General features: G+C 41.4%; 2 protein-coding genes and 1 pseudogene across 2 annotated transcripts; 2 read left to right on the top strand and 1 right to left on the bottom strand.

Moving 5' to 3' along the window:
* Positions 1-1,179: 1,179 nt before the first annotated feature.
* Positions 1,180-19,899, bottom strand: LOC123740620 (zinc finger protein 436-like; annotated as a pseudogene).
* An 8,406-nt stretch (positions 19,900-28,305) lies between these two features.
* On the top strand, positions 28,306-29,349 carry LOC106607608 (zinc finger protein 180-like; the record flags this gene model as incomplete). Its single annotated transcript, XM_045714134.1, has 3 exons — positions 28,306-28,309; positions 28,433-28,588; positions 28,757-29,349. Coding segments are annotated over exons 1-3 (753 nt in total), but the record flags the coding sequence as incomplete, so codon positions are not given.
* A 40,872-nt stretch (positions 29,350-70,221) lies between these two features.
* LOC106566133 (zinc finger protein 239-like) lies at positions 70,222-71,054 on the top strand (the record flags this gene model as incomplete). The annotated part of the gene is made up of 1 exon (XM_014133985.2): positions 70,222-71,054. A coding segment is annotated over one exon (714 nt), but the record flags the coding sequence as incomplete, so codon positions are not given.
* Positions 71,055-72,089: the final 1,035 nt, after the last annotated feature.

Here is a 72,089-nt window from a genome sequence, read left to right on the forward strand (position 1 = left end):
CATAAATAATTATCATTACTAAATGTTACATGAAATGTAAATATGAAATATTTGGTGGGATATCCCCAATGTCAAAACCCAGTTTTAACTTGTCTACATCAATAACCAATATGCAGAAACAGTTTGGGATATATTGAAAAACTAAACATAAAATGTGCTATATACACAAACATCTGCCACAATAATCATAATACTTGTATTTTTTTAAACAAGCAGCTTAAAACTGCACAAGCACCAAAAACGCTGTTGTTTTGATAAGTAGCAATAAATCACTGATATCGATTAGGGGGGAAATCAGGTTGTACATGATGTTGAAACTCACACAACTAAAAAAACTCATGGAAATGGGAGAAATATTTTACCTCACAGATTAGAGGACAACCTGCAGAAGACAGTCAGCTACATTTTGGAGTGATGCATTTAAATGTAGGGGTCGCTAAACAAAGGAACACAACACTTATTTGTCATCACTCATCGATATCATGCTGAAATCAATTGTGTGACAGGAGGGAGATGAGGTTGCACTTCCTGTTAAAAGTAACAACTCAAAAACCACATGGAATCTGGGAATAATGTGTACATCACTGGTTAGAGGACAATTTGAAGAAAACAGCTCGCTACATTTTGAAGTGTTGCATTGTGATTCAAGTGGGTCACCAACATGGTAAGTGTAACAACTTTTTTGTTAGTAACTTTTTGTTAAATCACATAAATAGTACTCTTTCAATTCAGAGCCTGGATTTTTCCCGAGGCTAATATCCATATCATGTTGAAATCAATAGAACAGGGGACAAACGTTTAGGGTTCTACATTGTGACATCATTAAAATTCTCCGACTACAATGTTAAAACATTCTACATTGTGACATTAATTCATTTATATCATGAAACAACTCCTTCATGTATGTATTCTTTGATATTTGATCAGAGATCTTTTATCAGATTATCTCTGGGTACAGCTATGAGGTTTCTCTTCTGTGTGTGTTCTCTGGTGTACAGTCCTCTGCCCAGATCGACCAAACCTCTTCCCACATTGAGCACAGATATAAGGTTTCTCTCCTGTTTGTGTTCTCTGGTGGTATGTTAGGCGGCTTTGCTGAGTAAAACTCTTCCCACATTGATCACAGCTATAAGATTTCTCTCCTGTGTGTGTTCCCCTGTGGTATATCAGGCTGCTTGACTGAGTAAAACTTTTCCCACATTGATTACAGCTATAAGATTTCTCTCCTGTGTGTGTTCTCTGGTGTGATATCAGGTTGCATAGCTGAGTAAAACTTTTCCCACATTGATTACAGCTACAATGTTTCTCTCCTGTGTGTATTCTCTAGTGCACTGTCAGATCTCCAGATTGACAAAAACCTTTTCCACATTGACCACAGCTGTAAGGTTTCTCTCCTGTGTGTATTCTCTGGTGTGAAGTCAGAGAGCCAGATGTAGTAAAACTCTTCCCACATTGATCACAGCTATAAGATTTCTCTCCTGTGTGTGTTCTCTGGTGCACTGTCAGATCTCTAGATTGACAAAAACCTTTTCCACATTGATGACAGCTATATGGTTTCTCTCCTGTGTGTATTCTCTGGTGTGAAGTCAGAGAGCCAGATGTAGTAAAACTCTTCCCACATTGACCACAGATATAAGGTTTCTCTCCTGTGTGTGTTCTCTGGTGCACTGTCAGATAGCGAGACTGACTAAAACTCTTCCCACATTGATGACAGCTATAAGATTTATCTCCTGTGTGTATTCTCTGGTGTGATATCAGGCTGGTTGACTGAGTAAACCTCTTCCCACATTGACTACAGCTATAAGGTTTCTCTCCTGTGTGGATTCTCTGATGAATTTTAATGCCTGATGAGGTGAATCTCTTCCCACAGTCAGAGCAGCAGTGAGTTCTCTTCCCTGTGGGTCTCTGCAGGTGTTTCTTGAGGTGTTCTGATCTGGAGAGACTCTTCTCTGCCTGTTCAGCATCATGAGGTTGCTGAGGCTCCACAGAGGATCCACGATAGTCCCGTATCTCTCCTGTGTGAACAACAAAGTCAGACAGATGGTTAAAGGCCCACAACAGCAGTAATCCACTGTAAAAGGTGATGCCAACAGCGTAGCCATGATGTTGTACAACAATTGACGTCTGTAATGAATGTAAAAATTATTTGACAATTGTCTTAAAATGAGCAAGAATAGTCATATTTTAGTAGTAACTGATGATTGTAGGCTAGAAATAAGTTATTCATGTTGTTGAAACTCTAAGCAGTGTACCAGACGACTTTTGGTCTCCAATAAAGGCCCCTTTCTGTGTTTTCTAAAATTGCGGCACGAGTGCGATGCACATGAAATTTGATTGCAGAAACTCCTCCTTGCTAATGAGGAAACCACTAGTTATGGATGTACTATATCTGCCTGGAGCAAAAATGGCGAGCAAAGATTTTAGTTTTTCACAATGTATTCTGAATGTGAATGGGTTTAAACTCAGGGGAGTAACCTCCATTTCCAGGTTGCTTATGAGTACATTTCACAATACTTTGGATTATAATTGTAAGGCTTGTTTGAATGTCCTGTTTAATATAATGTTTGCTACAGTTTTAAGAATTATGTGTAATTATAGAAGAACCACGTTAATAAAAGTATCCATTTGGGTGTTGTCAATAAAAGTTAAGATTTTATTTTTATTTCACCTTTGTTTAACCAGGAAGGCCAGTTGAGAACAAGTTCTCATTTATAACTGTGACCTGGCCAAGATAAAGCAAAGCAGTGCGACAAAAAAACAACAGAGTTACACGTTGGATAAACAGAAGTACAGTCAATAACACAATAGAAAAATCTATATACAGTGTGTGCAAATGGAGTACGGAGGTAAGTCAATAAATAGGCCATAGAAGCGAAGTAATTACAATTTAGCAAATTAACACTGGAGAGATAGATGTGCAGATGATGATGTGCAAGTAGAAATACTGGGCAAAAAAAGTAAATAAAAACATGAGGATGAGGTAGGCAGTTGGATGGGCTATTTACAGATGGGCTGTGTACAGCTGCAGCGATCGGTAAACTGCTCAGATAGCTGATGCTTAAAGTTAGTGAGGTAGATATAAGTCTCCAACTTCAGCGAATTTTGCAATTCGTTGCAGTCACTGGCAGCAGAGAACTGGAAGGAAAGGCGGTCAAAGTGGGTGTTGGCTTTGGGGATGACCAGTGAGATATACCTCCTGGAGCGCGTGCTATGGGTGGGTGTTGCTATGGTGACCAGTGAGCTGAGTGAAGGCGGCCTAGCAAAGACTTATAGATGACCTGGAGCCAGTGGGTTTGGCGACGAATATGTAGCGAGGGCCAGCCGACGAGAGCATACAGGTCCCAGTGGTGGGTGGTATATGGGGCTTTGGTGACAAAACGGATGGCACTGTGATAGACTGCATCCAGTTTGCTGAGTAGAGTGTTGGAGGCTATTTTGAAAATGACATCGCCAAAGTCAAGGATCGGTAGGATAGTCAGTTTTACAAGGGTATGTGAGTGAAGGAGGCTTTGTTGCAAAATAGGAAGCCAATTCTAGATTTAATTTTGGATTGGAGATGCTTAATATTAGTCTGGAAGGAGAGTTTACAGTCTAGCCAGACACCTAGGTATTTATAGTTGTCCACATATTCTAAGTCAGAACCATCCAGAGTCGTGATGCTGGACGGGCGGGTGCGGGCAGCGATCGGTTATAAGCGATTAGCGATTCGTTTTACTAGCGTTTAAGAGCAGTTGGAGGCCACGGAACGAGTGTTCTATGGCATTGAAGCTCGTTTGGAGGTTTGTTAACCTGTTGGGGGTAGGGGGCAGTATTTACACGGCCGGATAAAAAACGTACCCGATTTAATCTGGTTATTACTACTGCCCAGAAACTAGAATATGCATATAATTATTAGCTTTGGATAGAAAACACTCCAAAGTTTCTAAAACTGTTTTAATGGTGTCTGTGAGTATAACAGAACTCATTTGGCAGGCCAAAACCTGAGAAGATTCTGTACAGGAAGTGGCCTGTCTGACCATTCCTTGAATTTCTTGGCTCTGTTTAAAGAAAATGTAGGATCTTTGCTGTAACGTGACACTTCCTACGGCTCCCATAGGCTCTCAGAACCCGGGAAAAAGCTGAATGATGTAATTCCAGCCACTGGCTGAAAAACTTTAGCGCTTTTGGCAAGTGCTCTATCAGAGGACAATGGGCTTAGGCGCATGCACGAGACGACCCCATGTTTTTATTTTCTTTCGTCTCTGAACCTAAACACGCTTTCCCGGTCGGAATATTATCGCTTTTTTACGAGAAAAATGGCATAAAAATTGATTTTAAACAGCGGTTGACATGCTTCGAAGTACGGTAATGGAATATTTAGAATTTTTTTGTCACGAAATGCGGCGTGCTCGTCACCCTTTACCATTCGGATAGTGTCTTGAACGCACAAACAAAACAGAGGATATTTGAACATAACTATGGATTATTTTGAACCAAACCAACATTTGTTATTGAAGTAGAAGTCCTGGGAGTGCATTCTGACGAAGACAGCAAAGGTAACAACATTTTTGTTATAGTAAATCTGATTTTGGTGAGGGCTAAACTTGGTCGGTGTCTAAATAGCTAGCCCTGTGATGCCGGGCTATCTTCTGAGAATATTGCAAAATGTGCTTTCACCGAAAAGCTATTTTAAAATCGGACATAGCGAGTGCATAGAGGAGTTCTGTATCTATAATTCTTAAAATAATTGTTATGTTTTTTGTGAACGTTTATCGTGAGTAATTTAGTAAATTCACCGGATGTTTGCGGGGGGTATGCTAGTTCTGAACGTCACATGCTAATGTAAAAAGCTGGTTTTTGATATAAATATGAACTTCATTGAACAAAACATGCATGTATTGTATAACATAATGTCCTAGGGTTGTCATCTGATGAAGATCAAAGGTTTGTGCTGCATTTAGCTGTGGTTTGGGTTTATGTGACATTATATGCTAGCTTGAAAAATGGGTGTCTGATTATTTCTGGCTGGGTACTCTGCTGACATAATCTAATGTTGTGCTTTCATTGTAAAGCCTTTTTGAAATCGGACAGTGTGGTTAGATTAACGAGAGTCTTGTCTTTAAAATGGTGTAAAATAGTCATATGTTTGAGAAATTGAAGTAATAGCATTTCTAAGGTATTTGAATATCGCGCCACGGGATTACACTGGCTGTTGCGTAGGTTAACCTCTCTAGGGTAGGGGGCAGTATTTTCACGGCCGGTTGAAAAACGTACCCAAATTAAACAGCCTACTACTCGGGTACAGGAACTGGAATATGCATATTATTGGTAGATTTGGATAGAAAACACTCTGAAGTTTCTAAAACTGTTGGAATGATGTCTGTGAGTATAACATAACTCATATGGCAAGCAAAAACCTGAGAAGAAAGCAGGAAGTGAGAATTCTGGTGCTTGTAGTCCTTTCAAGTCATTGCCAATCGAACACACGGTGAGTTAGGGTTCATTTTGCACTTCCTAAGGCTTACACTGGATGTCAACAGTCTTTAAAAAGTTGTTTGAAGATTCTATGGTGAACACAGAGCCAACAAAGGAAGATGGAAGTTGTTGACCCATCAGTTCATTGGGGTGCATTCATGTGAGTTGGGACCTCTGGTTCCAAAACCTTTTTCAAGACACAGGATGGGTCCGGTTGGAATATTACTGAAGTTTCACGTTCTAAAGTCCCTAAAGATTGATGCTTTACAATGTTTGACATGTTTGAACGAACGTAAATAGATTTTTTTTTTGTTACTTTTCGTCGTGAAATTTTGGGCGCGCTTCCTACACTTGGAGTAGCTGAACTGAACGCGCGAACAACAAGGAGCTATTTGGACACAAATTATGAACTTTATCGAACAAAACAACATTTATTGTGGACCTGGGATTCCTGGAAGTGCCTTCTGATGAAGATTATTAAAGGTAAGTGAATATTTATAATGCTATTTATGCGTTTAGATGAGTCCAAGATGGCCGGTCTATAATTGCCTGCTGTTTTTTTCTGAGCACAGTACTCAGATTATTGCAAAGTGTGCTTTCCTCGTAAAGTTATTTTGAAATCTGGCAATGCGGTTGCATTCACGAGATGTTAATCTATAATTCTTTGAATGACAGTATAATATTTTAGGAATGTTTACGACGAGTATTTTTGTAGATTGTGGTGCTGATTCACCGCCAGTATTGGAGGCTAAATATTTTCTGAACATCACGCGCCACTGTAAAATGCTGTTTTTAGATATAAATATGAACTTGATTAGAACAAAAAATGCATGTATTGTGTAACATGATGTCCTAGGAGTGTCATCTGATGAAGATCGTCAAAGGTCAGTGCTTCATTTAGCTGTGTTTTGGGTATTTGTGATGCATGCTAGTTGCTAAGAAAATGGCGGTGTGGTTATTGTGTCGATGTACTCTCCTAACATAATCTAATGTTTTGCTTTCGCTGTAAAGCCTTTTGGAAATCAGACAACGGGGTTAGATTCAGGAGAAGTGTATGTATAAAACGGTGTAAAATAGTCCTATGTTTGAGAACTTTGAATTATGACATTTTGTGGTTTTAAATTTCACGCTCTGATTTTTCACTGGCTGTTGAATAGTGTGGGACGATTTCGTACCACCTTCCCGAGAGAGGTTAACACAGTGTCCAAAGAAGTGCCAGATGTATACAGAATGGTGTCAACTGCGTAGAGGTGGATCAAGGAATCACCCGCAGCAAGAGCAACATCGTTGGTATATACAGAGAAAAGAGTCGGTCTGAGAATTGAACCCTGTGGTACCCCCATAGAGACTGCCAGAGGTCCGGACAACAGGCCCTCCGATTTGACACACTGAACTCTATCTGAGAAGTAGTTGGTGAACCAGGCGAGTCAGTTATTTGAGAAACCAAGGCTGTTGAGTCTGCCGATAAGAATACAGTGATTGATAGAGTCGGAAGCCTTGGCCAGGTCGATGAAGACGGATGCACAGTATTGTCTTTTATCGATGCCGGTTATATCGTTTAGTACCTTGAGCGTGGCTGAGGGGCACCCGTGACCAGCTCGGAAACCGGATTGCAAACTGAAGGTACGGTGGGGATTCGAAATGGTCAGTGATCTGTTTCTTAACTTGGCTTTCGAAGACTTTAGAAAATGCAGGGCAGGATGGATATAGGTCTGTAACAGTTTGGGTCTAGAGTGTCACCCCCTTTGAAGAGGTGGGTGACCGCAGAAGCGTTCCAATCTTTAGGAATCTCGGGCGGTACGAAAGAGACTAGTAATAGGGGTTGCAACAATTGCGGCGGATAATTTTAGAAAGAGAGGGTCCAGATTGTCTAGCCCAGCTGATTTGTACGGGTCCAGGTTTTGCAACTCTTTCAGAAAATCAGCTATCTGGATTTGGGTGAAGGAGAAATGGGGGAGGCTTGGGCAAGTAGCTGCAGGGGGTGCGGAGCTGTTGGCCGGGGTTGGGGTAGCCAGGAGGAAACTATGGGCAGCCGTAGAGAAATGCTTGTTGAAATTCTCGATTATCGTGGAGTTATCGGTGGTGACAGTGTTTCCTAGCCTCAGTGCAGTGGGCAGCTGGGATGAGGTTCTCTTATTCTCCATGGACTTTACAGTGTCCCAGAACTTTTTGGAGTTAGAGCTACAGGAAGCAAATTTCTGTTTTGAAAAAGCTAGCCTTTGCTTTCCTAACTGACTGTGTGTATTGGTTCCTGACTTCTCTGAAAAGTTGCATATCGCGGGGACTATTCGATGCTAGTGCAGTACGCCACAGGATGTTTCTGTGCTTGTCGAGGGCAGTCAGGTCTGGAGCAAACCATGGGCTATATCTGTTCTTAGTTCTACATTTTTTGAAAGGGGCATGCTTATTTAAGATGGTGAGGAAATTACTTTTAAAGAACAACCAGGCATCCTCTACTGACGGGATGAGGTCAAAATCCTTCCAGGATACCCGGGCCAGGTCAATTAGAAAGGCCTGCTTGCAGAAAAGTTTTAGGGAGCGTTTGACAGTGATGAGGGTTGGTCGTTTGACCGCGGACCCATAACGGATGCAGGCGATGATCGCTGAGATCCTGATTGAAAACAGCAGAGGTGTATTTGTAGGGCAAGTTGGTCAGGATAATATCTATGAGGGTGCCCATGTTTACAGATTTAGGGTTGTACCTGGTGGGTTCCTTGATCATTTGTGTGAGATTGAGGGCATCTAGCTTGGATTGTAGTCCGGCCGGTGTGTTAAGCATATCCCAGGTTAGGTCACCTAATAGAACGAACTCTGAAGATAGATGGGGGCAATCAATTCACATATGGTGTCCCGGGCACAGCTGGGAGCTGAGGGGGTCTATAACAGGCGGCAACAGTGAGAGACTTATTTCTGGAGAGATACATTTTTTGAATTAGAAGCTCGAACTGTTTGGGCATGGACCTGGAAAGTATGACAGAACTTTGCAGGCCATCTCTGCAGTAGATTGCAACTCCTCTCTTTTTGACAGTTCTATCTTGATAGAAAATGTTGTGGTTGGGGATGGAAATCTCTGAATTTTTGGTTGCCTTCCTAAGCCAGGATTCAGACACGGCAAGGACATTAAGGTTGGCGGAGTGTGCTAAAGCAGTGAGTAAAACAAACTTAGGGAGGAGGCTTCTGATGTTAACATGCATGAAACCAAGGCTTTTCGATTACAGAAGTCAACAAATGAGAGTGCCTGGGGACACACAGGGCCTGGGTTAACCTCTACATCACCCGAGGAACAGAGGAGTAGGATGAGGGTACGGCTAAAGGCTATCAGAATTGGTCGAATAGTGCGTTGGGGAACAGAGAATAAAAGAAGCAGAATTCTGGGCGTGATAGGATAGATTCAAGGCATAATGTACAGACAGGGGTATGGTAGGGTGTGGGTACAGTGGAAGTAAACCTAGGCATTGAGTGATGATAAGAGAGGTTGCATCTCTGGAGGCACTAGTTATCCTAGGTGAGGTCACCGCATGTGTGGGAGGTCGGACAAAAGAGCTCTCTGAGTCATGTTGAGTGGGACTAGGGGCTCCGCAGTAAAACAAAACAATGATAACTACCCTAAACAACAGTATAGAAGGCATATTGACATTAGAGAGAGACATAAAGCAAGGCATAAAGCAATCACAGGTGTTAATTGGGAGAGCTAGCTAAGACATCAACGGGTAAGACAACAACAGCTAATCAGCTAAGACAACAACAACAGGTAAAGTGGCGATGAATGGGCAGAGAGGGTCAGTTAACTACACACAGGGCCTGAGTTTGAGGCTGTAGCCGACAGATAAACAAAATAAATAAAATGGAGACTCGTGATTAAAGGAACAATCCAGCAGGCATCAGCTATGTAGCCAAGTGATCATAGGGTCCAGTAAACAGGAATATATTAAACAGGGAAGCTGTTAGGTAGTCATTACTACGCTAGCCGGGAGATGCGCCTGGCTCGAGGCTAACTGTTGCTAGCTTCGGGACAAGGGTGTCACCGACGTCCTGCAAAGGCCGGTTGAGGGCACATCGGACGGAATTACGTCGGCAGACCAGTCGCGATGGATCGGCAGGGCTCCGTGATGACAAAGGGTCCAGGCCAATTGGCAAAAGAGGTATTGTAGCTGGAGTAATTTTGTTTGCTAGCCGGGAGATGCACCTGGCTTGAGGCTAACTGGTGCTAGCTTCGGGACAAGGGCGTTAGCCACTATAGCCACTCCGGTGCAAAGGTCCAGAGCTACGGCAGGAATCCGGTGACGTAGTGGCTTCTAGTCGTCTTAGTGAAGAGTCTGGGAGGCATCAGCTGTGTAGCTGAGTGATCATAGGGTCCACTGAGCAGGCCGGGAGATGGGCCTGGCTCAAGGCCTGGCTCAGCTAGCTAGCTGCGATTATTCGGTGTAATGGTCCAGAGCTTACGGCAGGAATACGGTGATGTAGTGGAGAAAAACAGTCCGATATGCTCAGGGTTGATATCGCGCTGTGCAGACTGGCAGGTATTATCCAGGCAAAAAGCAGCTGGTGTCTGAGCTAAAAAGGTAAAGCAGTGGCTAACAATGACTAAATAGCTAGTAGCTAATTAGCTTGTTAGCTTCTGATGGAGGTTCTAGCTATAAGGTCTAAAAAATAGCAGATCCGTATCATATTGGGTGAAGCGGGTTGCCGGAAGCTATATTTAATTTAAACATGGAAAAAGAGATTGAAATATTTTGCAATATATACAAAAAAAATACGAAAAAAACATAACATTTACAACAAACACATCTTACTGCTACGCCATCTTGGATTACAAGATGACTCAGTTAAAAACCATTGGATTTAGCAAACTCTGAAATGATTTAGTATTTCTGTGCCCATGAAAACTGTTTTCCCAGCGTAACATAAGGAGCCACTAAATGATACGTAGTTCGAGTGCATTCCAGAATACAAAGAAGTTCATCATATGACAAGCGTAACGTTATGACTATAACTACTGTTCCCTGAAGGAGGGAAACTAGGTACAACATACTATTAAATCCACATGTTATGACTATAATTACTGTTCCCTGAAGGAGGGAAACTAGGTACAACATACAATCAAAGCCCCGCCTTCCACAGGTGATGAGAGCGAGGCTTGGATTTATTCCTTAAATTTAATACCGCTCTTCACCGACCCAGGAAAGGGCGGGACCAAACAGGTGTTGTACCTCGTTTCCCTCCTTCAGGGAAGAGTAATTATAATCAAAGTTATACTCCCTTTCAATCAGTCAACATCGGTACAACATACTATGGGGAAATAAAATCATTCCCCAACTGACCCAAACGGACACTAAATGAAACGGCCCCTGGCAGACCACCCAGACCTGACCCCGCAAGATGCGTCAGTTGTCAATTTATTAATTGCCTTTTGTTTGAAACACTCCTGTCAATGTTGAGTAAGGATGCACACCTGATTACACATATAGAAGTAGGACTAGTCTACCTGGCCTGTGTGCAAATGTAGGCCTATAAATGTGCCCATTTGGTGATGTCAGATAGTATTTCTGATTGTCTTAACGCACCACCACTAATGAGTTGTGGAGCTTCTCAAAGTAATTTTTTTCACCTCGAACAGCAAGTAAACAAAGTCTAATTAAAAAATATATTTCTCCTTTATTTAACCAGGTAGGCTAGTTGAGAACAGGTTCTCATTTGCAACTGCGACCTGGCCAAGATAAAGCATAGCAATTCGACACATACAACAACACAGAATTACACATGGAATAAACAAAACATATTTAATACAGGCACAAAAGCAGCGTAGCCTAGTGGTTAAAATGTTGGACTAGTAACTGAAAGGTTGCCAGATTGAATCCCCGAGCTGACAAGGTACAAATCTGTTGTTCTGCCCCTGAACAAGGCAGTTAACCCACTGTTCCTAGGCCGTCATTGAAAATAAGAATTTGTTCTTAACTGACTTGCCTAGTAAAAAAAAAGGTTATGTTGATGACTGGCTCCCTCTAGTCATTTGTGAGTCTTATTTAATCAAACAGCGTGCTTAACCTCTTACATCTAGACGTTCCGCTAGCGGAACACCTGCTCTAATATCCAATGACGGGCGTGGCGCCAAATACAAACTCCTCAAAAATCCGAAAACTTCCATTTTTCAAACATATGACTATTTTACACCATTTTAAAGACAAGACTCTCCTTTATCTAACCACACTGTCCGATTTCAAAAAGGCTTTACAGCGAAAGCAAAACATTAGATTATGTCAGCAGAGTACCCAGTCAGAAATAATCAGACACCCATTTTTCAAGCTAGCATATAATGTCACATAAACCCAAACCACAGCTAAATGCAGCACTAACCTTTGATCTTCATCAGATGACAACCCTAGGACATTATGTTATACAATACATGCATGTTTTGTTCAATGAAGTTCATATTTATATCAAAAACCAGCTTTTTACATTAGCATGTGACGTTCAGAACTAGCATTCCCACCGAACACTTCCGGTGAATTTACTAAATTACTCACAATAAACGTTCCCAAAAAACCTAACAATTGTTTTAAGAATTATAGATACAGACCTCCTTTATGCAATCGCGGTGTCCGATTTTAAAATAGCTTTTCGGTGAAAGCGGAGCTTCTCAAAGGAATTTTTTCTTCATTTCCAAACAACACGTAAACAAAGTCTAATCAAAATCATTTGCGAATGACAATAGTTCCTCAAAGTATTTTCGTAAAATATTTCCAGCTCTCGCCCTTTCGATAACCACGCAGCATAAAAAGGGAAAAATGTAATTCTCTGATCCTGTGGAAATGTCATAAAATACCTGATTACTTCTTATCCTTTGCACAAATAGCCTACAGCTGTGTCTGTCAAGAACTCACTGGAGCAGGAAACTGAGGGTGTAGAATATTTTATACAATGTTGCAAGCTTGCTATCCGAGTTTCACTGACCCAGTTGATAGTTGATATAATGTTTCAGGTTTGTTGTAGACAGGCCATGTGCAGCCAAAGTGATTTCTAGGATATTTATTTTTATCACAATATTTTCTGACTGCAGAATGCAATGTTTTTATTTGTTGGCTTTATGTAGGCAATATTTTTACATAGTTGGCAATGGCAATAAAAGTTACTTTTAGATTTGTATAATTTTCATTTAGATTTAGATAGAATGTAGATTAATCACAGACAATGATTTTGAGATACTATTATAAATTAAATGAAACTGTTCCAGTAAAATGTGAATATGAAAATCATAACTGGCACCAGATCAGTAGAAATGGTCAGATAAATTGTCACTCTAAATGGAAAAGGTTGTCGACCGCTGGTGTAGACCATTACTGAAAACTTCAGGAGCATAACGGCAGAATTTACGAAGTCCAGCAGCAGCGGGGGGAGGAGGAGGGAAGAGTTTTTCTTGGTTAAATTGGTGACTGGCTCCCTCGAGTAACTTGTGTATCTGTAATTATTTAATCAAACAGCTTACAGCTTCAGACAAGTTCAGTACATACAGTTGATTTTATTAAAACACATGGAGTGATTGGTAGAAAGAACAGATGACTCTTGGTTGACCAAGAGATATTTTAGGTGGGGACAGCACTAGAACATGATTTTGGGGCTCCCGAGTAGCACAGCGGACACTGCATCTCAGTGCTTGAGGCGTCACTAAAGACACCCTGGTTCAAATCCAGGCTGTATCACAACCGGCTGTGATTGGGAATCCCATAGGGCGGCGCACAATTGGCCAAGCGTCATCCAGGGTAGGCAGTCATTGTAAATAAGAATTTGTTCCTAACTGACTTGCCTAGTTAAATAAAGGTTACATTTAATTAATAAAAAAAATAGTGTTTTATGACAAACCGTTTTCTACAAATCCATCAAGGCACCAACTTTGAGAAGGTTTTAAAACAAAGGTTTCAAACCAATTCATGAATGTATCTAGGTATGTAATGGCATGAAAAAAAAATTGGCTGAATATTATACAATGACTTATCAACAGCTGTAACAATTTGACCCCCACAAGAAATCTTCACTGGCAATTCTAGAATATACTATATAGCCTCAATCTGGTTAAAACGATAATTTTGACCTCATGGATGTCCAGCCTTTGTATTCATAGTGTAGTGAATTCAGGGGGTAGTCCTGAGCTGAACTCAAACCTGGGTCCAGCGACTGTCAAGCCAACACCTTATAACTGTTACGCCAAGATGTCTGAACTTCTTGATGAGGTTGCTAGGTGTTGGGTTACGGTTTCCACAATAGCTTTCTCTATGAATTTGAGAGTGGTTACATTTCTCCAGACCCCATTCCTCAGCTGTTTACCAAACCAAGTCTCTGGGCAGCCATTTTGTTGCTGTTTAAAAAACCCACACAACCCATCAATCTGCAGTTCAAACACTGTTTTGGTAATAAGATGATGGGGTTGGAGAAATGTAACTACTTTCAAATTCATAGACAGAACTATGGATGCAAGGACTGACCATCCATAATATCAACATTATAGTTTTAACCATGTTGAGGCTATACAGTGTTGATTTACATTGTTTCTAAACATTGGAGTAAAAAAAGCTTATTTGGGGTTCTGGTGGGGTACAACAGTTGAACTAAGCTCATGAGGCATGTGTTATATTCTTCAAGAATCAATGGCTATAAATAAATCATTTTAAAGTCACAATATAGGTGTAGCAATTGCAGATTTCCGCTTTAACAGAGTTTGTGCCTCTGTTTTTAAGACAGTACTTACTAGTGTTAATCAGGGAACGGTTTCTCAAAACCATCTTATGGCTAAGTTCACCGTTAGAACCATTGGACGCCTTAAGATGCGTTTGGGAAACCGGGACCAGATATCCAGTTTCCTCTTCTTCTTCCTCCCTTTTCAATGTAACAGTCATCTCCCCCTCCTCCTCTTTCACAGTAACGGCCTCACCCACTACATCTTGTTTTACTGTGATGTCCTCCTCTTCTTTAGCAGGAGAGTAGCTCAGTGACCGCATGGTTGGGAATGTTAGCTAGGCTAATGCTAAATTAACCAGCCCGCTAGCTGACCAATAACAACACCGTAAATATGAAATTAAATCTGATAACTAACTAGATGACAGAAGTGGTTTTAAAACACAGTGGCTAATATACACTAAAGCGTCTAATGAGCTTAATTGGTTCGGCTATTTTGTCTACAAGCTACCGAGGTGGCTGAATAACTGTTGCTGCTGTTGAAAGAAGCGTTCCGTCCACTATATTATACGTCACACCAACAGCATTACCTTAAATTCCCAGACCGCCATCTGCTGACTGGAGTGGGTAACGCAGTTGAGTAAAATGTCTATTTTATTTTCAGACAAGTTTGATTGTTGGAAGATTTTTTTACTCACCAGTGTAACAACACAGTGTGGTTAAACACTTAGTAAGCTAGTTGTAGTCACGATATGGTTACCTATAAGTACAAACAGTTATGTTTTTGCGTTATTACAAATGTATTGTAATGAAACAGCAGGGAGCAGGTCTCGAACCCTCGGCCTTCAAGCCCGAAGTCCAGCGCGCTATCGACTGTGCCGCAAAAGCTCGAACGGCAGAGTCAATATCCGCGCTTATAAACCCAGGGTCGTTACAGTATTAACTTATTTAGGGAAATCTTCTAAACTACCCACAATGCACTATTTTCCAACGTCATATGTATTATCAACTCTTTTTTTTTTATATATATATTTTTTTAGTTTGCACAAATCTTTATTTAACTTGTTGTAAATAACAGTAACATGCAAAACATAAACATAACATAACATAACAGCCAGAGGGAATCCAAAGAAATTAGAGAAAAATAAAAAAAACTATTATATCAAATCAAATACAGACATATATCGAATACATTTTTTTGACAAATTGTTTTGTATACGTTTTAAAGATTCTACGTACTGTTCCAAATCAGATAAAAAAATTAAGAAAAGGGGCTTTTTCTTCATAAATTTTGATTTGTGGATGAAAGATTTTCCTAATAAAATAAAGAGATTTATGACATACTCACGTTCAATTGTGGAATCAGTGTAGTAAAATAATATGTAAAACTTAGCAATATCAATGGTTTATGCAATTTGCGGCTAAGATATAGTTTTACATCAGTCCAAAACACTTCACTATATAAACAATTACAGAATAAGTGTTCAATAGATTCAGTTTCTAGTTCACAAAAACTGCATTCACTGGTAACGTCAAATATATATTTAGAAATTAAGCTATTACATGGATAGCATCTATGGATTATCTTAAAGGAGATCTCCTTTACTTTATTGGTCACCATAAATCTGTGTGGAGTGAGCCAAGCACGGTGCCAGTTTACATCAAACGATGAAGCCCAACAAAATATCGCAGAGGGAATAGACTTCCTGTAGGAAATATCCCTTATTAAACGATTGTTGAATTTCGTATCTAGTAGACCAATGCCATTCAACTGAATATCGCTTACAATCGGAGATATTACAAAATATGCATTATTCTGAAGTAAAGTTTTTATCCCACTAGGTATAGCTTTAATAACAGTGTCATATTCCTTGCTTGAAACCTCAAAGTTGTATATTTCCATAAATTCTCTCCGTGTAAATAGATTCCCACTGTTATTAACCAATTGGCTGACAAGAACAATGTTTTTTGAGAACCATTTATGGTTAAATAACATCTTATTTCTATGTAATATTGACCCATTGTTCCAAATAAAACATTTATGAGGTGAAAAGTTGTGTTTATACAACAAAGCCCAGCACATTAAAGCCTGCTTGTGAAAAACCGCCAGTTTCACAGGAATTTTACCCACAATATATGGACATTGTAGTAAAAAATTAAGCCCGCCGAACTTCTGAAAAACAAAATGAGGTATAATATTCCAGAAGCTATGAGGATTTTTTTATGTACCTTTTAATCCAGTTGACCTTTGATATCTGATTGAAGAGAGTGAAATCTAAGACATTTAGACCGCCATCACAAACCCTGTTGGTGATAACATCTCTTTTTATCTTATGTGGCTTGTTTTTCCATATGAAGTTGTACAAAAGCCTATCTAAGGTACAGCAAGTGAATTTGGGAATGTCAATAGATGAAAAAAGATAGGATGCACGAGATAGCCCCTCAGCTTTGGATAAAAGCACCCTTCCTTGAAGACTTAAATCCCTCCCTAACCATGAGGATATTTTTTTTTTTTGACAGATTCAGTTACAGGGTTCAAATTAAGATCATTCATAGCCTTAAGATTTTTGGTGATCTTTACACCGAGGAAGGTTACAGTATCTTTTTCAGAGATGTTACAATCTGCTGGGTTGACAGCTCCTTTCACAACAAACAACTCACATTTGGAAAGATTTAAAGTCAAGCCTGAGATTTTGGAGAACTGCTTCACGATATCCAATGCTAATCTAGCTTGAGATACATTTTTCAAAAAAAGTGAGGTGTCATCCGCCAGTTGGGATATCTTGATCTCTCTGGACTGGAATGTAATGCCTTCAAATGGACTTTTATGAACTAATGAGCATAACATTTGAGAAACTAACAAAAATAAAAAAGGTGAAATTGGACAACCTTGTCGTATTCCTTTGTAAATGTTAAATCTTGAGGATGTTCCATGACAGACTTTGATACAGCTATTGCCACCATTATACAGAGTTCTAATAGCATCAACAAAGAAACGACCAAATTTCAAATGCTTAAGACAATCAAAGATAAAATTGTGACTTACTGTATCAAATGCTTTCTGAAAATCCAGAAATAGGATAACAGGGAAGTCATCTAATAGATCACGATACTCAACCAAGTCTAATATCAGCCTCAGATTATTAGATATATGGCGCCCTTTCATAAACCCTGATTGACATTCATCAATCAGATCATTTAAGCAAGACTTTAACCTTTTTGCAAAGATTAAGGCTATAATTTTGTAGTCGTTATTTAGGAGTGTGATTGGACGCCAATTATCAATACTTAGGAGATCCTTGTGTGGTTTAGGTATAAGAGTAATAACCCCTTGCTTCAGAGAGGCAGGTAGTTCTCCCTTCTTTATAGCCTCCTTAAAGGTTTCAAGTAAAAAGGTGCTATTTCTTCAAAGAAGGTTTTGTAAAATTCAGAGGTTAATCCATCACAACCTGGAGATTTGTTCTTTTTTAACTGAGCAAGCCCGTACTGGATGTCCATAATGGATAAATCTTGGCAACAAGACTGATTGAGTTCTTCACTAATCGAATTAACATTCTCTATAGAATCAAGGAGATCCTTAGAGTCACTCAAATTGTTATCTAAGGAGTAAAGATTCTCATAAAATTTAGTGGTAAATTCTGATAACAACTCTCTATCCTCAGTGGTAACCCCATTAATTTTAAGTTTCCGAAGTGTGTTGAGTTCCCCTCTCCTCTTCTCCAAATTAAAAAAGTATCTACTGTTCTTTTCACCTTTTTCAAGCCATTGTTTTCTAGATCTTATGAAAGCTCCTCTAGCCTTTTCCTCATACAATGTATCTAGTTGATTCTGTAAATCATTCAATTTAGCTTTCTCATTAAGATCAAGATGCTCAATCTCTGTGATATCGGCAATTGTCTTAGAGAGTTCAGCTACCTCACATCTCCTTCTTAAAGCAAGCCGTTTTCCATAAGTAATACAGGCTGAGCGGATTTTAAATTTCATCAGTTCCCAATATTTCCCATATTCTGCATTAGATGTAGCTAAACTCCAGTAAACAGAAATTAGATTCTTAATCACATTTTTTAAATCATCATGCAATAACAATGAGTTATTTAGTTTCCAGTAACCACCAGAGTATTTCTTACCATCATTACTGCATATTCTTACAGTCAACCATATGACTTTATGATCCGTCAGGACTGCAGGCAGTATTTTTACCTCTACAGTGTTGGGCACAAGACTAGAGGTTATCACCCACAAATCAATTCTTGATTGTAAGGAACGATCTCTATTACTCCATGTGTATTGTATCTCTCCAGGGTTTTTTACTCTCTATATGTCAATTAAGTCCAGGCTTTGGCAGAAATTCACCAACTTGTTCACACCAATGTTAGGCCTATGAGGCAATCTATCAGTCTCATTAGAATAAACCATATTAAAATCTCCACCAACTATTATCTGACTGGATGGATATTTTCTCAGAAGATTTTTAAGAATTTCTTCAATTTCCTCTAGAAGTAAGTTATTTGGAGGACTAGAACAGTATCCATATACATTACACAACACAAATAATCTGTCCATGTGGTTGATGACCGCTACTAGCCAATGTCCATTGGAGTCCATTTGAGTAAACAAAAATTTCCCTTTGAAATTGTGTGCTAAAATTGCAACCCCAGCTGAATAATTTGTCCCGTGGGCCAAAAAAATGTCACTGCCCCACTGATTTTTCCAATAATTATAGTCCTCTTTGCATGAATGTGTTTCTTGAACGAATACAAGATCTGCGTTGCAGTCCTTACAAAAAAAAAAAAAAAAGCTTTTCTCTTCAACAGGTTACGTATCCACCTGGCATTGATTGACATAAACTTCAAGTCCATATCTATAGAATAGAAAGAAAAATCCTATGCAATCTCAACTTTACCCTCTCTATAAAAAGTTGCTTCATATATGTATTAACAGAATTCTTAACTTGTAAAATAGTAACACCATGTTTCAAAAGTAGAACGTTCAGTTTGCAGTGGGGAAGGAACTACCTTGTAAACCTACCGACAGAACAAATCAAATCACCCCGGTCGTATGTCTTTACCGTTGGCGAAAAAAGCTCTGATTCCCCTGTAGTATCCACCGTTTCCTTGATTTCGGGCCTGTTGTACGAGAGGCCACAATTTTGCCTTTGCTGCCTTGTCTGCTGCAGTCAAGTCCTCACCGAATCTAAGTTTTCTTTCTTTCAGAAAGGCGCTTTGATTTGCTTTCTTCCAAACTGCATCTCTCGCTGTGCGAAAAGCAAACTGGATGATGATCGATCGGCTGACGATGACATCTTGTTTTCTTCCCAATACGATGAGCGACATCCACAGCCATATCCATATATCCATCGGGGAAGTCCGGTGCCACACGGTTACAGATGTCTCTTACTAAGCGCTTCACATTCTCATCCTGGTCCTCGGGGACACCGTAAAGCCGTAGCCCCCACCTTCTCCGGTATCGCTCTGCTTCCGATAAGCGCTCTTGCATGTCTGCGATGGTCTTCTCCTGAGCAATGCATTTCTCAGACGTAGCAGTGTTTGCAAGTTTAAGCTCTTCGATACTCTTGTATGCATGATTCAGAGAGGTCTCGAGGTCAACTATTTTTGATGTGTTTTCGCGTATCATTTTCTCCAGACCGTCAGCTCTTTCGTTTACAGCATCGATTATGTTGATCTGTAGTTCGCGCAAAGATAATTCTTTATGTGTCTTTTTGGGTGCAGGACTATTGACTGCATTTTCAGAATCAACCGAATGTCCAGAATCCTCCATTTCTTCTCCTGAGGAGTCAGGTGGCGGTTTTTCTCCAACGTATGAGTGCTCAGCTAGCAACTGCCTTCTCCTCCCTTTGCTCTTTCGCACATTTTTTCCTTCCATTTCTCAAAGTTATGAATCAAATTATCGGTCAACTAAGTGTTGTTCTCTATTGTGTTTACTATAAGCCAAGTTCCGTTACATTTAAGTAAGTTTGAGAGGGATAAAAGTTAAGGTTACTCGGAGCAAGCTGAAATCTCGTCTACACTCGCCGCCATCTTCCAGCGCCTCCTACCGAGGTGGCTGAATAACTGTTGCTGCTGTTGAAAGAAGTGTTCCGTCCACTACATTATACGTCACACCAACAGCATTACCTTAAAGCCCCACATGATGTATTGTTACTTCATGTAGGAGCAGTATAGACCTAGTCTGTTCATTATATACATCTACATGATGTATTGTCACACCACGTAGGAGCAGTATAGACCTAGTCTGTTCATTATATACATCTACATGATGTGTTGTTACACCATGTAGGAGCAGTATAGACCTAGTCTGTTCATTATATACATCTACATGATGTATTGTTACACCATGTAGGAGCAGTATAGACCTAGTCTGTTCATTATATACATATACATGATGTATTGTTACACCATGTAGGAGCAGTATAGACCTAGTCTGTTCATTATATTCATCTACATAATGTATTGTTACACCATGTAGGAGCAGTATAGACCTAGTCTGTTCATTATATACATATACATAATGTATTGTTACACCATGTAGGAGCAGTATAGACCTAGTCTGTTCATTATATACATCTACATGATGTATTGTTACACCAACAAAAAAAAGGGAAATTATATTATTTTATACTAATACAATTACTCAGAGAAAGAGATTTAGTTTAAAATGTAATTCTGAAAAAAGGTAGGGGTCTGAATTATTGCCACCCATGTTTTCAATACTCCAGCACCTTCCCCTTGGGAGGATAACGACACTGAAACGTTTTATGGGATTAGAGAACAAATTGGGTGTGATCTTAGACCCTTCCTCCATACAGAATCTCTCCATGTCCTTGATTTATTTAGTCTGCGCTTATGGACTGCCCTGTTCAATTCAAACCACAGGTTTTCAATGGAGTTCAAGTCCGAAGACTGAGATAGCCATTGAAAATGTTGATTTTTGTGCCCAATTAACCATTTGTTTGTGGATGTTGATGTGTCTTGCTGGAAGATCCACTTATGGCCAAGTTTCAGCCTCCTAGCAGAGAGTTAACCAGGTTTTGGGCTAAAATATCTTGGTTGTGGGTAAAGTTTATTTATTTATTTCATACAGTAATTTTTGCTCATCTTTATCTAGGGTATCAATAACTAGGTGCTTATTTTGATATCTAGTTATTTTACTGAATCAGAAATACAGATGTGGAGTAGATGTAGAGTTTGTTTTAAATTCTCATAAAAAATCTGAACTAATCAAACAACACTTGTTGCTCTTTGGACGTATTGATATTATATTCATATTTAATGGAGAGAAAAAAGCGTTTCCCTAAACTGCTTTATAATATTATAATTCAATGAAGAAGAAAAACAGTTTTCCCTCCTCAACTGCGTTTCCTCCCTCCAGACAGCAGATGGCGATATGTGTCTTTCAGGCGATGTTTCTAGTGTGACGTATAATCTAGTGGACGGAACGCTTCTTCAACAACTGCAGCCACCTCGGTAGCCGACAAAGTCGGAACATTCGAGTTCTTTATACGATTTCGTGGTTTATTTACCACTTTGCTTTAAACATACTTATGTGTAAACAACTAGCTACCCCATTTAATTTAATATTTACGTTGTAAGTCAACTAGCTGGCTGGTTAAGTTAGCACTAGTGTAGTCGCTAATGCTAACTATCTAACATCCCCGACCATGAGTTCACTGAGCTACTCTGCTCCTGTTAAAGAGGAGGTTTGCTGGACGGAGAAAGAAACTCTTGTGAACGAGGAGGAGGTTGTTACAATAGAAAAACAAGTAGAGGGTGAGGCTGTTACAGGGAAAGAAGAAGAGAAAGACGTTTCAGAGAAAGAAGAGGAAGACGCTTTCAGAGTGAAAGAGGAGGAGGATGTTACAGTGAAAGAAGAGGAGGAAGATGCAGTCTTTGGAGTGGAGGATGAAGTGAAAGAAGATGAAGACGTTGTTGGAATGAAGGATGAAGAGGGGGAGATTACTGTCACATTAGAGGAGGACGAAGAAGAGAAGACTGGAGAACTGATTAACACCCGTAAATACAGTGAGTACTATCTAATAAAACAGGGACATTGATCTGATTAACACCAGTAAATACAGTGAGTACTATCTAATAAAACAGGGACATTGATCTGATTAACACCCGTGAATACAGTGAGTACTATCTAATAAAACAGGGACATTGATCTGATTAACACCAGTAAATACAGTGAGTACTATCTTATAAAACAGGGACATTGATCTGATTAACACCAGTAAATACAGTGAGTACTCTCTAATAAAACAGGGACATTGATCTGATTAACACCAGTAAATACAGTGAGTACTATCTTATAAAATAGGGACACAAACTCTGCAGTTGTTAAACTAATGTGTGATTTTTAAAAGGGCATTCTACACTCATGTGTTTTTGTACTGTCGGAATTGTTCATGACGTCCTCCAGGGATTTTTAAACTTTTCCTGTTGAAAAGTGATATATAAATACAGTAAAGTATAAACACACTAAAAGGAAACAAATAAATGTTTTGAGCAAAATAGTGTTTTTTTAACAACTGCAAACTAGAAGGAGTGAGTGATGTCATAGTAAGGCCTTCAAGGAGTTGGCTTGATGGGAAGTCGTGATGTCATCCAATAGGAGGCTGATCTTCATGTGAATATTCATTATTCTTTTTAAAATCCTTCCTGTTCTGTCAAGTTGGTTTTTGATCATTGCTAGAAAGCCATTTTCAAGTCTTGCTATAGATTTTTAAAGACGATTTAAGTCCGAACTGTAACTAGGCCACTCAGGAACATTCAATGTCATCTTGGTAAGCTCCTCCAGTGTAGATTTGGCCTTGTGGTTCAGGTTATTGTCCTGTTAGGACAGTTTTTTTGTATTCAGATCTCTGAAATGCTCTCTAACTACGTAACATTTAGTGTCTCCTTATGTTACGCTGGGAAAACAGTTTTCATGGGCACAGAAATCCTAAATCATTTCAGAGTTTGCTAAATCCAATGGTTCTAACCTAGAGTCACCTTAACTTTATTGACAACACCCAAATGGATACTGTCATTAACGCGGTTCTTCAATAATGACAGATAATACTTAATACTGTAGCTGTTTAGTTACAGTCACATGTTCAACTATCATCAGCTGATCCAGGAAATCATTTTCTGAATGACAGTCACATGACAAACATCACGACATGCAACAACAACCAAAGTGCTTCTTCATTCATTACTCTGGTAAAGACAGTTATGCCGTGCTCCACGTTGGATCCAACATCCCTAATAAATGTAATGTTTATAATGTGTTATTGTCTGCTTGATTTACTGTAGGGTCTCGTTAGTCTGTTTGGAGACAGAGATACTTAGCTCATAATGTGTAGAGAACTGTTCCTTGATGGATAGGCTATTGTACAACACACAGAGCTATTTTCCTTTATTCAGGACATTTAGAATGACAACTCATTACAGAGTAGCCTAGTGGGATTATTCACAAAATTATCTGGTGATCAGGTTATGAAATGTCATCACAGACATTTTAGTTTCCATGTTTCACCTGAAATATTAAATGATTTATAGTCCTAGGTCTATGTTGTTGTTTGGTGAAGTTATGGGTCCTACAGTAGGTCTATGTTGTTGTTAGGTGATGTTATGGGTCCTACAGTAGGTCTATGTTGTTGTTAGGTGATGTTATGGGTCCTACAGTAGGTCTATGTTATTGTTAGGTGATGTTATGGGTCCTACAGTAGGTCTATGTTGTTGTTAGGTGATGTTATGGGCAAATTTGGCAAATACTTAGTGTAAAACCCTCTGTCAGGCTGATGGCAAAGCTAGCTAAAGAGCATTTTACTGGTTGAAGTGTTTATTAAGTATAAATTAGTTGATTTGCGACAATAACACAAACATATTAAGCAGGAGATTCAAACGAGCCTGACAATTATAATCCAAAAGTAATGTGAAATGCACTCATAAGCAACCTGTAAATGGAGGCTATTTTTGCTGTCAGCCTATGAGAACTCCCCTGAGTGTTCCCCTACGGTGGTGAAGTAGTGAATAGACACAGAGCTTAATGTGAGTTTCCTTCAGTAGCACTCCTGATCTTGCGCTGTAATATTCAGAATGCTTTGTGAAAAACTAATATCGTCGCTCACCATTTTTTTCCCAGGCAGATATACTACATCCATAACTAGTGGTTTCCTCATTACCAGATATACTACATCCATAACTAGTGGTTTCCTCATTACCAGATATAGTACATCCATAACTAGTGGTTTCCTCATTACCAGATATACCACATCCATAACTAGTGGTTTCCTCATTACCAGATATACTACATCCATAACTAGTGGTTTCCTCAATACCAGATATACTACATCCATAACTAGTGGTTTCCTCATTACCAGATATACTACATCCACAACTAGTGGTTTCCTCATTACCAGATATACTACATCCATAACTAGTGGTTTCCTGATTACCAGATATAGTACATCCATAACTAGTGGTTTCCTCATTACCAGATATACTACATCCATAACTAGTTGTTTCCTCATTACCTGATATACTACATCCATAACTAGTGGTTTCCTCATTACCAGATATACTACATCCATAACTAGTGGTTTCCTCATTAGGAGATATACTACATCCATAACTAGTGGTTTCCTCATTACCAGATATACCACATCCATAACTAGTGGTTTCCTCATTACCAGATTTACTACATCCATAACTAGTGGTTTCCTCATTACCAGATATACTACATCCATAACTAGTTGTTTCCTCATTACCAGATAAACTACATCCATAACTAGTGGTTTCCTCATTACCAGATAAACTACATCCATAACTAGTGGTTTCGTCATTACCAGATATACTACATCCATAACTAGTGGTTTCCTCATTACCAGATATACTACATCCATAACTAACTAGTGGTTTCCTCATTACCAGATATACTACATCCATAACTAACTAGTGGTTTCCTCATTACCAGATATACTACATCCATAACCAGTGGTTTCCTCATTACCAGATATACTACATCCATAACTAGTGGTTTCCTCATTACCAGATATACTACATCCATAACTAGTGGTTTCCTCATTACCATATATTCTACATCCATAACTAGTGGTTTCCTCATTACCATATATTCTACATCCATAACTAGTGGTTTCCTCATTACCAGATAAACTACATCCATAACTAGTGGTTTCCTCATTACCAGATAAACTACATCCATAACTAGTGGTTTCCTCATTACCAGATATACTACATCCATAACTAGTGGTTTCCTCATTACCAGATATACTACATCCATAACTAGTGGTTTCCTCATTACCAGATATACTACATCCATAACTAACTAGTGGTTTCCTCATTACCAGATATACTACATCCATAACTAACTAGTGGTTTCCTCATTACCAGATATGAATCCTACAGACGAAGAACCATATATGTGACAATTTTTCCATTTTAAGATAATCAGTTATTTTTATATTATTCATTGTGTGTACCACATTGGGTGTTTTATGGTTGACAAATAATTCACCATACTCATATCTTCCAACAACAATTGATATTTTTTTGTTATTTCAAAAAATACTTTTTTTATTGCCGTTTTAATTTTTAGAATGTGGAAGAACAGTATATCTCCAGTGATGATTTCAGTTTGTGGAAGAACAGTATATGTGACATTTTGCATGACACTTGTAAGATGTCCTTTTTAATACCTGATATGATGTTTTAAGTACTTTCAAGTACAGATGCCCTTCATGTAAATAACTTAAATGCAATATGTAGTTAATTCATTTGTATGGAGGTTCATTTAAAGGTGGTCTATCAACTTTAGCACCGATGACTTTTCTTAAAAGTTGAGTCATGAAATCTTAGTCTCATTTAAAATGAAGCCCTCAATGTGAACATACCATAGAATAACTACAAAAATAGAATACAATTAAATTAATTCAATCAAAAGAAGTACAACTTGTACATATCAAATATGGATCAATGTGATGTGCCAATATGCATGTCCATTATGCAGGTCCCTAAGGTCAATATTACAAAACGTTCAGAAAACCATTATCTTTGCGTTTAACACTATGATCTGCAATTAAGTTTTGAATTGCGTTAAACCCATGCTAAAGGCAAGAAACGTCCTTCTGTACTGAGGTGACAGCAGTAAATAAGTATTAACTGCTTAGAGTTGATGCTAAATGTGGTGACAGAGATGTATATTGTAATGAATAAAAAAAGGGAATCATTAGGATATTTTATTGTTAGAACAACATGTTGCATGTTGATGGGATGTTAGTAAACTATTCTCTGTGCAATACATGTGACTTTTAACCACCTCACTGAAGTGATCTGTAGTCCAGCTGGTCGCTTGAGAACAGAATCTGGGATGTGACTGAAGTCTTCACATTGCATCCTCATCACCTTGAATGGTTTTGCTGGTTGTGCTTGTTGTTTCTCGTATGGGACAGTGTAGAAACTGTTGAACAGATGCAGCTTGCGCTCATCAATCAACTTTCCACAATCCTTTCTGCACGTCGTGGAACACGCTCTTCCCTGCAGGATACAGTGTAACGTTACATATAACTAGCTAGCTACTGTAGCCATGTCGAATCATCCGGTGGATGGACAAAAAGTAGCTAGCTATGTTTCTTCTATAATCTAGCAATAACATTTGTAACGATAATGTATAAGTTAGTAGCCAACGAACTTTAGCTAATATGTTTTCTCTATAGTTACAAATTAGACAACCCAGAACATACATGTTAGTTACTGTACTCTATAGCTAGCTAGCTTGATTGTTTGATATACGGTTCTTCCACATACCTCTTTTGGACAGCTTTTCCTAGTTTTTTCTTGACCCTTACGATTTGTATAGGGTTTTCCCGCATCCCGTAAGATCTTCCTTTGCCTGTCTTTCCATTCTTTTAGTTTTGTTTTACGTTTCTTTCCCACATTTCGGTGATTTTCATCAGCAACAGAAAACTTGTGCGCTTGTCCGTCCATTCTGAGTGGTGCACATAAACGGTTATTCCACGAGAGCCTATCTTTAAATTTAAACATATTGTTAATTAGCGCGTGGAAAGCTTGTGAAACCGGTTCACTATAGAAAAAGGGTGTCCAATAATGATTTTTCATGTATATCTCGTTTTTTTGAAAAATGTCACATATACGGTTCTTCGTCTGTAGGATTCATATACTACATCCATAACCAGTGGTTTCCTCATTACCAGATATACTACATCCAAAACTAGTGGTTTCCTCATTACCAGATATACTACATCCATAACTAGTGGTTTCCTCATTAGCAGATATACTACATCCATAACTAGTGGTTTCCTCATTACCAGATATACTACATCCATAACTAGTGGTTTCCTCATTACCAGATAAACTACATCCATAACTAGTGGTTTCCTCATTACCAGATAAACTACATCCATAACTAGTGGTTTCCTCATTACCAGATATACTACATCCATAACTAGTGGTTTCCTCATTACCAGATATACTACATCCATAACTAGTGGTTTCCTCATTACCAGATAAACTACATCCATAACTAGTGGTTTCCTCATTACCAGATATACTACATCCATAACTAGTGGTTTCCTCATTACCAGATATACTACATCCATAACTAACTAGTGGTTTCCTCATTACCAGATATACTACATCCATAACTAACTAGTGGTTTCCTCATTACCAGATATACTACATCCATAACCAGTGGTTTCCTCATTACCAGATATACTACATCCATAACTAGTGGTTTCCTCATTACCAGATATACTACATCCATAACTAGTGGTTTCCTCATTAGCAGGGAGGAGTTTCTGCAACCAATTCAGTAGGCAAGTCAGTTAAGAACAAATTCTTCTTTTCAATGATGGCCTAGGAACAGTGTTCAGGGGCAGAACGACAGATTTTTACCTTGTCGGCTCAGGGATTCGATCTTGCAAACTTTCGGTTACTAGTCCAACGCTCTAACCACTAGGCTAACTGCCGCCCCTGGATCAGCCTCATTAGCAGGGAGGAGTTTCTGCAATGAAATTGTGTGCGCATCGCCCTCGCGCCGCAATTTTAGCAAATACAGAAAGGGGCCTATATTGGAGACCAATAGTTGTCTGGCACACTGCTTAGAGTTTCAACAACTTTAATAACTTATTTCTAGTTACCACTAATGGGTATCTCTGGGCATCACCTTTTTCCTCAAATAAACAGTGGATTTCTGCTGTTGTGGGCATTTAACCATCTGTCTGACTTTGTGATTCACACAGGAGAGAGACGGGACTATCGTGGATCCTCTGGGGATCCTCAACAACATCATGATGCTGATGAGGCAGAGAAAAGTCTCTCCAGATCAGAACTCCTCAAGAAACACCAGCATAGAGCCACAGGGAAGAAATCTCACTGCTGCTCTGACTGTGGAAAAAGATTCAGCTCTTCAGTAGACCTTCAAATACATAAACTAATTCACACAGGAGAGAAATCTTTTGGCTGTGATCACTGTGGGAAGAGTTTTACTCAGCTAAGCAGCCTGATGGTACACCAGCAGGGACATACAGGAGAGAAACCGTATAGCTGTAATCAATGTGGGAAGAGTTTTATTCGGCTACAAACCCTGAAATCACATCAGAGAATACACACAGGAGAGAAACCATATAGCTGTAATCAATGTGGGAAGAGTTTTACTCAGCTAATCACCCTGATAGTACACCAGCGGACACACACAGGAGAGAAAGCTTTTAACTGTGATCAATGTGGCAAGAGTTTTGCTACATCTAGCCAGCTGACTTTACACCAGAGAACACACACAGGAGAGAAACCTTATAACTGTAGTCAATGTGGGAAGAGTTTTACTACATCTAGCCAGCTGACTTTACACCAGAGAACACACACAGGAGAGAAATCTCATAGCTGTCATCAATGTGGGAAGAGTTTTGGTACATCAGGATGTCTGACAACACACCAGAGAACACACACAGGAGAGAAACCTTATAACTGTAGTCAATGTGGGAAGAGTTTTACTACATCTAGCCAGCTGACTTTACACCAGAGAACACACACAGGAGAGAAACCTTACAGCTGTGATCAATGTGGGAAGAGTTTTGCTTCATCTAGCAGTCTGACAGTACACCAGAGAACACACACAGGAGAGAAACCTTATAGCTGTAATCAATGTGGGAAGAGTTTTGCTTCATCTAGTGGTCTGACAGTACACCAGAGAACACACACAGGAGTGAGACCTTATAGCTGTGATCAATGTGGGAAGAGTTTTATTCAATCTGGCAATCTGACAGTACACCAGAGAACACACACAGGAGAGAAACCTCTTAGCTGTGACCAGAGATAATCTGATAAAAGATCTCTGATCAAATATTAGACAATACATACATGAAGGAGTTGTTTCATGATATCAATGAAATGTCACAATATAGAATGTTTTAACATTGTAGTAGGAGTAATTTAATGATTTTAATGATAATATTGCAGGTGTTTCCTCTTGAAAACAGACATGTCCATGGTAAGGATTGTCTCAATGGTGTGCAGTCAAAGTTTTGCGTTTAGCCAGTGAGTTGCCATGGAACACAAACTATTTTGACTGCATGTTTTTCCATATTGGAGATGAGTTTTGTTTGGGCTCGTTCCAAGAGGATGAGAGTTCTAGAAGCTAGTGAGTTTTAGGAAGATGAGAGATCTAGAAGCTAGTGAGTTTTAGGAAGACGAGAGTTCTAGAAGCTAGTGAGTTTTAGGAAGATGAGAGTTCTAGAAGCTAGTGAGTTTTAGGAAGATAGAGTTCTAGAAGCTAGTGGGGAAAAAAATAAGTTTTCTTCTTGTTTTTAATTGTTGACAGCCAGTAGACACCATGTTTATATTGGTGAAGGTGAAGCATTGTAGTTGATTATAATGTGAAATGGAAGTTGTTTTCTGTTGGTGGTAAGTATTCTCTTAAGGGGGAAGGTGTTACATTCTTTGGTTTTTCCATTTATGTTTTGAGGTTTGGATTTTAGCACATCTAGCTCGTTAGCACGTAGGACGCACTGATTGGTGTCACCTCGTTAATCAGTATGTGTTACACCTGTGCTGGCTTGTCCATCTCGTTAGTGGGAAGGTGTTTCACCTGAGCTGGTCCGGTTTTTAGTTGTGGTTGTTGTCAGTGACTCTTTGTTAGTTCCCTCTTCTATGTAAGGGGCATTTCTGGTTTTCTTGATGGGGAACGTAGCAACAAACAAGCTTATATTATGGGTTGGATATTGCATCCTATTGTTAATATTTTAATCAATGGCATTTCCTTAGGGTGTTCACTAGTCTTTCAGTTGTTAGTCTTCTGTTTGTTGTGATTTTCCTTAGTAGTCTTTTAGTTATTGTGTTTTTTATCCTTTTGTGTTTGAGTACTAAATATTTGTTTATTTTCATTTTTTTTCTGTGATGCCATTGTGTTGCATCCATGTCTGAAATGTGCTATATAAATAAAGCTTGATTTGATTTGAACATATTGTAAAACAAATAAACCCAATGACTGACCAATCAACAAATATGTGCAAAAGCAACGGGTATCTTGGTATGAAAAAGAGTATAAATTCAGTATTTCTCCCACTATGTCAAAATAGTGCGTGTTATGTACGTTTAGTATCACTTTTCAACCAACCCAGTGCATTTGTTGATAATGAAAAATGTTGAAATCAACAATACGTCAAAGGATTCACCTACTGGAAACTGAAACAAACAAATGGATCAAACAGATCAATCCCACTTTTCCAGCCTGCTGAAGGCGTGGTGGAGTGGTAAACACCAACCCCGGCTCTACCAGGGGCTTGAGGTGGTCTCCCACAGCTCTGCTTATGTCATGTTCTGTGGCCTTGCCGTTCCATTTAATAAATGCCCATGCAACACAGAAATAAACACATTTAGTCATATTATATAAAACACTCAAAGTAATGGATATGGAGCATCTCTGGCCTCAGTTACACCTGGCACCTAAATGTGACTTCTGTCATCCGATCACTCCAAGCTGCATTAGGTTCAGATCTACCAGGATGGGCCTTTGATATAGTCTGGATGCAGTCAGGCCACCGAATATGCATAAGCAATGTAAAGAGATGGGGTGAATGAGGGGAAAAGTACATTTGACACCAATGCCCTTCATAATATCAAAGAACAAATGTGTGCCTGAGGGGAAATTAACTTTCATACAGCCAAAAGGGGTGAGAAATTACACCAATATCAGTGGACAATTTGCACTAATGTAAATAAACATAGATGATGGAACATATTCCCTTTTGCTGACGTGATGAACCACTAAGGGGACATAAATATTTACCATATAAACCATGTGTGACCTCTCACCTCTCTGGCTGTAGAAGTGTTCTTCCTAACCAGTCCCTCAACAGCTCTCTGACTGAGCTCCACCCTCACTTGGTCTTCAGAGGAGAGGAAGGCTGAGGAGGGATGGAAGGATGAATGGATCAGTCAATAAAGTGTAGAGCTGCTGTCTATGCTGTCTGACAAAATCACTATTTTAGTAGTTCATTAAAGTAAATAAGGCTTTATGACTGCTGAATACCAACGATCAATCATTTAGATCATGTATTTTTAGGTAGAGATACATCCTTGGGACATCCCTAGCCCATTAAAGTTGACATTTAAAATGGTTAAGGTTAGGGTTTAGGGTAGGGATGTCCCAAGGATCCCAGATAGCATTGACCATTGTGCATTCTTCTGTCTCTTTTACAAAGCAGGTGTAAAACAAACACAAGCAAGACAAGTAGACACGCAGGTCTTTATGGTCATTGTAGTTTAAAAAATAGCTTCTAATTATGCCAATCTGTATGTGGGAATGTTAGAGAAGAATGTGATTGTCAGCCCTAACAATCCATTCTAGCACTTCATCAGGCTCTGAAAAAGACTTCATTGATGACGTGTTCCTTCTATTCCAGGGGACAGCAGAGGAACTTCATCGATTCCACTCCTTCATCAATACAAGCAGTGAACATCTGAAATTCACCCTCACCTTTGATGAGCATGAAACAAGTTATCTGGACATTTTGATTAAGATGGAGGGGGGTGGTTTTAGCACAGACCTATACAGGAAGCCGACGGACAGGAATTCCCTGTTACATGTAGACAGTTTCCACCCTACACCCCTAAAAAAGATCCTCCCCATCAGCCAATACAGTTGCATACACAGCATTTGTAGTACACAGAGTGACTATGACAAACAAGCTGACTGTCTGAGTGTTTCAGACAACGGGGTTACCCAGAGGAATGGCTGGATGAGTGTTTCAGACAGCGAGGTTACCCAGAGGAATGGCTGGATGAGTGTTACAGACAGCGGGGTAACCCAGAGGAATGGCTGGATGAGTGTTACAGACAGAGGGGTTACCCAGAGGAATGGCTGGATGAGTGTTTCAGACAGCGGGGTTACCCAGAGGAATGGCTGGATGAGTGTTACAGACAGCGGGGTAACCCAGAGGAACGGCTGGATGAGTGTTTCAGACAGCGGGGTTACCCAGAGGAATGGATGGATGAGTGTTACAGACAGCGAGGTTACCCAGAGGAATGGATGGATGAGTGTTACAGACAGCGGGGTTACCCAGAGGAATGGCTGGATGAGTGTTTCAGACAGCGGGGTTACCCAGAGGAATGGCTGGATGAGTGTTTCAGACAGCGGGGTTACCCAGAGGAATGGCTGGATGAGTGTTTCAGACAGATCATAGGCAAGGCAGTAGATGACCAGGGATGTTCTTTGTTTAGTGAGTCCTCCAGATCAGAGGCAGTAGATGACCAGGGATGTTCTCTTGATAATGCGTGTATTGGACCATGTTCCTGTCCTGCTCAGCATTCTAAATGGAACCAGGACTTTTGGTTGTGTTAGGGTTGAACTGGCTATTTGTATGCATAACTTATATAATATACCGGGGAAGCTATGCTACAATATTAAGTATATAAACTACGGGTAAATTAACTGTTGAAGACAAGAAGAACTACAACCGGCAACAGGAAGTGCGTCACGACGCTGGGATCAGCCTACACGCCGACGACAGGAGGAGCAAGTTTAAACCACGCTCCTCCTCCCTCGGACAGGCCAGCATTGAGCGGGAACTATCTCTGTCAGAGTATATAAGAGAGAACAATAGAATGTGACGCCCTCTTCTCTGTTTGCCCTGCGAGGTAAAACAGCGAGACCGTATATATACACGAACCACACATATACCACGCACGTGTTTGCATTAATTAAAGTACAGCTAAATCAGAAGTTACTATGTGCTGACTATTTTGTTCTGTTACCAGAAACGAACTGTCGCAACATTAACAGTTGTCAGGGAAAATGTATAGAGTAAAAAGTACAATATTTTCTCTAGGAATGTAGAAGTTGTCAAAAAATATAAATATGTAAGTACAGATACCCCCTAAAAACTACTTAATTGGTACTTTAAAGTATTTTTACTTAAGTACTTTACACCACTGTAAAAATATGACCCAGGATGACAGCCTCACGCACAAACCTCCCCTCCCTCCAGACCAACACGTTCAATGCTTCCTTCAGTACTCCCCAAACCTCCCCTCCCTCCAGACCAACACGTTCAATGCTTCCTTCAGTACTCCCCAAACCTCCCCTCCCTCCAGACCAACACGTTCAATGCTTCCTTCAGTACTCCCAAACCTCCCCTCCCTCCAGACCAACACGTTCAATGCTTCCTTCAGTACTCCCCAAACCTCCCCTCCCTCCAGACCAACACGTTCAATGCTTCCTTCAGTACTCCCCAAACCTCCCCTCCCTCCAGACCAACACATTGAATCCTTCCAAAAGGACAATGACTCAAAGCACAGCTCCAAACTATACAAGAACTGTTTAGGGAAGAAGCAATCAGCTGGTATTCTGTCTATAATGGGGTGATCAGCACAGTCACCGGATCTCAACCCTATTGAGCTGTTGTGGGGGCAGCTTGACCGTATGATACGTAAGAAGTGCCCATCAAGCCAATCCAATTTGTGGGAGGTGCTTCAGGAAGCATGCGATGAAATCTCTTCAGATTACCTCAACAAATTGACAACTAGAATGCCAAAGGTCTGCAAGGCTGTAATTGCTGCAAATGGAGGATTCTTTGACGAAAGCAAAGTTTGAAGGACACAATTATTATTCCAATTATAAATCATTATTTATAACCTTGTCAAAGTCTTGACTATATTTCCTATTCATTTTGCAACTAATTTCATGTATGTTTTCATGGAAAACAAGGACATTTCTAATTGACCCCAAACTTTTGAACGGTAATGTAGGTTCAACAGGTTTGAGCAACACAGAATTTAGAACAGTCACATTATTATAGATGACGTCCCACACGCCCTAGAGCGTGCACAGCGTAGCCTTTATGTCATCCACTAAACCACTGGCCGTGCTCGAGAGCATCAAATCCATGCTGCATTGTGGGTAAATGGTGACTGGTTGACTGATTTATAAATAATAATGAGTAGTTATTTATGATGTATAGTGATTTGTAGATCAGTCAGTCGGCAGTCGCCTGCAGTGTCGAACAAGCCCAATACCAAACCAATCAGGTGGTTGTTTGATGAAATGAAGCTTCAGACGCCATTGATGACGTGCTGCTGATAAAGTGATACGGGCATCGGTACACTGCTTTGAAGTTTACTGCTTAGCGATTTGGACGCAGGCCTCGTAGCTCCGGTATCAAAAGTAACATCCCTACTGACAACAAGGCAGCAGAGTCTACCGTGCTAATGCGTTCCCACTAGATATCACAACCACACAGTATATGAAAGCATGAGGTGTGGCTGACGTTTACAAGCTGGAGCTAGATACCGAGCTGGCATACAAACTCTGTAGCACATAGTGCATTGTGGGTAGTTTACAAGATATCCGGTAATAAGTGAAGAAATATGTAACAACGCAAAAACATAACTGTTTGTACTTATAGGAAACCAGATCATGACTACAACTTACTTACTAAGTCTTTAACCACACTGTGTTGTTACACTGCTGAGTAAAAACGAATTCTTCCTACACTTTAACTTGTTGTCTGAAAATAAAATATACATTTTACTCAACTGCGTTACCCACTCCAGTCAGCAGATGGCGGTGTGGGGATTTAAGGTAATGCTGTTGGTGTGACGTATAATGTAGTGGACGGAACGCTTCTTTCAACAGCAGCAACAGTTATTCAGCCACCTCGGTAGCTTGCTAGACAAAATAGCCGAACCAATAAAGCTCTTTAGACGCTTTAGTGTATATTAGCCACTGTGTTTTAAACCCACTTCTGTCGTCTAGTTAGTTATCAGATTTAGTTTCATATTTACTGTGTTGTTATTAGTCAGCTAGCGGGCTGGTTAAGTTAGCATTAGCCTAGCTAGCTAACATCCCCGACCATGAGGTCACTGAGCTACTCTCCAGCTAAAGAAGAGGAGGTCATCACAGTAAAACAAGAAGTAGAGGGTGAGGCCGTTACTGTGAAAGAAGAAGAATACGCGTTCAGAGTGAAAGAGGAGGATGATGTTACAGTAAAAGAAGAGGAGGATGCAGTTTATGGAGTGAAAGAGGAGGATGGGGAGATGACTGTTACATCGAGAAAGGAGGAGGAAGAAGAGGAGGAAACTGGATATCTGGTCCCGGTTTCCCAAACGCATCTTAAGGCATCCAATGGTTCTAACGATGAAATTAGCCATAAGATGGTTTTGAGAAACCGTTCCCTGATTAACACTAGTAAGTACTGTCTTAAATACAGAGGCACAAACTCTGCAGTTGTTGAACTGATGTGTGGTGTTAAAGGGGAAATATGCAAATGCTACATCCATTTTTGGACTTTTAAATTATTTATTTATAGCCATTGATTCTTGAAGAATATAACACATGCCTCATGAGCTTAGTTCAACTGTTGTACCCCATCAGAACCCCAAATAAGCTTTTTTTACTCCAATGTTTAGAAACAATGTAAATCAACACTGTATCGCCTCAACATGGTTAAAACTATAATGTTGATATCATGGATGGTCAGTCCTTGCATCCATAGGTCTGTCTATGAATTGGAAAGTAGTTACATTTCTCCAGCCCCATCCATCATCTTATTACCAAAACAGTGGTGGAATTACAGCTTTGTTATTGTTTGAACTGCATATTGGTTGATTGATTGTTGTGTGGCTTTTTTAAAGGGACAACCTAGGATTTAAACAGCAACTAAATGGCTGCCCAGAGACTTGGTTTGGTAAACAGCTGAGGGATTGGGGCTGGAGAAATGTAACCACTCTCAAATTCATAGAGAAAGCTATTGTATCAACCTTAATCCAAAACCTAGCGACCTCGTCAAGAAGTTCAGACATCTTGGTGTAACAGTTATAAAGTGTTGGCTTGACAGTCAATGGACCCAGGTTTGAGTCCAGCTCAGGGCTACCCCCTGAATTCACTACACTATGAATACAAGGACTGGCCATCCATGATGTCAGAATGATAGTTTAACCAGATTTCTAGGCTATATAGTATATTCTAGAATTCATCCATGATGTCATAATGATAGTTTAACCAGGTTTCTAGGCTATATAGTATATTCTAGAATTCATCCCTGATGTCATAATCAGGGGCGGAAATCCCGGGGGGGACGGGGGACACACGACCCCCCCAATCTGGGAAAAATATGATTTGTCCCCCCCAATATGTCACTGAAACATAACTATGTAATTTAAATAATATTAATAATACACAATGAAAGCAATTGTGCTGATTATAGACACTTAATAGCACGTTGTTAAGTTTCAAAAGATTGCGACCCCCCCCCCGCCCTTTGCCTCACAATGGTTTGATCCACTGCCAGTTTCTTAGCTTGCTACGTAACTGCCATGAGGTTCATCCAGTCAATCGCGCACACACACTAGCTGAATATGCAGAGCTAGCACGCAAATATGAACTATTAAGCTAGCTAGTACCTATTCCATTTATGTGGCGTCGTCAAAGATGGAATCAGCATGCAGATGATGTAAGTTAGTGCTTCAAAGTCCCTGTGATAAGGTTAGCGATAAACTGAAATCCAAACTGAACAGAACTCCACTCTCATCTACCATTGTCTTAAATATATTTAATGGTCTCGTTGCAAAAGCTAAATTGTCGCAAGGGAACTTTTATTTATTTATTTTATTTCACCTTTATTTAACCCGGGTAGCAAAGATTATAGCAAACACCACTGAAACTGAATTGGTGCTCGCTAGCTTTGCAAATTCAGCTATTGTTGGAAGCCAGCCAATATGAAACAAACTATTAAAATTACAAAAGGTTGCAGCATATGTTGTGTAAATGGTGAACTTATACAGCTGTCAACTCTTGTCATTTTAATCCGTTTCACATTTGCTAGCTACCTTTTAGATCGAAGCCCATATAGAATGATTGAAGATGATAGAAGCCCATCTCCTACTGTAAATAACCTACACACTGAGTGTGTGTGTAGCCAGCCAGCCAGCCAGCCAGGTAGAAAAATGGCAGAAAAATAAAAGACGGACATCAGAGTATTTTTCAATACACCAAAACGCATAGTAAGAACCCTAGTAGCCTAATATCTCAAAGACTAGTTGATAAAATGTTCATAAGAAAGAAATGAAATTCTAATGGAAATGTTTCACAATGATGTCATTAGGCAGAGCAGGCAACAGATGGCACACAGACAGCAGAGTTGGGGACAGATATGCAGGGACAGACTGGCAGAGACAGGGAGTCTCAGGTAAGTTTGTTGAGTCTTTGTTTGGCAACATTATGAAAGTTTCTAAAAAATGTTTACTTGTAAAATAGGAACATAATTGGAAAATGCCATGCATACCCCCACTCTCAATTTAAACTGGTGACTGAACTAAGATTTGTTAAAGGCAATGGTATTGCTGTTGTGATTAGTTGTGTCGTTTTGGGTACCGGTAGTTAGGAGTACGGCAAACACCTTATTTCTTTGGTTCCTCAATATACATTTACCATATTACAATGTAGGCTATGTGTTACCGCACTACTTTTGGTGTCCCCCTCAGGAATTGCTCTTGAGAAAATTTCATGTAATTGTCCCCTCCAAAGTGGATATCAGATTTTCGCCCCTGGTCATAATGATAGTTTAACCAGGTTTCTAGGCTATATAGTATATTCTAGAATTCATCCCTGATGTCATAATGGTAGTTTAATCAGGTTTCTAGGCTATATAGTATATTCTAGAATTCATCCATGATGTCATAATGATAGTTTAACCAGGTTTCTAGGCTATATAGTATATTATAGAATTCATCCATGATGTCGTAATGATAGTTTAACCAGGTTTCTAGGCTATATAGTATATTCTAGAATTCATCCATGATGTCATAATGATAGTTTAACCAGGTTTCTAGGCTATACAGTATATTGTAGAATTGCCAGTGTAGATTTCCTGTGGAGGCAAATTATTAGAGCTGTTGATAAGTCATTGTATAATATTCAGCTAATTTATTTTCATGCTATTACATCAATATGGCCCAACCAGAGGAATAAACAAAACCTTCCTGAACCACCTCCTGCTGGCCTTCATAAATTCTGACGTTGCTGGTAATAGGCTACACAAAAGGTCAGCAACCTACATTTGGAGTGCAAATTTATCTGACCATTTCTACTGATCTGGTGCCAGTTATGATTTTCATATGCACATTTTACTGGAACAAGTTCATTTATAATAGTATCTCAAAATCATTGTCTGTGATTAATCTACATTATATCTAAATTAAAATGAAATTTATACAAGTCTAAAAATAACTTTTATTGCCATTGCCAACTATGTAAAAAATTGCCAACATAAAGCCAACAAATAAAAACATTGCAAATAAATATCCTCTAAATCACATGGCCTGTCTACAACGAACTTCAAACATTGTATTAATAATTCAGGACTCTCAGTTTCCCTTCAGTGAGTTCTGGACAGACACAGCTGTAGGCTATTTGTTAAAGGGATAAGAAGTAATCAGGTATTTTATGACATTTCCACTGGATCAGAGCATTACATTTTTCCCTTTTATGCTGAGTGATTATCGAAAGGGCGAGAGCTGGAAATGTTTTTCAAATACTTTGAGGAACTATTCTCATTTACAATTGATTTTGATTAGACTTTGTTTACTTGCTGTTTGAGGTGAAGAGAAATTTGCTTTGAGAAGCTCCACAACTCATTAGTGGTGGTGCATTAAGACAATCAGAAATACTATCAGACATCCCCAAATGGGCACATTTATAGACCTACATTTGCACACAGGCCAGGTAGACTAGTCCTACTTCTATATGCGTAATTAGGTGTGTGTCCTTACTCAACATTGACAGGAGTGTTTCAAACAAAAGACAGTGAATAAATTGACAAAACTGACATATCTTGTGGGGTCAGGTCTGGGTGGTCTGCCATGGGCCGTTTCATTTAGTATCCATTTGGGTCGGCATGGGGAATGATTATTTTTCCCATAGTATGTTGTCCCGAAGTTGACCGACTGAAAGGGAGTGTAACTTTATGACTATAATTACTGTTCCCTGAATGAGGGAAATGAAGTACAACCCTTGTTTGGCCCCGCCCTTTCCTGGGTCGGTGAAGAGCGGTATTAAATTGAAGGAATAAATCCAAGCCTTAGTCTCATCACCTGTGGAAGGCGGGGCTTCCAGCGAGGCGTGGATTTAATAGTATGTTGTACATAGTTTCCCTCCTTCAGGGAACAGTAGTTATAGTCATAACGTGTGGATATAATAGTATGTTGTACAGTTTTCATGGGCACAGAAATCCTATATCATTTCAGAGTTTGCTAAATCCAATGGTTCTAACCGAGAGTCACCTTAACTTTATTGACAACACCCAAATGGATACTGTGATTAATGCGGTTCTTCAATAATTACAGATAATACTTAATACTGTAGCTGTTTAGTTACAGTCACATGTTCAACTATCATCAGCTGATCCAGGAAATCATTTTCTGAATGACAGTCACATGACAAACATCACAACATGCAACAACAATCAAAGTGCTTCTTCATTCATTACTCTGGTAAAGACAGTTATGCTGTGCTCCATGTTGGATCCAACATCCCTAACAAATGGATGTTTATAATGTGTTATTGTCTGTTTGACAATAAAAAACTAAAATCTTTGCTCACCATTTCAGATATACTACATCCATAACTAGTGGTTTCCTCATTAGCAGGGAGGAGTTTCTACAACCAGATATACTACATCCATAACTAATGGTTTCCTCATTACCAGATATACTACATCCATAACTAGTGGTTTCCTCATTACCAGATATACTACATCCATAACTAGTGGTTTTCTCATTAACAGATATACTACATCCATAACTAGTAGTTTCCTCATTACCAGATATACTACATCCATAACTAGTGGTTTCCTCAACCAAATTGTGTGCTTTGCTCTCGTGCCGCAACTTTAGCAAACACAGAAAGTGGCCTATATTGGAGACCAAATGTCACCTGTCACACTGCTTAGAGTTTCAAAAACTTTAATAACTTATTTCTAGCCTACAATCATTGATTTTACTACTAAATATTACTATTGTTGCTCATTTTAAGACAATTGTCAAATAATTTGAACATTCATAACAGACGTCAATTGTTGTACAACATCATGGCTACGCTGTTGGCATCACCTTTTACTGTTGTGGGCCTTACGCTGTTGTGGGCCTTTAACCATCTGTCTGACTTTGTTGTTCACACAGGAGAGAGACGGGACTACCATGGGTCCTCTGGGGAGCCTCAACAACATCATGATGCTGACGAGGCAGAGAAGAGTCTTTCCAGATCAGAACTCCTCAAGAAACACCAGCAGAGACCCACAGGGAAGAAATCTCACTGCTGCTCTGACTGTGGGAAGGGATTCACCTCCTCAGGCTTTAAAATTCGTCAGAGAATCCACACAGGAGAGAAACCTTACGTCTGTGAACAATGTGGGAAGAGTTTTGTTCATAATAGCTATCTGAAGATACACCAGAGAACACAAACAGGAGAGAAACCATATAGCTGTGATGAATGTGGGATGATTTTTACTACATCTAGAAATCTGACTATTCACCAGAGAATACACACAGGAGAGAAGCCTTATAGCTGTGATCAATGTGGGAAGAGTTTTACTCAGCTAAGCAACCTGATATCACACCAGAGAACACACACGGGAGTGAAACCTTATAGCTGTGATGAATGTGGGAAGATATTTACTAGGTCTAACAGTCTGACTCGACACCAGAGAACACACACTGGAGAGAAACCTTAGAGCTGTAATCAATTTGGGAAGAGTTTTGTTACATCTAGCAGTCTGACTATACACCAGAGAACACACACAGGAGAGAAGTATTTTAGCTGTGATCAATGTGGGAAGTTTTGTTTCATCTACGGGTCTGACAGTACACCAGAGAACACACACAGGAGAGAAATCTTATAGCTGTGACCAATGTGGGAAGAGTTTTAATACATTTAGCATCCTGATTCGACACCAGAGAACACACACAGGAGAGAAACATTATAGCCGTGGCCAATGTGGGAAGAGTTTTGTTCGATCTGGCAATCTGACAGTACACCAGAGAACACACACAGGAGAGAAACCTTCTGGCTGTGGTCAATGTGGGAAGAGTTTTGCTAGATCTGACATTACACCAGAGAACACACACAGGAGAGAAATCTCATAGCTGTGACCAGAGATAATCTGATAAAAGATCTCTGATCAAATATCAGATAATACATGAAGGAGATGTTTTATGATATCAATGAATTAATGTCACAATGTAGAATGTTTTAACATTGTAGTAGGAGTATTTTAATATTGTCACAATGTAGAACCCTAAACGTTTGTCCCCTGTTCTATTGATTTCAACATGATATGGATATTATCCCCAGGGGGAAAATCCAGGTTCTGAATTGAAAGAGTTACAATTTATGTGATTTAAAAAAAAAGTGACTAACAAAAAAATAGTTGTTTCACACTTACCACGTTGGTGACCCACTTGGATCAAAATGCATTACTTCAAAATGTAGCTATCTGTTTTCTACAAGTTGTCCTCTAACCAGTGATGTACACATTATTCCCAGATTCCGTGTGGTTTTTCAGCTGTTAGTTTTAACAGGACGTGCAACCTCATCTCCTTCCTCTCGGCACAATTGATTTCAACATGATATCGATGAGTGATGACAAATAAGTGTTGTGTTCCTTTGTTTAGTGACCCCTACATTTAAATGCATCTCTCCAAAATGTAGCTGTCTGTCTTCTGCAGGTTGTCCCCTAACCAGTGAGTTAAAAGATATCTCCCATTTCCATGTTTTTTTTTAGTTGTGTTATTTTCAACAGCACGTACAGCCTGATTTCCCCCCTAATCGATATCAGTGATTTATTGCTACTTGTCAAAACAACAGCGTTTCTGGTGCTTGTGCATTTTAAAAAGGGCTTGTTTTAAAAATTACAAGTAATATGATTATTGTGGCGGATGTTTGTGTATATAGCACATTTTATGTTTAGGTTTTCAATATATCACAAACTGTTTCTGCATTTTAGTTATTGATTTAGACACGTTAAAACTTCAATCTTGACATTGGGCTATCCCATCTAGCAACATGTAATTGAAGAGCCATTGAAAATAAGACTATGCAACCAAATATTTCATATTTACATTTCATGTAACATTTAGTAATGATAATTATTTATGCAACCAACTGACAATTTTTTTGTACAATTATATTGACATTCTTGCCCTGCTTTTAGAATATCAGGGTTAATTCTCACATGTGCCAACCCAAATGTACTAGAGCATGACATTGGGGACTGGGCCCCGATCCAACAACATGCCTATCTAGTGAACCCTGAAATGAGAGAGAAGCTCGGCAATGAGGTGTGGAAAGGTACTACGGATATTGCAGGAGTTTCCTCTTGAAATCAGACATGTCCGTGATAAGGACAACTTGGTTGCTGATTGGCTCAAGGGTGGACAGTCAAAAAGTTTTGTGTTTTTCGTTTAGCCAGTGAGTTGCCATGGATCACAGTTTATTTTGACTGCATGTTTTTCCGTTTTGGAGATGAATTTTGTTTGGGCTCGTTCCAAGGGGACGAGAGTTCTAGAAGCCAGTGAGTTTTAGGAAGACGACAGTTCTAGAAGCTAGTGAGTTTTAGGAAGACGAGAGTTCTAGAAGCTAGTGAGGAAAAATGTTTTTTTCTTGTTTTTAATCGTTGACAGCCAGTAGACACCATGTTTATATTAGTGAAGGTGAAGCATTGTTGTTGATTATAATGTGAAATGGAAGTTGTTTTCTGTTGATGGTGAGCAAACGTTTAAGGTGTTAGTCTTTGGTTTTTCCATTTTATGTTTTGATGTTGGACTTTAGCACGTCTAGCTCGTTAGCGCGTCTAGCTCGTTAGCACGTCTAGCTCGTTAGCACGTAGGACGCACTGATTGGTGTCACCTCGTTAGTCAGTATGTGTTACACCTGTGCTGGCTTGTCCATCTCGTTAGTGGGAAGGTGTTTCACCTGAGCTGGTCCAGGTGTTTAAGTTTGGTGTGGGTTTTTCTTTTGTTTGTCTCTTCTTGGACAGATTTAGTGGGTCTCATGGTGGTGTCTTTTAGGTCCCAGTTGTTGTTACTAGTCAACTTTCAGTGGACACTGTGAGAGCAAAATTGCAAGATTTTGTTATTATACTTTTATTGCATCAAATGGTTGTTTTATGCAACAGAATAGAGGGTTCTTAGAACTATTGTGTCTGTGTGTTCTACTGAGGATGGGCCTCTGGGAGAAAACACTGACAGGAGATTTACAGTGTCTTTTGGGTGATAAAACCTAAAGAGACCGCATTCCAGAGCATAAGTTAATGTTTCTGTTCTATATGGTACCAGGGAGAGATGACCCCAGGGCCAGACCCTGGTCTCTACACAAAGAGTACTGTTTTTACAGCAGATACTGTCTGCTGAGAATTATAAGTATCTTTCATACAAATCTTAACCTTGTGACCCGTTCTATACATATGTTGTTGGTCATGAAGGTTGAAAGGGGTGTATCTTGGCTGTAAAAGACCTTTGTACTTTTGTATCGTGGCTCTCAACGAATCATCTGGGGGTGATTCGTCGACCAGCCATCATTATCGTAGAGCACTCAATTGATTCACTTTATATTTGTGTGTTGTATTTACCTGCTCCCTTAACCTGTTAGGGCTAGGGGGCAGTATTGACACAGCCGGATAAAAACGTACCCGAATTAATCTGGTTACTACTCCTGCCCAGTAACTAGAATATGCATATAATTATTGGCTTTGGATAGAAAACACCCTAAAGTTTCTAAAACTGTTTGAATGGTGTCTGTGAGTATAACAGAACTCATATGGCAGGCCAAAACCTGAGAAGATTCCATGCAGGAAGTGGCCTGTCTGACAAGTTGTTGTTCATCTTGGCTCTTTTTATTGAAGACTGAGGATCTTTGCTATAACGTGACACTTCCTACGGCTCCCATAGGCTCTCAGAGCCCGGGAAAAAGCTGAACGATATCGAGGCAGCCTCTGGCTGAAACACATTATCGCGTTTGGCAAGTGGCCGATCAGAGTACTATGGGCTTAGGCGCGTGCCCGAGTCGACCCCATGCTTTATTTTCGTTCGTCTGTTTACCTAAACGCAGATTCCCGGTCGGAATATTATCGCTTTTTTATGAGAAAAATGGCATAAAAATTGATTTTAAACAGCGGTTGACATGCTTCGAGGTACGGTAATGGAATATTTAGAATTTGTTTGTCACGAATTGTGCCATGCTCATCACCCTTATTTACCCTTTCGGATAGTGTCTTGAACGCACGAACAAAACGCCGCTATTTGGATATAACAATGGATTATTTGGGACCAAACCAACATTTGTTATTGAAGTCCTGGGAGTGCATTCTGACGAAGAACAGCAAAGGTAATAACATTTTTCTTATAGTAAATCTGACTTTGGTGAGTGCTAAACTTGCTGGGTGTCTAAATAGCTAGCCCTGTGATGCCGGGCTATCTACTGAGAATATTGCAAAATGTGCTTTCACTGAAAAGCTATTTTAAAATCGGACATATCGAGTGCATAGAGGAGTTCTGTATCTATAATTCTTAAAATAATTGTTATGCTTTTTGTGAACGTTTATCGTGAGTAATTTAGTAAATTTACCGGCAGTGTTCTGTGGGAATGCTAGTCACATGCTAATGTAAAAAGCTGTTTTTTTATATAAATATGAACTTGATTGAACAAAACATGCATGTATTGTATAACATAATGTCCTAGGGTTGTCATCTGATGAAGATCATCAAAGGTTAGGGCTGCATTTAGCTGTGGTTTGGGTTTATGTGACATTATATGCTAGCTTGAAAAATGGGTGTCTGATTATTTCTGGCTGGGTACTCGGCTGACATAATCTAACGTTTTGCAAGCGTCCCACCTAGTCCATAGAGGTTAATAATAAGTGAATAAAGATTTAGTTTCAGAATAACTCTGACTTGTGTGATAAGTTTGTCTCCTCATTTGATATTAAAGAAATTAACCACATTTGGCGATGGGGATGTGAATCTTGACTTGGTGACCGCTCCTGGTGACCAGGGTAAATGGTGCACAAGGGATCCCTCAAACTTGGGATCTCAGGGAGACCACACTGCGGGAACGGAGCAGATGGACCCACCTTTGATCTGAGAGGCAGCGAGCCAAGTGGATACCACATCTTGAACGTAGTTTAAAAAAATAATGTGAGCGAAGCGGCGTTTTTAGAAAAGCCTCGTAGGCTCTGAGTATTTATTCCTGAGTGTGGGGGGGGGGGCTTGGAGGTGTAAACAGGGCCCAGCCAGCTATCTGTGTGAACTGAATGAAAACTAGAATCTGTGTTTACTAGTTAAGACCATTTTTGATATAGTATAAGCTAGTAAGGTGCACCTGTAATTATTTTAAACATATACTTGATTTAAACCTGTAATAGTAAGTTAACAAAGCTAATGTTAGCTAGTTCATTATCACAAAAGTGAGAACTGCTCTAGATTGGAAACTTACGTTAATGAGAGTAAAGCCATGTTGGCTTTATGGAAACTTGTTTTAAAGCTGTACTTATTCTAAACCTGTAATTATTTTAAACCTGTACCCCATTTTAGAAGTATTGAAAAATGTACGAGTTGCATAATCCTAGGAACTAACCATGACACAGAAATGTGAAAATATTCCTGTAGGTTAAAATATTGTTGAAAAACAACTAATTGATTAGTTATGTTTGAGAATAGCATTGTGTGACAGGCTGACTTGAAAGATTATACTCAACATTTTGCTGCGTGGCAATACTGTGTTTGGATTCTGAAGGGCATTTATACAAAAGAGGTAGTCGAGACACTGTATTAATACCATTATGCATTTGAACCCCATCTACACTTACCATCAAAGATATTAATTTCCCTCCACAAGGGGGCGGACATGTAACGTTTCCCAAATGGGATAGTATTGTACATGTAACGTTTCCAAAATGGGATAACATTGTACATGTAACGTTTCCAAAATGGGATAGTATTGTACATGTAACGTTTCCAAAATGGGATAGTATTGTACATGTAACGTTTCCAAAATGGGATGAGAGGTGAGAAGGTGAACTGACGTTGAACCGGGCAGTCAGCTGCTGCTGCGTCAATACAGTATGAGCTGAGACGGTGAACTGATGTTGAACTGGGCAGTCAGCTGCTGCTGCTCCAATACAGTATGAGGTGAGAAGGTGAACTGATGTTGAACTGGGCAGTCAGCAGCTGCTGCTCCAATACAGTATGAGGTGAGACGGTGAACTGATGTTGAACTGGGCAGTCAGCTGCTGCTGCTCCAATACAGTATGAGGTGAGACGGTGAACTGATGTTGAATCATAATGATTAAGTTAATTATTGAAACTGTTAAAAAAGAGTATATGACATATTAAATATATTACTCTATTGTTATCATAGAGAAACATCATGGAATATTGTACATCATATTAAATATATTACTGTATTGTTATCATATAGAAACATCATGGAATATTGTACATCATATTAAATATATTACTCTATTGTTATCATGTAGAAACATCATGGAATATTGTACATCATATTAAATATATTACTCTATTGTTATCATATAGAAACATCATGGAATATTGTACATCATATTAAATATATTACTGTATTGTTATCATATGGAAACATCATGGAATATTGTACATCATATTAAATATATTACTCTATTGTTATCATGTAGAAACATCATGGAATATTGTACATCATATTAAATATATTACTCTATTGTTATCATATAGAAACATCATGGAATATTGTACATCATATTAGCATCAAAATACATTATTGTTTCATTCAATGTCACATATTAAGGATATTTCATATTTTCAAGTTCAGAAGTCAGAACCCATCACCTGCTATGTAAAAGAGACAGCATTGACCATTGTGCATTCTTCTATCTGGGATCCTTGGGACATCCCTACCCTAAACCCTAACCTTAACCATTTTAAATGTCAACTTCAACGGGCTAGGGACGTCCCAAGGATGTATCTCTACCTGAAAATACATGATCTAAGTGATTGATAGTTGGTATTCAGCAGTCATAAAGCCTTATTTACTTTAATGAACTACTAAAATAGTGATTTTGTCAGACAGCATAGACAGCAGCTCTACACTTTATTGACTGACTGATCCATTCATCCTTCCATCCCTCCTCAGCCTTCCTCTCCTCTGAAAACCCAGTGAGGGTGGAGCTCAGTCAGAGAGCTGTTGAGGGACTGGTTAGGAAGAACACTTCTACAGCCAGAGAGGTGAGTGGTCACACATGGTTTAGATGGTAAATATTTATGTCCCCTTAGCGGTTCATCACGTCAGCTGAAGGGAATATGTTCCATCATCTATGTTTATTTACAACAGTGCAAATTGTCCACTGATATTGGTGTAATTTCTCACCCCTTTTGGCTGTATGAAAGTTAATTTCCCCTCAGGCACACATATTTGTTCTTTGATAATATGAAGGTGATTTGTGTAAAATGTACTTTTCCCCTCATTCACCCCATCTCTTTACATTGCTTATGCATATTTGGTGGCTTGACTGCATCCAGACTATGTCAAAGGCCCATCCTGGTAGATCTGAACCTAATTCAGCTTGGAGTGATCGGATGACAGAAGTCACATTTAGGTGACAGGTGTAACTGAGGCCATAGATGCTCCATATCCATTACTTTGAGTGTTTTATATAATATGACTAAATGTGTTTATTTCTGTGTTGCAGGGGCAGTCAAGAAATGGAACAGAAAGGCCACAGAACATGACATAACCAGAGCTGTGGGAGACCACCTCAAGCCTCTGGTGGTGTTTACCACTCCACCACGCCTTCAGCAGGCTGGAAAAGTGGGATTGATACTGTTTTCATACTAAGATGGACCAGGAGTCTGTTGATTGGTCAGTCATTGGGTTAATTTGTTGAAATCAAATCAAGCTTTATTTATACAGCACATTTCAGACATGGATGCAACACAATGGCTTCACAGGAAGAAAAAAACACAACAAACAGAAGATTAACAACTGAAAGACTAATTGGCACCCTAAGGAAATGCCATTGATTAAAATATTAATTGGATGCAACATCCAACCCAAAATAAAGGCTTGTTATTTTTAAGAGGGGTTCTGATAGACACTATGGGGGTGTCCACTGAAAGTTGACTATTAACAACAACTGGGACATAAAAGACACCCACCATGAGACCCGCTAAATCTGCCCAAGAAGAGGAAAACAAAAGAAAAACCCACACCAAACTTAAAGACAGGAAGCAAACCAAAAAGGTGGAGCAACTAAAGGTGTTGACTCTCCACATGTATCAAGACAACTGGAGCACTGGGCCAGACACTCTTAATTAGAACCTGGACCAGCTCAGGTAAAACACCTTCCCATATATTCCTTCGCTATATACACAAAATACACAAACTTCTGCCACAATAATCATATTACTTGTATTTATTTAAACAAGCACCTTATAAATTGCTCAAGCACCAAAAACGCTGTTGTTTTGACAAGTAGCAATAAATCACTGATATCGATCAGGGGGGAAAATCAGGTTGTACGTGATGTTGAAACTAACACAACTAAAAAAAACACACGGAAATGGGAGATATATTTTACCTCACTGGTTAGAGGACAACCTTCAGAAGACAGTCAGCTACATTTTGGAATGATGCATTTAAATGTAGGGGTCATTAAACAAAGGAACACAACACATTTGTCATAACTCATCGATATCATGTTGAAATCAATTGTGCGAGAGGGAGATGAGGTTGCACGTCCTGTTAAAACTAACAGCTCAAAAACCACATGGAATCTGGGAATAATGTGTACATCTCTGGTTAGAGGACAATTTGTCGAAAACAGCTAGCTACATTTTGAAGTGTTGCGTTTTGATTCAAGTGCGTCACCAACATGGTAAGTGTAACACAACCCTTTTTGTGTTAGTCACTTTTTGTTAAATCTCATAAATAGTACTTTTTCATTTCAGAGCCTGGATTTTGCCCCTGAGGCTAATATCCATATCATGCTGAAATCAATAGAACAGGGGACAAACGTTTAGAGTTCTACATTGTGACATCATTAAAATACTCCTACTACAATGTTAAAACATACTACATTGTGACATTATTTCATTGAAATCATGAAACAACTCCATGTATTTTCTGATTTTTAGTCAGACATCTTTTATTAGTGTCTCTCTCACCACATTGATTACAGCTAAGAGATTTCTCTCCTGTGTGTGTTCTCTGGTGTGACACCAGGCTGTTAAGCAAAGTAAAACTCTTCCCACATTGAGTACAGCTATAAGAATTCTCTCCTGTGTGTCTTCTCTGTTGCAAAGTCAGCTGGCTTGATGTAGTAAAACCTTCCCACAATGACTACCTCTACATGGTTTCTCTCCTGTGTGTGTATATTCAGGCTGTCTGAACGAGGACAACTCTTCCCACATTGATCACAGCTATAAGTTTTCTCTCCTGTGTGTTTTCTCTGGTGTAGAGTCAGAGCCAGATTGACCAAAACTCTTCCCACATTGATCACAGCTGTAAGATTTCTCTCCTGTGTGTGTTCTCTGGTGTAATGTCAGCTGGCAAGATTGACCGAAACTCATCCCACATTGACCACATCTATAAGGTTTCTCTCCTGTGTGTATTCTCTGGTGTAGAGTCAGAATGCTAGATGTAGTAAAACTCTTCCCACATTGATCACAGCTACAAGGTTTCTCTCCTGTGTGTATTCTCTGGTGTAGAGTCAGAATGCTAGATGTAGTAAAACTCTTCCCACATTGATCACAGCTATACGATTTCTCTCCTGTGTGTGTTCTCTGATGAATTGAGGTGAATCTTTTCCCACAGTCAGAGCAGCAGTGAGTTCTCTTCCCTGTGGATCTCTGCAGGTTTTTCTTGAGGTGTTCTGATCTGGAGACACTCTTCTCTGCCAAGTCAGCATCAAGAGGTTGTTGAGGCTCCCCAGAGGATCTACGATAGTTAAGTATCTCTTCTGTGTGAACAACAAAGTCAGACAGATGATTAAAGGCCCACAACAGCGGTAATCCACTGTAAAAGGTGATGCCAATAGCGTAGCCATGATGTTATACAACAATTGACGTCTGTAATGTCTGTTAAAATTATTTGACGTTTGTCTTAAAATGAGCAAGAATAGTCATATTTTGTCTTGTTTTCACATTAGTAGTAACATCTAAGATTGTAGGCTAGAAATAAGTTATTCATGTTGTTGAACCTCTAAGCAGTGTGCCAGACGACTTTTGGTCTCCAATATAGGCCCCTTTCTGTGTTTGCTAAAATTGTGGCACGAGGGCAATTTGATTGCAGAAACTCCTCCCTGCTAATGAGGAAACCAATAGTTATGGATGTACTATACTTGCCTGGAGCAAAAATGGTGAGCAAAGATTTTAGTTTTTCACAATGTATTCTGAATGTGAATGGGGGAAAACTCAGGGGAGTAACCTCCATTACCAGGTTGCTTATGAGTGCATTTCACACTACTTTGGATTATAATTGTAAGGCTCGTTTGAATGTCCTGCTTAATATAATGTTTGCTACAGTATTAAGAACCGTGTTAATAACAGTATCCATTTGGGTGTTGTTAATAAAGTTATGATTTCACCTTTATTTAACCAGGTAGGCCAGTCGAGAACAAGTTCTCATTTACAACTGCGACCTGGCCAAGATAAAGCAAAGCAGTGCGACAAAAAAACAACAGAGTTACACGTGGGAAAAACAAACGTACAGTCAATAACACAACAGAAAAGTCTATATACAGTGTGTGCAAATGGAGTACGGATGTAAGGCAATAAATAGGCCATAGTAGCGAAATAATTACAATTTAACAAATTAACACTGGAGTGATAGATGTGCAGATGATGATGTGCAAGTAGAAATACTGGTGTGCAAAAGAGCAAAAAAAGTACATAAAAACATGGGGATGAGGTAGGCAGTTGGATGGGCTATTTACAGATGTGCTGTGTACAGCTGCAGCGATCGGTAAGCTGCTCAGATAGCTGATGCTTAAAGTTAGTGAGGGAGATATAAGTCTCCAACCAGTGATTGGCAGCAGAGAACTGGAAGGAAATGCGGCCAAAGTAGGTGTTGGCTTTGGGGATGACCAGTGAGATATACCTCCTGGAGCGAGTGCTATGGGTGGCTGTTGCTATGGTGACCAGTGAGCTGAGTTAAGGCGGAGCTTTACATAGCAAAGACTTATAGATGACCTGGAGCCAGTGGGTTTGGCGACGAATATGTAACGAGGGCCAGCCGACAAGAGCGTACAGATCGCAGTGGTGGGTGGTATATGGGGCATTGGTGACAAAACGGATGGCACTGTGATAGACTGCATCCAGTTTGCTGAGTAGTGTGTTGGAGGCTATTTTGTAAATGATATCGGCGAAGTCAAGAATCGGTAGGAGAGTCACTTTTACGAGGGTGTGTTTGGCAGCGTGAGTGAAGGATGGTTTGTTGCGAAATAGGAAGCCAATTCTAAATTTAATTTTGGATTGGAGATGCTTAACATGAGTCTGGAAGGAGAGACACCTAGGAGAGACACCTAGGTATTTGTAATTGTCCACAAATTCTAAGTCAGAATTGTCCAGAGTAGTGATGCTAGTCGGGCGGGCGGGTGCAGGCAGCGATCGGTTGAAGAGCATGCATTTAGTTTTATTAGCGTTTAAGAGCAGTTGGAGGCCACAGAAGTAGTGTTGTATGGCATTGAAGCTCGTTTGGAGGTTTGTTAACACAGTGTCCAAAGAAGGGCCAGATGTATACAGAATGGTGTCATCTGCATAGAGGTGGATCAAGGAATCACCCGCAGCAAGAGCGACATCGTTGATATATACAGAGAAAAGAATTGAACCCTGTGGTACCCCCATAGAGACTGCCAGAGGTCCGGACAACAGGCCAGATCGATGAAGACGGCTGCACAGTACTGTCTTTTATGGATGGCGGTTATGATATCGTTTAGTACCTTGAGCGTGGATGAGGTGCACCCGTGACCAGCTCGGAAACCGGATTGCACAGCGAAGATGGTGGGATTCGAAATGGTCAGTGATCTGTTTGTTAACTTGGCTTTCGAAATCTTTAGAAAGGAAGGACAGGATGGATATAGGTCTGGAACAGTTTGGTTCTAGAGTGTCACCCCCTTTGAAGAGGGGGATGACTGCGGAAGCTTTCCAATCTTTAGGAATCTCGGACGATACGAAAGAGAGGTTGAACAGACTAGTAATAGGGGTTGCAAAAATGGCGGCGGATAATTTTAGAAAGAGGGTCCAGATTGTCTAGCCCAACTGATTTGTACGGGTCCATGTTTTGCAGCTCTTTCAGAACATCAGCTATCTGGACTTGGGTGAAGGAGAAGCGGGGTAGGATTGGGCAAGTAGCTGTGGGGGGTGCAGTGCTGTTGGCCGGGGTTGGGGTAGCCAGGAGGAAAGCATGGCCAGCCGTAGAGAAATGCTTATTGAAATTCTCGATTATCGTGGATTTATCGGTGGTGACAGTGTTTCCTAGCCTCAGTGCAGTGGGCAGCTGGGAGGAGGTGCTCTTATTCTCCATGGACTTTACAGTGTCCCAAAACCTTTTGGAGTTAGAGCTACAGGAAGCAAAACTCTGTTTGAAAAGGCTAGCCTTTGCTTTCCTAACTGACTGTGTGTATTGGTTCCTGACTTCTCTAAAAAGTTGCATATCGCGGGGACTATTCAATGCTAGTGCAGTACGCCACAGGATGTTTTTGTGCTGGTCGAGGGCAGTCAGGTCTGGAGTGAACCAAGGGCTATATCTGTTCTTAGTTCTACATTTTTTGAAAGGGACATGCTTATTTAAGGTGGTGAGGAAATCACTTTTAAAGAACAACCAGGCATCCTCTACTGACGGGATGAGGTCAATATCCTTCCAGGATACCCGGGCCAGGTCGATTAGAAAGGCCTGCTTGCAGAAGTGTTTGACAGTGATGAGGGGTGGTCGTTTGACCGCGGACCCATAATGGATGCAGACAATGAAGCAGTGATCGCTGAGATCCTGATTGAAAACAGCAGAGGTGTATTTGGAGGGCAAGTTGGTCAGCATAATATCTATGAGGGTGCCCATGTTTACAGATTTAGGGTTGTACCTGGTGGGTTCCTTGATAATTTGTGAGATTGAGGGCATCTAGCTTGGATTGTAGGATGGCCGGGGTGTTAAGCATATCCCAGTTTAGGTCACCTAACAGAACGAACTCTGAAGATAGATGGGGGGGGGGGGGCAATCGATTCAGATATGGTGTCATGGGCACAGCTGGGCGCTGAGGGGGGTCTGTAACAGGCGGCAACAGTGAGAGACATTTCTGGAGAGATGATTTTTTTTTTAATTAGAAGCTCGAACTGTTTGGGCATAGACCTGGAAAGTATGACAGAACTATGCAGGCCATCTCTGCAGTAGATTGCAACTCCTCCCCCTTTGGCAGTTCTATCTTGACGGAAAATGTTGTCATTCGGGATGGATATTTCAGAATTTTTGGTGGCCTTCCAAATCCAGGATTCAGACATGGCAAGGACATCAAGGATGCTAAAGCAGTGAGTAAAACAAACTTAGGGAGGAGGCTTCTGATGTTAACATGCATGAAACCAAGGCTTTTACGGTTACAGAAGTCAACAAATGAGAGTGCCTGGGGACACACAGGGCCGGGGTTAACCTCTACATCACCCGAGGAACAGAGGAGTAGGATGAGGGTACGGCTAAAGGCTATCAGAACTGGTCGTCTAGTGCGTTGGGGACAGAGAATAAAAAGAGCAGATTTCTGGGCGTGGTAGGAAAGATTCAAGGCATAATGTACAGACAGGGGTATGGTAGGTTGCGGGTACAGTGGAGGTAAACCTAGGCATTGAGTGACGATAAGAGAGGTTGCATCTCTGGAGGCACCAGTTATGCTAGGTGAGGTCACCGCATGTGTGGGAGGTGGGACAAAAGAGTTCTCTGAGGCATGTTGAGTGGGACTAGGGGCTCCGCAGTAAAATAAAACAAGGATAACTACCCCAAACAACAGTTAACAAGGCATATTGACATTAGAGAGACATAAAGCGAGGCATAAAGCAATCACAGGTGTTGATTGGGAGAGCTAGCTAAGACAACAACGGGTAAGACAACAGTTAATCAGCTAAGACAACAACAACAGGTAAAATGGCAATGAATGGGCAGAGAGGGTCAGTTAACTACACACAGGGCCTGAGTTCGAGGCTGGGGCCGACAGATAAACAAAATGGAGTAGTGATTAATGAACAGTCCAGCAGGCATCAGCTATGTAGCCAAGTGATCATAGGGTCCAGTGAACAGCAATATATGAACCAGGGAAGCCGTTAGGTAGTCATTACTACGCTAGCCAGGAGATGCGCCTGGCTCGGGGCTAACTGGTGCTAGCTTCGGGACAAGGGCATCACCGACACCTGGCAAAGGCCGGTTGAGGGAACATCGGACGGAATTGCGTCGGCAGATTTTGTTTGGTAGCCGGGAGATGCACCTGGCTCGAGGCTAACTGGTGCTAGCTTCGGGACAAGGGCATTAGCCACTATAGCCAATCCGGTGCAAAGGTCCAGAGCTTACGGCAGGAATCCGGTGATGTAGTGGCTTCTAGTCGTCTTAGTGAAGAGACTGGGAGGCATTAGCTGTGTAGCCGAGTGATCATAGGGTCCACTGAGCAGGCCGGGAGATGGGCCTGGCTCAAGGCTAGCTTCGGGGCTGGGCCACTCGGTGGCAGCTAGCTAGCTGCGATTATCCCGTGTAATGGTCCAGAGCTTACAGCAGGAATACAGTGATGTAGTGGAGAAAAACAGTCCGATATGCTCAGGATGATATCGCGCTGTGCAGACTGGCAGGTATTATCCAGGCAAAAGCGGCTGGTGTCTGAGCTGAAAAGATAAAGGCCGCTAGCAGTGGCTAACAATGACTAAATAGCTAGTACCTAATTAGCTGGTTAGCTCCTGATGGCTAGATGCTGATGGAGGTTCTAGCTATAAGGTCTAAAAAAATAGCAGATCCATATCACATTGGGTGAGGCGGGTTGCCGGAAGGTATATTTAATTTAAAAATGGAAAAAGAGACTGAAATATATTGTAATATATACAAAAAAGACGAAAAAAACATAACATTTACAACAACCACGTCTTACTGCTACGCCATCTTGGATTACAAGATGACTCTCAGTTAACCTGTTTAGGATAGGGGGCAGTATTTACACCTCTCTCTACCCTAACCCAAGTTAAAACAAAATGCCCTTTCACCCTACCTAACAACAGCCGTGCCCATACTACTCCGGCAAAGGCACAGTCCCAAAAGGTGCACTGTCTCCTCCCCACCACAAGATGGTCTTGGACAGGTGGGGGATCGCGCCAAGCTATGCCGGTACATGATGGAACGTACCGGCAAGCACTTGTGGAGGCTCAACCATTTCAGGTCCTTGAGCTTGTTGTCCATACCTTACCTTAACTAAATCCCACCACTCTAACACCCCCTCACACATAGACCGGAGGCCTTCAATCCCCCGAAACAAACCAGTAAAGGCTTCAATGAAAGCTCATCCAGCACATCCCGATCTAATTTCCAGTACCCCTACCGAAGAGGCTGACTGGTGACCTCACCTGCAGGAGCAGCCCGTCGGGATCCGAAAAGAACACAGGTTTAACCGATGTGAAATGGCTAGATAGTTAGCGGTGGTGCGCGCTAATAGCGTTTCAATCAGTGACGTCACTCGCTCTGAGACTTGAAGTAGGGTTTCCCCTTGCGTTGCAAGAGCCGCGGCTTTTGTGGCGCGATGGGTAACGATGCTTCGTGGGTGTCAGTTGTTGATGTGTGCAAGGGTCCCTGGTTCGAGCCCGGGTTGGGGCGAAGAGAGGGACGGAACCTACACTGTTACACAGGCAACAGCTGCCAAGACAACTGACCCAAGGACCTGGACAGAAAAATATAGTCAGGCCTCCATCAACCCCCCGGGAGTTGCACCAATTGGAACCAGCCATTGTAGGAGTAGTGTGCAGGCCTCCATCGACCCCCCGGGAGTTGCACCAAGTGGAACCAGCCATTGTAGGAGTAGTGTGCAGACCTCCATCGACCAGACCATGGAAGCCATTAGCCTGGTGATGGTGCCTGCACTGCAATCCCCCCCTACCCCTAAATCTATATTATAATCCCCCCCACCCCTAAATCTATATTAAAATCCCCCCACCCCTAAATCTATTTTAAAATCCCCCTACCCCTAAATCTATATTAAACCCCCCCCCACCCCTAAATCTATATTAAAATCCCCCCTACCCCTAAATCTATATTAAAATCCCCCCCTACCCCTAAATCTATATTAAAATCCCCCCTACCCCTAAATCTATATTAAAATCCCCCCCACCCCTAAATCTATATTAAAATCCCCCTACCCCTAAATCTATATTAAAATCCACCCCTAAATCTATATTAAAATCCCCCCACCCCTAAATCTATATTAAAATCCCCCCTACCCCTAAATCTATATTAAAATCCCCCCCTACCCCTAAATCTATATTAAAATCCCCCCCTACCCCTAAATCTATAATCCCCCCACCCCTAAATCTATGTTAAAATCCCCCCCACCCCTAAATCTATATTAAAATCCCCCCCTATCACTACTTGCCTATTTGTGGCGCAAAGGGGCACCAGACAGTCCACCATCTCCTTCCTGTCTGCCGCCACCTGTGGCCCGTACACCCCCACTAATCTATATCTGTAATCCCTTAAGGTGACATCCACCCCCAAAACCCTCCCCTGCAATACCACAAATGAACCCTCAACCTTTACCTCCCCGTGCCCACACAAAATCCCTACTCCTGATGAGTGCAACTCCCCTATACCCCAAACTGACTCCCCTTGTCCCACTCCCTCCTAAATCTATTAACATCTCCTCCATCCCTCCCCCCGATACTCCAAACCAACTCCCCTTGCCCCGCTCCCTCCTAAATCTATTAACATCCCCTCCATCCCTCCCCCCGATACTCCAAACCAACTCCCCATGTCCCACTCCCTCCTAAATCTATTAACATCCCTCCCCCCTATACCCCAAACCGACTCCCCTTGGCCCGCTCCCTCCTAAATCTATTAACATCCCTCCCCCCTATACCCCGAACGGACTCCCCTTGTCCCACTCCCTCCTAAATCTATTAACATCTCCTCCATCCCTCAGGTGAACCTCCTTTAAAAAACAAAAGTCAAAACCCACACCCTCTAAATAACTAAAAACCTTCCTCCTCTTAACAAAATCCCTTAAACGCTTCCATTTAAACTAACAAAAGTTATAGTAGGCTCCATGAAAACAATTATAAAATCAAATCAAAAACAACCATCACCCAACTACTAACCCCCCTCTGACGAGCCGGGCATTCCTGCCACAGGTGTGCTGACGAGCCATACCCGTGGCGCGCCTTAAGCTCGTCACAGTCCTTCGCCTTGTGCTCCCCAGATCCACAAAATCTGCACTTTCTTGTGCTGCACGAGGCTAGGATGTGGCCGTAGGCCATACAACGCCTGCAAAACGGGGGCTGACGTGCATAAAACAACGTCCCGCTGTCAGCCCCCAGGGAGAACAGAGCTGGAGGATGAAGGTAGCCGCCCAGTCCCTTTGGGTCCTCCATGAGGAGGGCCTGGAAGTCTCTCCTCCCATTCCAAAAACCCAGGGAGTCCATGTATCTCCCCAGAAAGGCCCTCACCTCCTCGTCCTTGACGGACGGGTTATAAATGTTCACAGTTACAATCCTGAAATTGTTTTTGCTGTTTTTTGCCAATCTGGTTACCTCGTAGTGACACATCGGCCTCGCACCTCCCACTTCTCTCACCTTTTTCAGGATCTCGTCATGTTTTTCTTCTGTGTGTAAAGCCAGACCTCCAACACCAGACCTGGGTAGTAGAACACAGACTGTGGAATGATCTCCAACACCAGACCTGGGTAGTAGAACACAGAGTGTGGAATGACCTCCAACACCAGACCTGGGTAGTAGAACACAGTGCTGTAGTAAACATTTTTTTATTCGCACTAGTCAATCAACACATTCAGGTCTTTGTATGTCTCAATATAATAGTATTATTTAATTAAAACCATTTAAATGAATCTTTGTCTGAAAATAAAATCTGATCCTCAATTGCGTTTCCCTCCAGTCAGCAGACGGCGATGTGCGTCTTTCAGGCGATGCTGCAGCGTGACGTATAATCTAGTGGACGGTTCTTCATAAACAGCTCGTCAACCACCTCGGTAGCTTGCTAGCCAACATAGCCGAAAGATTCAAGCTATTTATACGCTTTCGGTCTATATTAGCTATTGTGTTTTAGACACACTTCTGTCGTATCTACTTGTTAACCTATTTAATTTAATATTACGTTATTGTGTATTAGTCAGCTATAGTAGCTGGCTGGTTAAGTTAGCATTAGCCTGGTCGCTAATGATAGCTAGCTAGCTAACATCCCCGAACATGAGCTCCCTAAACTACTCCCCTCCTGTTAAAGAAGAGGAGGTCTGCTGGACGGAGAAAGAAGCTCTGGGGCTGAACATTGTCGTGAAAGAGGAGAAGGAAGAGGAGGATGTTACAGTAAAAAAAGAAGTAGAGGGTGAAGCTGTTACAGTGAAAGATGAAGAGAAAGACGTTTCAGTGAAAGAAGAGGAAGACGCGTTCAGAGTGAAAGAGGAGGAGGATGTTACAGTAAAAGAAGAGGAGGAAGATGCAGTTTTTGAAGTGAAAGAGGAGGAGGAGACAGAAGGTCAGATTAACACCAGTAAATACTAATATTTAATAACGGGGCACAAACCCTGCAGTTGTTGAACTGATGAACACAAACGTGGTTTTAAAGCAGCAGTGGTTTTTGTTTTGCACACATTTTAAAATGAAAAATCTGGTGTGAGTCTGGTGTAATTCTGTTACTGTGGAATTGTCCAGCTCCTAACTATACTCAACAAATAATATAAACGCAACATGCAACAACTTCAAAGATTTTACTGAGTTACAGTTCATAATAGTCAATTGAAATATATTCATTAGGCCCTAATCTATGGATTTCACGACTGGGCAGGTGTGCTGCCATATGCCGACCCACTGGGGCACAAGACCCAGCCAAACAGAATGAGTTTTCCACACAAAAGGGCTTTATTACAGACAGAAATACACCTCCGCACCCCCCTCCCTCAGACGATCCCGCATGAAACATTGGACCAACACTTTCCATGTTGCGTTTATATTTTTGTACAGTATATAAACTTAGGAACACATGTCAGCGTAGAGCCCTGAACTATAATAATAAGGCAGCAGTTAATCTGGCAGGACAGTGTGGTGTGTAGTGATCAGCAGTTTATCTGGCAGGACAGTGTGGTGTGTAGTGATCAGTTTATCTGTCAGGACAGTGTGGTGTGTAGTGATCAGCAGTTTATCTGTCAGGACAGTGTGGTGTGTAGTGATCAGCAGTTTATCTGTCAGGACAGTGTGGTGTGTAGTGATCAGCAGTTTATATGGCAGGACAGTGTGGTGTGTAGTGATCAGCAGTTTATCTGGCAGGACAGTGTGGTGTGTAGTGATCAGCAGTTTATCTGACAGGACAGTGTGGTGTGTAGTGATCAGCAGCTTATCTGGCAGGACAGTGTGGTGTATAGTGATCAGCAGTTTATCTGGCAGGACAGTGTGGTGTGAAGTGATCAGCAGTTTATCTGGCAGGACAGTGTGGTGTGTAGTGATCAGCAGTTTATCTGGCAGGACAGTGTGGTGTGTAGTGATCAGCAGTTTATCTGTCAGGACAGTGTGTGTTGTAGTAATCAGCAGTTTATCTGGCAGGACAGTGTGGTGTGTAGTGATCAGCAGTTTATCTGGCAGGACAGTGTGGTGTGTAGTGATCAGTTTATCTGTCAGGACAGTGTGGTGTGTAGTGATCAGCAGTTTATCTGGCAGGACAGTGTGGTGTGTAGTGATCAGCAGTTTATCTGGCAGGACAGTGTGGTGTGTAGTGATCAGCAGTTTATCTGGCAGGACAGTGTGTGTTGTAGTGATCAGCAGTTTATCTGGCAGGACAGTGTGGTGATCAGCAGTTTATCTGGCAGGACAGTGTGGTGTGTAGTGATCAGCAGTTTATCTGGCAGGACAGTGTGGTGTGTAGTGATCAGTTTATCTGTCAGGACAGTGTGGTGTGTAGTGATCAGCAGTTTATCTGGCAGGACAGTGTGGTGTGTAGTGATCAGCAGTTTATCTGGCAGGACAGTGTGGTGTGTAGTGATCAGTTTATCTGTCAGGACAGTGTGGTGTGTAGTGATCAGCAGTTTATCTGGCAGGACAGTGTGGTGTGTAGTGATCCGTTTATCTGTCAGGACAGTGTGGTGTGTAGTTATCAGCAGTTTATCTGTCAGGACAGTGTGTGTTGTAGTAATCAGCAGTTTATCTGGCAGGACAGTGTGGTGTGTAGTGATCAGCAGTTTATCTGGCAGGACAGTGTGGTGTGTAGTGATCAGCAGTTTATCTGTCAGGATAGTGTGGTGTGTAGTGATCAGCAGTTTATCTGTCAGGAAAGTGTGGTGTGTAGTGATCAGCAGTTTATCTGTCAGGACAGTGTGGTGTGTAGTGATCCGTTTATCTGGCAGGACAGTGTGGTGTGTAGTGATCAGCAGTTTATCTGTCAGGACAGTGTGTGTTGTAGTGATCAGCAGTTTATCTGGCAGGACAGTGTGGTGATCAGCAGTTTATCTGGCAGGACAGTGTGGTGTGTAGTGATCAGCAGTTTATCTGGCAGGACAGTGTGGTGTGTAGTGATCAGTTTATCTGTCAGGACAGTGTGGTGTGTAGTGATCAGCAGTTTATCTGTCAGGACAGTGTGGTGTGTAGTGATCAGCAGTTTATCTGGCAGGACAGTGTGGTGTGTAGTGATCAGCAGTTTATCTGGCAGGACAGTGTGGTGTGTAGTGATCAGCAGTTTATCTGGCAGGACAGTGTGGTGATCAGCAGTTTATCTGGCAGGACAGTGTGGTGTGTAGTGATCAGCAGTTTATCTGGCAGGACAGTGTGGTGTGTAGTGATCAGTTTATCTGTCAGGACAGTGTGGTGTGTAGTGATCAGCAGTTTATCTGGCAGGACAGTGTGGTGTGTAGTGATCAGCAGTTTATCTGGCAGGACAGTGTGGTGTGTAGTGATCAGCATTTTATCTGGCAGGACAGTGTGGTGTGTAGTGATCAGCAGTTTATCTGGCAGGACAGTGTTGTGTGTAGTGATCAGCAGTTTATCTGGCAGGACAGTGTGGTGTGTAGTGATCAGCAGTTTATCTGGCAGGACAGTGTGGTGTGTAGTGATCAGCAGTTTATCTGGCAGGACAGTGTGGTGTTTAGTGATCAGCAGTTTATCTGGCAGGACAGTGTGGTGTGTAGTGATCAGCAGTTTATCTGGCAGGACAGTGTGGTGTGTAGTGATCAGTTTATCTGGCAGGACAGTGTGGTGTGTAGTGATCAGCAGTTTATCTGGCAGGACAGTGTGGTGTGTAGTGATCAGCAGTTTATCTGGCAGGACAGTGTGGTGTGTAGTGATCAGCAGTTTATCTGTCAGGACAGTGTGGTGTGTAGTGATCAGCAGTTTATCTGGCAGGACAGTGTGGTGTGTAGTGATCAGCAGTTTATCTGGCAGGACAGTGTGGTGTGTAGTGATCAGCAGTTTATCTGGCAGGACAGTGTGGTGTGTAGTGATCAGCAGTTTATCTGGCAGGACAGTGTGGTATGTAGTGATCAGCAGTTTATCTGGCAGGACAGTGTGGTGTGTAGTGATCAGTTTATCTGTCAGGACAGTGTGGTGTGTAGTGATCAGCAGTTTATCTGGCAGGACAGTGTGGTGTGTAGTGATCCGTTTATCTGTCAGGACAGTGTGGTGTGTAGTTATCAGCAGTTTATCTGTCAGGACAGTGTGTGTTGTAGTAATCAGCAGTTTATCTGGCAGGACAGTGTGGTGTGTAGTGATCAGCAGTTTATCTGGCAGGACAGTGTGGTGTGTAGTGATCAGCAGTTTATCTGGCAGGACAGTGTGGTGTGTAGTGATCAGCAGTTTATCTGGCAGGACAGTGTGGTGTGTAGTGATCAGCAGTTTATCTGGCAGGACAGTGTGGTGTGTAGTGATCAGCAGTTTATCTGTCAGGACAGTGTGTGTTGTAGTGATCAGCAGTTTATCTGGCAGGACAGTGTGGTGATCAGCAGTTTATCTGGCAGGACAGTGTGGTGTGTAGTGATCAGCAATTTATCTGGCAGGACAGTGTGGTGTGTAGTGATCAGTTTATCTGGCAGGACAGTGTGGTGTGTAGTGATCAGCAGTTTATCTGGCAGGACAGTGTGGTGTGTAGTGATCAGCAGTTTATCTGGCAGGACAGTGTGGTGTGTAGTGATCAGCAGTTTATCTGGCAGGACAGTGTGGTGTGTAGTGATCAGCAGTTTATCTGGCAGGACAGTGTGGTGTGTAGTGATCAGCAGTTTATCTGGCAGGACAGTGTGGTGTGTAGTGATCAGCAGTTTATCTGGCAGGACAGTGTGGTGTGTAGTGATAAGCAGTTTATCTGGCAGGACAGTGTGGTGTGTAGTGATCAGCAGTTTATCTGGCAGGACAGTGTGGTGTGTAGTGATCAGCAGTTTATCTGTCAGGACAGTGTGGTGTGTAGTGATCCGTTTATCTGGCAGGACAGTGTGGTGTGTAGTGATCAGCATTTTATCTGGCAGGACAGTGTGGTGTGTAGTGATCAGCAGTTTATCTGGCAGGACAGTGTTGTGTGTAGTGATCAGCAGTTTATCTGGCAGGACAGTGTGGTGTGTAGTGATCAGCAGTTTATCTGGCAGGACAGTGTGGTGTGTAGTGATCAGCAGTTTATCTGGCAGGACAGTGTGGTGTTTAGTGATCAGCAGTTTATCTGGCAGGACAGTGTGGTGTGTAGTGATCAGCAGTTTATCTGGCAGGACAGTGTGGTGTGTAGTGATCAGTTTATCTGGCAGGACAGTGTGGTGTGTAGTGATCAGCAGTTTATCTGTCAGGACAGTGTGGTGTGTAGTGATCAGCAGTTTATCTGGCAGGACAGTGTGGTGTGTAGTGATCAGCAGTTTATCTGGCAGGACAGTGTGGTGTGTAGTCATCAGCAGTTTATCTGGCAGGACAGTGTGGTGTGTAGTGATCAGCAGTTTATCTGGCAGGACAGTGTGGTGTGTAGTGATCAGCAGTTTATCTGGCAGGACAGTGTGGTGTGTAGTGATCAGCAGTTTATCTGGCAGGACAGTGTGGTGTGTAGTGATCAGCAGTTTATCTGGCAGGACAGTGTGGTGTGTAGTGATCAGCAGTTTATCTGTCAGGACAGTGTGGTGTGTAGTGATCAGCAGTTTATCTGGCAGGACAGTGTGGTGTGTAGTGATCAGCAGTTTATCTGGCAGGACAGTGTGGTGTGTAGTGATCAGCAGTTTATCTGGCAGGACAGTGTGGTGTGTAGTGATCAGCAGTTTATCTGGCAGGACAGTGTGGTGTGTAGTGATCAGCAGTTTATCTGGCAGGACAGTGTGGTGTGTAGTGATCAGTTTATCTGTCAGGACAGTGTGGTGTGTAGTGATCAGCAGTTTATCTGGCAGGACAGTGTGGTGTGTAGTGATCCGTTTATCTGTCAGGACAGTGTGGTGTGTAGTTATCAGCAGTTTATCTGTCAGGACAGTGTGTGTTGTAGTAATCAGCAGTTTATCTGGCAGGACAGTGTGGTGTGTAGTGATCAGCAGTTTATCTGGCAGGACAGTGTGGTGTGTAGTGATCAGCAGTTTATCTGGCAGGACAGTGTGGTGTGTAGTGATCAGCAGTTTATCTGGCAGGACAGTGTGGTGTGTAGTGATCAGCAGTTTATCTGGCAGGACAGTGTGGTGTGTAGTGATCAGCAGTTTATCTGGCAGGACAGTGTGTGTTGTAGTGATCAGCAGTTTATCTGGCAGGACAGTGTGGTGATCAGCAGTTTATCTGGCAGGACAGTGTGGTGTGTAGTGATCAGCAGTTTATCTGGCAGGACAGTGTGGTGTGTAGTGATCAGTTTATCTGTCAGGACAGTGTGGTGTGTAGTGATCAGCAGTTTATCTGGCAGGACAGTGTGGTGTGTAGTGATCAGCAGTTTATCTGGCAGGACAGTGTGGTGTGTAGTGATAAGCAGTTTATCTGGCAGGACAGTGTGGTGTGTAGTGATCAGCAGTTTATCTGGCAGGACAGTGTGGTGTGTAGTGATCAGCAGTTTATCTGTCAGGACAGTGTGGTGTGTAGTGATCCGTTTATCTGGCAGGACAGTGTGGTGTGTAGTGATCAGCAGTTTATCTGGCAGGACAGTGTGTGTTGTAGTGATCAGCAGTTTATCTGGCAGGACAGTGTGGTGATCAGCAGTTTATCTGGCAGGACAGTGTGGTGTGTAGTGATCAGCAGTTTATCTGGCAGGACAGTGTGGTGTGTAGTGATCAGCAGTTTATCTGGCAGGACAGTGTGGTGTGTAGTGATCAGCAGTTTATCTGTCAGGACAGTGTGGTGTGTAGTGATCAGCAGTTTATCTGGCAGGACAGTGTGGTGTGTAGTGATCAGCAGTTTATCTGGCAGGACAGTGTGGTGTGTAGTGATCAGCAGTTTATCTGGCAGGACAGTGTGGTGTGTAGTGATAAGCAGTTTATCTGGCAGGACAGTGTGGTGTGTAGTGATCAGCAGTTTATCTGGCAGGACAGTGTGGTGTGTAGTGATCAGCAGTTTATCTGTCAGGACAGTGTGGTGTGTAGTGATCAGCAGTTTATCTGGCAGGACAGTGTGGTGTGTAGTGATCCGTTTATCTGTCAGGACAGTGTGGTGTGTAGTTATCAGCAGTTTATCTGTCAGGACAGTGTGTGTTGTAGTAATCAGCAGTTTATCTGGCAGGACAGTGTGGTGTGTAGTGATCAGCAGTTTATCTGGCAGGACAGTGTGGTGTGTAGTGATCCGCAGTTTATCTGGCAGGACAGTGTGGTGTGTAGTGATCAGCAGTTTATCTGGCAGGACAGTGTGGTGTGTAGTGATCAGCAGTTTATCTGGCAGGACAGTGTGGTGTGTAGTGATCAGCAGTTTATCTGTCAGGACAGTGTGTGTTGTAGTGATCAGCAGTTTATCTGGCAGGACAGTGTGGTGATCAGCAGTTTATCTGGCAGGACAGTGTGGTGTGTAGTGATCAGCAGTTTATCTGGCAGGACAGTGTGGTGTGTAGTGATCAGCAGTTTATCTGGCAGGACAGTGTGGTGTGTAGTGATCAGCAGTTTATCTGGCAGGACAGTGTGGTGTGTAGTGATCAGTTTATCTGTCAGGACAGTGTGTGTTGTAGTGATCAGCAGTTTATCTGGCAGGACAGTGTGGTGATCAGCAGTTTATCTGGCAGGACAGTGTGGTGTGTAGTGATCAGCAGTTTATCTGTCAGGACAGTGTGTGTTGTAGTGATCAGCAGTTTATCTGGCAGGACAGTGTGGTGTGTAGTGATCAGCAGTTTATCTGGCAGGACAGTGTGGTGATCAGCAGTTTATCTGTCAGGACAGTGTGGTGTGTAGTGATCAGTTTATCTGTCAGGACAGTGTGGTGTGTAGTGATCAGCAGTTTATCTGGCAGGACAGTGTGGTGTGTAGTGATCAGCAGTTTATCTGGCAGGACAGTGTGGTGTGTAGTGATCAGCAGTTTATCTGGCAGGACAGTGTGGTGTAGTGATCAGCAGTTTATCTGGCAGGACAGTGTGGTGTGTAGTGATCAGCAGTTTATCTGGCAGGACAGTGTGGTGTGTAGTGATCAGCAGTTTATCTGTCAGGATAGTGTGGTGTGTAGTGATCAGCAGTTTATCTGTCAGGAAAGTGTGGTGTGTAGTGATCAGCAGTTTATCTGGCAGGACAGTGTGGTGTGTAGTGATCAGCAGTTTATCTGGCAGGACAGTGTGGTGTGTAGTGATCAGCAGTGCATCTGGCAGGACAGTGTGGTGTGTAGTGATCAGCAGTTTATCTGGCAGGACAGTGTGGTGTGTAGTGATCAGCAGTTTATCTGGCAGGACAGTGTGGTGTGTAGTGATCAGCAGTTTATCTGGCAGGACAGTGTGGTGTGTAGTGATCAGCAGTTTATCTGGCAGGACAGTGTGGTGTGTAGTGATCAGCAGTTTATCTGTCAGGACAGTGTGTTGTGTAGTGATCAGCAGTTTATCTGTCAGGACAGTGTGGTGTGTAGTGATCAGCAGTTTATCTGGCAGGACAGTGTGGTGATCAGCAGTTTATCTGGCAGGACAGTGTGGTATGTAGTGATCAGCAGTTTATCTGGCAGGACAGTGTGGTGTGTAGTGATCAGCAGTTTATCTGGCAGGACAGTGTGGTGTGTAGTGATCAGTTTATCTGTCAGGACAGTGTGGTGTGTAGTGATCAGCAGTTTATCTGGCAGGACAGTGTGGTGTGTAGTGATCAGCAGTTTATCTGGCAGGACAGTGTGGTGTGTAGTGATCAGCAGTTTATCTGGCAGGACAGTGTAGTGTGTAGTGATCAGCAGTTTATCTGGCAGGACAGTGTGGTGTGTAGTGATCAGCAGTTTATCTGGCAGGACAGTGTGGTGTGTAGTGATCAGCAGTTTATCTGGCAGGACAGTGTGGTGTGTAGTGATCAGCAGTTTATCTGGCAGGACAGTGTGGTGTGTAGTGATCAGTTTATCTGTCAGGACAGTGTGGTGTGTAGTGATCAGCAGTTTATCTGGCAGGACAGTGTGGTGTGTAGTGATCAGCAGTTTATCTGGCAGGACAGTGTGGTGTGTAGTGATCAGCAGTTTATCTGGCAGGACAGTGTAGTGTGTAGTGATCAGCAGTTTATCTGGCAGGACAGTGTGGTGTGTAGTGATCAGCAGTTTATCTGGCAGGACAGTGTGGTGTGTAGTGATCAGCAGTTTATCTGGCAGGACAGTGTGGTGTGTAGTGATCAGCAGTTTATCTGTCAGGACAGTGTGGTGTGTAGTGATCAGCAGTTTATCTGTCAGGACAGTGTGGTGTGTAGTGATCAGCAGTTTATCTGTCAGGACAGTGTGGTGTGTAGTGATCAGCAGTTTATCTGGCAGGACAGTGTGGTGTGTAGTGATCAGCAGTTTATCTGGCAGGACAGTGTGGTGTGTAGTGATCAGCAGTTTATCTGTCAGGACAGTGTGGTGTGTAGTGATCAGCAGTTTATCTGTCAGGACAGTGTGGTGTGTAGTGATCAGCAGTTTATCTGGCAGGACAGTGTGGTGTGTAGTGATCAGCAGTTTATCTGGCAGGACAGTGTGGTGTGTAGTGATCAGCAGTTTATCTGGCAGGACAGTGTGTTGTGTATTGATCCGTTTATCTGGCAGGACAGTGTGGTGTGTAGTGATCAGCAGTTTATCTGTCAGGACAGTGTGTGTTGTAGTGATCAGCAGTTTATCTGGCAGGACAGTGTGGTGTGTAGTGATCAGCAGTTTATCTGGCAGGACAGTGTGGTGATCAGCAGTTTATCTGGCAGGACAGTGTGGTGTGTAGTGATCAGCAGTTTATCTGTCAGGACAGTGTGTGTTGTAGTGATCAGCAGTTTATCTGGCAGGACAGTGTGGTGTGTAGTGATCAGCAGTTTATCTGGCAGGACAGTGTGGTGATCAGCAGTTTATCTGTCAGGACAGTGTGGTGTGTAGTGATCAGTTTATCTGTCAGGACAGTGTGGTGTGTAGTGATCAGCAGTTTATCTGGCAGGACAGTGTGGTGTGTAGTGATCAGCAGTTTATCTGGCAGGACAGTGTGGTGTGTAGTGATCAGCAGTTTATCTGGCAGGACAGTGTGGTGTGTAGTGATCAGCAGTTTATCTGGCAGGACAGTGTGGTATGTAGTGATCAGCAGTTTATCTGGCAGGACAGTGTGGTGTGTAGTGATCAGTTTATCTGTCAGGACAGTGTGGTGTGTAGTGATCAGCAGTTTATCTGGCAGGACAGTGTGGTGTGTAGTGATCCGTTTATCTGTCAGGACAGTGTGGTGTGTAGTTATCAGCAGTTTATCTGTCAGGACAGTGTGTGTTGTAGTAATCAGCAGTTTATCTGGCAGGACAGTGTGGTGTGTAGTGATCAGCAGTTTATCTGGCAGGACAGTGTGGTGTGTAGTGATCAGCAGTTTATCTGGCAGGACAGTGTGGTGTGTAGTGATCAGCAGTTTATCTGGCAGGACAGTGTGGTGTGTAGTGATCAGCAGTTTATCTGGCAGGACAGTGTGGTGTGTAGTGATCAGCAGTTTATCTGGCAGGACAGTGTGGTGTGTAGTGATCAGCAGTTTATCTGTCAGGACAGTGTGTGTTGTAGTGATCAGCAGTTTATCTGGCAGGACAGTGTGGTGATCAGCAGTTTATCTGGCAGGACAGTGTGGTGTGTAGTGATCAGCAGTTTATCTGGCAGGACAGTGTGGTGTGTAGTGATCAGCAGTTTATCTGGCAGGACAGTGTGGTGTGTAGTGATCAGTTTATCTGGCAGGACAGTGTGGTGTGTAGTGATCAGTTTATCTGGCAGGACAGTGTAGTGATCAGCAGTTTATCTGGCAGGACAGTGTGGTGTGTAGTGATCAGCAGTTTATCTGGCAGGACAGTGTGGTGTGTAGTGATCAGCAGTTTATCTGGCAGGACAGTGTGGTGTGTAGTGATCAGCAGTTTATCTGGCAGGACAGTGTGGTGTGTAGTGATCAGCAGTTTATCTGGCAGGACAGTGTGGTGTGTAGTGATCAGCAGTTTATCTGGCAGGACAGTGTGGTGTGTAGTGATCAGCAGTTTATCTGGCAGGACAGTGTGGTGTGTAGTGATCAGCAGTTTATCTGGCAGGACAGTGTGGTGTGTAGTGATCAGTTTATCTGGCAGGACAGTGTGGTGTGTAGTGATCAGCAGTTTATCTGGCAGGACAGTGTAGTGATGTGTTATGGAGGCACTTTGTTGATTCTTGATGTTCACCTGTACAACTGTTCATCATTACTAGTGTATCTAAATGAATTATTTTAACACATTGGTTAAAAGACTCTTGTCACAATTTTTTTTAATTACATTGAGCAGTATACCACATTACTTCTTACTTACATTTCTTGTTTTACAAACATTGCCAAGCTCCTCATTAGTTTCTTGTTGTGATTTTTGGTGTGATCAGTCATGGCAAAACAATATTTGGGCTGGTAAAAAATCAGTGTCTGGTATATTCTACCATCTGCCTCCTACAGTGGCTGGTATATTCTATCATCTGCCTGCTACAGTGGCTGGTATATTCTATCATCTGCCTGCTACAGTGGCTGGTATATTCTATCATCTGCCTGCTACAGTGGCTGGTATATTTTATCATCTGCCTACTACAGTGGCTGGTATATTCTATCATCTGCCTGCTACAGTGGCTGGTATATTCTATCATCTGCCTGCTACAGTGGCTGGTATATTCTATCATCTGCCTGCTACAGTGGCTGGTGGACCAAAATCAAACTAAAACAAGACATTTGTCAAAGTTTGTAAAAACATTTAAATATTCACTACATTGACTATCTGACTTTGACTTTCACACAGGAGAGAGACGTGACTATTGTGGATCCTCTGGGGAGCCTCAACAACATCATGAAGCTGACGAGGCAGAGAAAGGTCTCTCCAGATCAGAACACCTCAAGAAACACCAGCGGGAACCCACAGGAAAGAAACCTCACTGCTGCTCTGACTGTGGGAAACGTTTCAAGTCTTCATCAGAATTGAAAAAACACCAGCGAGTACACACAGGAGAGAAACCTTATAGATGTAATCAATGTGGGAAGAGTTTTACTCAGTCAAGCCACCTGGTATCACACCAGAGGACACACACAGGAGAGAAGCCTTATAGCTGTGATCAGTGTGGCAAGAGTTTTACTCAGTCAAGTAGCCTGGTATCACACCAGAGAACACACACAGGAGAGCAGCCATATAGCTGTGATCAGTGTGGCAAGGGTTTTACTCTGTCAACCAACCTGGTATCACACCAGAGAACACACACAGGAGAGCAGCCATATAGCTGTGATGTATGTGCGGATAGTTTTACTACATCAAGCCAGCTGGTAGTACACCAGCGAGTACACACAGGAGAGAAACCTTATAGCTGTAATCAGTGTGGGAAGAGTTTTACTCAGTCAAACAGCCTGAAATCACACCAGAGAACACACACAGGAGAGAAACCGTATAGCTGTGATCAATGTGACAAGAGATACTCTCATTCAAATGGTCTGATTAAACATCATAAAATACATGCAGGAGATCCACGGAGTGTAGAATGACCTCCAACACCAGACCTGGGTAGTAGAACACAGAGTGTGGAATGACCTACAACACCAGACCTGGATAGTAGAACACAGAGTGTAGAATGACCTCCAACACCAGACCTGGGTAGTAGAAAACAGAGTGTAGAATGATCTCCAACACCAGACCTGGGTAATAGAACACAGAGTGTAGAATGATCTCCAACACCAGACCTGGGTGATAGAACACAGAGTGTAGAATGACCTCCAACACCAGACCTGGGTAGTAGAACAGAGTGTAGAATGATCTCCAACACCAGACCTGGGTAATAGAACACAGAGTGTAGAATGATCTCCAACACCAGACATGGGTAGTAGAACACAGAGTGTAGAATGATCTCCTACACGAGACCTGGGTAGTAGAACACAGAGTGTAGAATGACCTCCAACACCAGACCTATATACATCAAATCACATTTTATTTGTCACATACACTTGTTTAGCAGATGTTATTGTGGGTGTAGCAAAATGCTTGTGTTTCTAGCTCCAACAGTCCAGTAATATCTAACAAGTAATATCTAACAATACACACAATCTAAAGGAATGGAATTAAGAATATATAAATATTTGGATGAGTGATTTCAGAGCGGCATAGACTAAGATACAGTAGAATAGAATAGAATACAGTATATACATATGAGATGAGTAATACATAGACAGATACAGTAGAATAGTATAGAATACAGTATATACATATGAGATGAGTAATACATAGACTAAGATACAGTAGAATAGGGTAGAATACAGTATATACATATGAGATGAGTAATACATAGACTAAGATACAGTAGAATAGGATAGAATACAGTATATACATATGAGATGAGTAATACATAGACTAAGATACAGTAGAATAGTATAGAATACAGTATATATATATATGAGATGAGTAATACATAGACTAAGATACAGTAGAATAGGATAGAATACAGTATATACATATGAGATGAGTAATACATAGACTAAGATACAGTAGAATAGGATAGAATACAGTATATACCAGAGGTGGGACCCGGTCATTGTTTTACAAGTCACAAGTAAGTCTCAAGTCTCAGCACTCAAATCAAGACAAGCTATGGGGAGCAATCGGGCGGTGTAGGCTTGTACACAATCACCCAACGTTAACACACACA

The sequence above is a fragment of the Salmo salar genome, unplaced genomic scaffold (assembly GCF_905237065.1).
Source record: "Salmo salar unplaced genomic scaffold, Ssal_v3.1, whole genome shotgun sequence".
NCBI classification, from domain to species: Eukaryota; Metazoa; Chordata; class Actinopteri; order Salmoniformes; family Salmonidae; genus Salmo; species Salmo salar.